The sequence below is a fragment of the Elephas maximus genome, chromosome 4 (genome assembly GCF_024166365.1).
Source record: "Elephas maximus indicus isolate mEleMax1 chromosome 4, mEleMax1 primary haplotype, whole genome shotgun sequence".
Classification (NCBI taxonomy): Eukaryota; Metazoa; Chordata; class Mammalia; order Proboscidea; family Elephantidae; genus Elephas; species Elephas maximus.
The window spans coordinates 146,686,009-146,758,097 of NC_064822.1; the positions used below are offsets into that span (position 1 = coordinate 146,686,009).

The following is a 72,089-nucleotide window of genomic DNA, read 5'->3' on the forward strand; positions in this document are numbered from 1 at the left end:
AGATAAGTTAGATAACTGGGATCTTCTAAAAAAAACAGTTATGCTTATCAGAAGACTTCACCAAAAGAGTCAAAAGAGAGCCTACAGACTGGGAAAAAAATTTGGCTATGACAAATCTGACAAAGACCTAGTCTCTAAAATTTATAGGAAAATTCAACACTTCTCCAACAAAAAGACAAATAATCCAATTTAAAAAAATGAGCAAAGGATATGAACAGAACACTTCACCAAAGAAGACATAGAGGTAGCTAACAGACACTGGAGAAAATGCTTGCAATCACTAGCCATTAGAGAAATGCAACTACAATCAATGAGATACCATCTCATCCTAACATTACTGGCATGAATTAAAAAAAAAAAAAAAACCAGAAATGTTGGAGAGGCTGCAGAGAGCTTGGAACTCTTATGTGCTGCTGGTGGGAATGTAAAATGAAAACAATATGTTGCTTCCTTCAAAAGCTAGAAATAGAAATACCATATGATCCAGCAATCCTACTCCTAGGAATATATCTGGAGAAATAAGCCATCACATAAATAGACATATGGATACCCATGCTCACTGCAGCATTACTCACAATAGCAAAAAGATGGAAACAACTTAAGTGCCCATGAACACATGAATGGATAAACAGATTATGGTATACACACAATGGAATACTATACAAAAATAAAGAACATCGATGAATCTGCAAAACATCTCACAACATGATGAATCTGGAGGGCATTATGCTGAGTGAAATAAATCAATCACAAAAGGAAAAAGAACGTGTGAGACCACTATTTTAAAAAACTCATGAAAAGGTTTGCACAAAAAAAAAGAAACAAGCTTTGAGGGTTAGGAGGGAGGTGAGGTGTGCGGAGATAAAAACACTAGACAATAGGTAAGTGGTAACTTTGGTGAAGGTTAAGACAATACACAATACTGGGGAAGTCAGCACAACTTGACCAAGGCAGGGCTATGAAAGCTTCGTAGATGCATCCAAACTCTCTAAGGGCCTGAATTCCTGGGCTGAGTGCTAGGGACCATGGTCTTGGGGGACATCTTGCTCAATAGGCATAATATAGTTTATAAAGAAAATGTTCTACATCTGGCTTTGGTGAGTAGCATCTAGAGTCTTAAAAGCTTCCATGTAAGCTCCACCCTATCTGGAGCAAGGGAGAATGAAAAAAACAAAGACCCAAGGGAAAAATTAAAGGACTAATGGACCACAACTATCAATGCCTCCACCAGACTGAGTCCAGCATATCTAGGTAGTGCCCAGCTACCATCACCAGCTGCTCTGACAGGGATCACAACAGAGGGTCCCAGACAGAGCTGGAGAAAATTGTAGAACAAAATTCTAACTTACAAAAAAATACGAGACTTACTGGTCTGACAGAAACTGGAGATACCTCGAGAGTATGGCCCCTGAATACCCTTTTAACTCAGTACTGAAGTCACCCCTGATGTTTATCCTTCAGCCAAAGATTAGACAGGCCCACAAAACAAAATGAGACTAAATGGGCACACCAGTCCAGGGGCAATGACGAGAAGGCAGAAGGAGACAGGAAAGGTGGTAATGGGGAACCCAAGTTTGAGAAGGGGAGAATGTTGACATGTTGTGGTGTTGGTAACTGATGTCATAAAACACTATGTGTAGTAATTGTTTAATGAGAAACTAATTTGCTCTGTAAACCTTCATCTAAAATACAATTTAATAAAAGAAAGAAAAAATAGACAAATTTTCATATTCAATAGAAGAAACAAATCCAGGGCATATGTTTTTCAAAGAGATATACACAAAACGTAAGAAAAAGTAGAGAAAATTTGTTGTTGTTGTTGTTAGTTACTGTTAAATCAATTCTAACTCATGGTGACCCCATGTGTGTTAAAATAATAACTGTGCTCCACAGTGTTTACAAGGCTGTGACTTTTTCAAAGCAGAATGTAAGGCCTGCCTTCTGAGGTGCCTCTGGGTGGATCTGAACCCCAAACTTTTGTCTGGTTGTCAAGAGCTTAACTCTTTGTACATCAAGGAAGGCCTAAAAAAAAAAAAAAAAAAAAAGTTTGTATGCCATAATCGTGCTAACTGAAATAAAACTGGATATAAAAGCAGACAAAATAGATTCCTAGGGCAACAATATGAATACTCTAAATTTTCGTGCTGTTTGAGAAATAGTTTGTAGTGGATTGAGTGGAGGACTAAGATGACCTGGTTAAATTAGCATAACATCTGCTCATTACCCTAAGTCCCTATTACATTTTAAATGAGCAGCAGAAGGTAAAATCCTTTTTCAAAGGAACGATAAAAGTAACAGTACTCCTCCATGTCCGAGAGCCTATTGTGCGTACGTGTGTGTGTGCAATGCAAAATTTCATTTTTCCATTCCATGAATACATATTAAAGTTGATTCTCTAGAGAGAAACTGTAGAAGCTGTATCATTGTTCAGGAAGCAGGAACTGGCTTTTGATAAAAGGCTTCCTTTTCTTTTCCACAATACCTCTGGGACCATCACAGTTGATTACTGTAATATTTATATAATACAGCTTTGACTTACAATTGAGAACTATCACATTTAATACTGGAAAAAAGTTGGCCAGCATCAGATATTTTTTAATAAAATGGAAGATATCCTATTTTGTTTTTTCTGAAATCAAGAAAGATGCCAGGCTGGTCACTAAACTCTAGTCAGTTTCTTTTTTGAAGAATGCTTAGAATTTTTTTTTTGGATGTGAATCCAAAAATCCTTCATCATTACACTGTAAAACTGAAATTAAAATGGTGCCTTCTTACAGGCCCCATTAAGTGAAATATCAGATTGATGGCCTTGCTGTTATGAACACAAAGATAATTGCACTGTGTTTTTTGATCACTACTTTTCTTTGTATGGATATGGAGAGAATTTTTATTACTGTGATTTGAGGTAATGATTCAATTTCTACTAGTATCCATCTTTCCACTTACTACTGCTAGTCACATTACTAAAAAAAAAAAAAACAAACAAAACCCAGTGCCGTCGAGTCGATTCCGACTCATAGCGACCCTATGGGACAGAGTAGAACTGCCCCACAGAGTTTCCAAGGAGCGCCTGGTGGATTCGAACTGCCGACCCTTTGGTTTGCAGCCATAGCATTTAACCACTACGCCACCATTACTAAAAAAAAAAAAAAATTTTTTTTTCTAGTATCCATTAAATCTGCATTCCTGTAAATAATAAGAGACCTTCATTGCTACTTTAACTTCATCAGAAATTAGTTTTGTCCCCAGCTAGTAGTGAGTCTGAATTGAGGTGTAATCCATACTGAAGGCTGTGGTCTTTGATCTTCATTGGTAAGTGCTTCAAGTCTTCTTCACTTTCAGCAAGCGAGGTTGTGTCATCTGCATAACTCAGGTTGTTAATGAGTCTTCCTCCAATCCTGATGCCCCGTTCTTCTTCATATAGTCCAGCTTCTCGTGTTATCTGTTCAACATACAGATTAAATAGGCATGGTGAAATAATACAACCCTAACGCACACCTTTCCTGACTTTAAACCAATCAGTATCCCCTTGTTCTGTCCGAACTGCCTCTTGATCTATGTAAAGGTTCCTCACGAGCATAATTAAGTGTTCTGGAATTCCCATTCTTCACAGTGTTATCCATAGTTTGTTATGATCCACACAGTCAAATGCCTTTGAATAATCAGTAAAACACAGGTAAACATCCTTCTGGTATTCTCTGCTTTCAGCCAGGATCCATCTGACATCAGCAATGATATCCCTGGTTCCATGTCCTCTTCTAAAACCAGCCTGAATTTCTGGCAGTTCCCTGTCGATATATTGCTGCAGCTGTTTTTGAATGATCTTCAGCAAAATTTTGCTTGCATGTGATATTAATGATATTGTTCTATAATTTCCACATTCGGTTGGACCACCTTTCTTGGGAATAGGCATAAATATGGATCTCTTCCAGTCAGTTGGCCAGGAAGCTGTCTTCCATATTTCTTGGCATAGATGAGTGAGCACCTCCAGTGCTGCATCTACACCTCAACATAAAGAAAACAAAAATCCTCACAACTGGACCAATGAGCAAAGGAGAAAAGATTGAAGTTGTCAAGGATTTCATTTTACTTGGATCCACAATCAACAGCCATGGAAGCAGCAGTCAAGAAATCAAAAGACACACTGCATTGGGTAAATCTGCTGCAAAGGGCCTCTTCAAAGTGTTGAAGCACAAAGATGTCACTCTGAAGACTAAGGTCTGCCTGACCCAAGCCATGGTATTTTCAATCACATCATATGCATGTGAAAGCTGGACAATGACTAAGGAAGACTGAAGAAGAGCTGACGCCTCTGAATTGTGGTGTTGGCGAAGAATATTGAATATACCATGGACTGCCAAAAGAACGAACAAATCTGTCTTGGACGAAGTGCGGCCAGAATGCTCCCTAGAGGCAAGGATGGCGCGACTTCGTCTTACATACTTTGGACATGTTGTCAGGAGGGATCAGTCTCTGGAGGACATCATGCTTGGCAGAGTACAGGGGCAGCAGAAAAGAAGACGACCTTCAATGAGGTGGATTGACACAGTGGTGCAACAATAAGCTTAAGCATAACAACAATTGTGAGGATGGCGCCGGACCGGGCAGTGTTTTCCTTCTGTTGTGCATAGGGTCGCTATGAGTTGGAACCAACTGGATGGCACCTAACAAGAGTAGTGAGACTGAGCAGAATCTGGTATATTTATAGGTTATTAGAACTAGCTCTTTTGTAAATTGTAGTTTGTCCATTTTTCAATTAGGATATTTGTCTTCTTTTCAATTTGTAAATATCTTTCAGTGTACAAGTATTAATCTATTATCTGTCAGGTGTAGTGTAAACTTTATTAATTTTTGGTTATTTTCTTTGGCTTAATATCTTTTATCACAAAACTTTTTATTGTTTATATATTCAAATACGGGTGCCTTTAAAAAAATACAGCTTCTATGGTTTCAGTCCTAATTAAAATCATCCTCTAAACTCTTAATTTGTTGCCCTCGAGTCGATTCCGACTCATAGCGACTTACTTCTAAATTTTTTTCTGATTGTTTTAAAGAAGCAAAAACACTTAAGCATTTAATCCAGTGGTAACTGATTTGATAATACATCCAGTTTTTTTTATTTATTTGCTGCCTTTACCCCTGATTTATGTCTAACTTCTCAAAAGATATTTATTGTACCTCCCAAATTAACTAATTGCATTCAAATCTTTGTCACAAAGTCTGCTTCCAGAGGAACCCAGACTAAGACAATCTTTTATATTTTGACTAAAATTTTTGAATGTTCTAATTTTGAGATTTTTCTCAGATGTTATAGTAAATCATCAGTCCCTAGAATTAAAAAGAAAATATGTGTATCTGCGTTTACAATAACCCTAACAGCAAGGAACTGACAACTTGGGTTTGATGAAAGCAAATGTTTCATCTTAGCCAATAGTCTTACTATGATTAGTTAACCAGAAGAATTCCAAATATGAATGGAAACATATCTGATCACCTAAATTTAGGGCATTAAAAAAAAAGTTTAGTCAGATTAGACAGATAATAATATGAATGGTTGAAGATGCAAATATTATCATTAAAAACTAAGTTAGCGGCTTCTTTTGAATTCCAGTAACGGTGTGTTATAGAGCTAGTTTCCAGATTTAGATGGTAAAATTGATTTTTTTTTTCTTTTATATGTGCATACTTCCATTATAATATTTAAATTGCTGTGACTAATTTTTATTTTCATAGCCCAGGCCCTATCATACTTGAAACATAGGTACTCAATAAATTTGAGTAAATAAATGACTTTTGTATCATTTACTTTCCAATATTGTTACTTCAGATTTGTCTTATCTCAACTATTTAATTATATAGTCAATGCCTCATGAGCAAGAATTATGGTAATTACCAAATTACCTGGCTCATAGTATCTGATTAAAACACATATACATATGCACTTGCGCATTCACACAAATACACAGACACACGCATGAATTTACTGTTTACTGAAAATACATTTTCTAGCTTTATACTAAAGCTATTTCTTGGCACAGTTTTTGAAATTATTATATAAATATACAAAATATATATATTTTTATAAATGACCTCAAACACTTGTCAAATAAGGTATAAGCGTGGGATAAACATTTTATCTCCAAAATTGTTTAATTAGTTCATTGAATCCAGCATTAAATTACTGTAAAATCTTCCTCCTAAATACCATTTCTTATTACTATTCCTCATTGTCCTTCCCCACTAATATCACCCTGCTTCAGAAGACCAGACCCCCTGCTTGGATTGATACAGTTGCCTCCTGACCTCTACTTTCTTGGCTTCTATGCTCACCAACTTCAGTGCTATTCATACTGAGCATTCCTTTGAAAACGTAAATTTGTTATGTCATTTCCTGCTTAATAATGTTTAATGATTCCCTGTTGCTATTAAAGTGCAAAACTTACAACAAATTTTAAAAATATGGCCTCAATTTATTTCTTCTGTCTCTTCTCTTACTACTCCTTCCCTTGTATTTTACATGTAAGCACTGTTAAAAATTTTTCAATCCTCAGAACATACCATTCACCCTCTTTTCTTCATACTTTCATCCCTGCTATTGCTGCCTTCACCATATGAAGAACCCATGATCTAGGTAAAATTAGGCCATCCTTTGTATCTCAGCATAGATATCCCTTCCTCAAAGTCACATTCTTTCAAACTTCTAAGATAGGGTAATAGCAATGCTCCTTGCATTGCTATTACCCTATCTGCATTTTTCCTATTATAGGACTAATACAGAAAACTCTGAAAAGATATGAAGAAGATGAAACAATCATGGTTATAGGGTGATTGAATATAAGGTGAAGGGGTGGAGTCAGTCTTTGTTTTTCAATGTCTTTGAGTTCATCAAAGATATTATTCATCATTATACTCCCAACACTGGTGCTTATATGAATTATACGGTAGATAATCAAGTAGCTATCATTATATGAAGATCAATGTGTCAACCTTGTATTTATAGTTAATTAATTCATTAAAGGTACAAGCCTTTAATGTGCTCAGCTACTGACCGAAAAGTTGGCAGTTTGAGTCCACCCAGAGGCACCTCAAAATAATAGCCTGGCAACCAAGCTCTGAAAAGTCAGTCATTGAAAACTCTATGGAGCACAGTTCTCTGACACACAGGGTGGCCATGAGTCTGGTTGACTTATCAGCAACTAGTAACTCATTAATAATTCATCATCTTCCTTTGCACAGGGCTCTATGGTAAGTTTTTCAGCAAATGGACTAAAATATAAAAGGCATAATCCTGGTCTTCAAGGTACTGGAATCACCGAGAATGATCAAATTGTTTTCTAGCGTAGCACGATGAACTTTTTTAAATACTGAGGAGTTGATAAGGCCTGTATTAAGTTATGTGGGATCCTCATAATTACATGGCATTATCTAATATCAAGCAGCTGAATGAAAGAGTTAAATCTCTGAGCCACTATGGTATATTTACATTGTATCATCAAGACATTTATTTAAATAACTGCAATAGAACAAATGAGTCAAAGAGCCATTGAATCAGAATTGCGAGTTAGCACTATTCATTTCTTAATTATAATTTTACAGATCACTGAATTTAGAACAGCAAGTATAATTATGAAAACAACATTCTCAGATTCATTCTCTTTTGAGCAATATATTGGGAGATCATTGAATACGAAATCCCAAGCAAAATCCATGAATGTTAACAATTTAGAAGCTGAAGAATGAGTACTATTTCAAACTAAATTGACATGCCTCACTTGTCTGAATTAGCATTAAGTGAATTATATCCCTTCCTAAGTGGCATGATAGCTAATGTTTTAGGGAATGGATTATATAAAAAAAAAAGTTAAATTTTTGTGAAATTTATAGTAGATAATAGCATTATAACAGTATTAAATCAATTTTTTTGAGGTGATCAACTTCTATGTAACTAAATTTATATTAATGCAAAGTTGGCGGTAATTGAAATTGTATTATTTTTTAATTTTAATCAAGGAATAAGAAACAGAATCAGTCTAACTTAAAATTCTTATGTTTGCACCAAATGGTTATTTTGTTAAAAATAAAAATTGTAGATAATTCCTAGCTATTATTTATTTTTTTACATTGCTTAATATAATTCCTAACTATAAGAAAATGCTTAAACACAATAAATAAACTCCCAGATACCATTTTCCATATTCATCAGTTGTTAAGCATTTGACTGCTACCAACAGGTTGGCTGTTCTAATCCACCAGCCTCTCTTTGGAAACCCTATGGGGCAGTTCTACTCTGTCCTATAGGGTAGCTATGAGTCCAAATTGACTTGACAGCTGCAGGTTTGGTTTTGGTTTGAGGTATTACATTTTTCCATATTCATCAGTTGTTTACATTTTGGATCCTTTTCTTTATTACTTTTTAAATTAGAGATTAAATGTTTTCTGAAATACTTAAGAGTAAGTCGGACTGCCAGGCATCTTTATTCCTAAATACTTAGAGAGTATTTCTCAAGAATAAGGACTTTCTCTTACATGAATATTATTAACAAATTTAACGATTTTATGATCTGGAAATTTCACATTGGTACAATATTTTATAATCAACAGTCCATACTGAGATTTTATCAATTCTCCTAATAATTGTCTCACCAGATTCTATGTCAAATCCAGAATTATGTATTTTATTTATTTTTACACTTCAGTCCCCTTTAATCTGGACTGCTTTTTAAATTTTTCTTTCTATTCCTTACCTTTAATATTTTTACAGTGTAGAGACCCACTATTTTGTAGGCTATCCTTCAATTTAGGTTTCTCTGACAGGAGTAGCACTGAAGTGATGTATCCACGTCAAGGCATCAGATCAGCAGATACTCGATGAGTGTTTGTCTCATTATAGGTGATGGTTGATTTTGACTGTTTAAGGTAGTATCTACCAGGTTTCTCCACTGAGGAAACACTATGTATTCCTTTAGAATGAATGAGTCATTTGTGGGAGTTAAATTAAGACTATGAAAATACCTTGCTTCTCATCAACTTTCACCAATTATTTTTAGCATCCAGGAATAATTGTCTATGTTAGTCCTGACATTATTAGTCGGTGTTCTACTCTAAACAGGAGCTTTTTTTTTTTTCCTCTCATGCACTCATTTATTTTACACATATATATGTATATATCTTCTATTGCTTTTGAGTCAATTCCAACTCATGATGACTCCAGATATGAAAGTAGAACTGCTCCGTAGGGTTTTCTTGGCCGCAATCTTTATGGAAGCAGATATTAAGACTTTCTTCTGCACTACCACTGGTTGAATTTGACTGCTAACCTTTAGGCTAGTAGGTGAGCACAAACTTTTTGCACTACCCAGGCACATATATACGTGTGTATGTGTATGTATACATACACCCAAAACCCAAACCCAGTGCCGTCGAGTCGATTCCGACTCATGGCGACCCTACAGGACAGAGTAGAACTGCCCCATAGTGTTTCCAAGGAGCACCTGGCAGATCTGAACTGCTGACCTTTTGGTTTGCAGCCATAGCACTTAACCACTACACCACCAGGGTTTCCAATATATGTACATGGATTCTTATTATACTCGATGAATTATAGACCATTAGGAATCCCTGAGTGGTGCAAACAGTTGTTTGGTTAGTAACCAAAACATTGGTGGTTCAAATCTGTCCAGGGGCACCTCAGAAGAAAGCCCTGGCAACTTACTTCCAAAAGATCCTAGCCACTGAAGACCCTATAGAGCATAGGCCTACTCTGAAGACGCATGGGGTTGCCATGAATCATCATCGACTGGATGACGACTGGTTTGGTTTTGGGTACAGTCCATTACTACCATTATTTTGATGTGTAAATTGTGCTAGATTTGGCTAGTTGGAGCTCTTTCAAGTTGATTCCTGTACCCCTTTTGCCCATCTGTGTGATTTTTTTGAGCATTTTCCTTACCTTCTGGCATAACAAAATGTTTAAGCTCTTCATCTCTGCCATAGTCCAGAATTCAGTGACTAATCCAAGGAGTCCTAGTACTTTTTTGAAAAATATTTTGAAATCAAGATTTGGACATTAGATTAGCTATTCCTTCTGGTGTGTCATTGCTTCTGGAACTTTTTAATTGTCAGAGCTAGGAAGTATATGTAATACGTATTTATTAATAATTAATACATACACTCACATATACACAAAAAATATATATGCATGTAAAAAAATTAAGAATATTTGTTTCCATATCTACCTATAAATCTATATACCTTTCTTTGTACTGGTGATACTAATCTGTGTAATAAGTCAACACGTTTAATATAAGGCATAAAGACTGCAAAGGAAGAAGTAAAACACTCTAGTTTTTTGTATCCACAGACTACATTATTCACACTGAAAAACTTAAAAAATCTTTCAAAAAACAAAACAAACAAAAAATACTAGAGTGAAGTTAGCAAGCACTGAGGACACATGGCCAATATACAAAATTTAACCATATATAATATGTAAGCAGCAAATGCTTGAAAAATTAAATTTAAATTTTCCATTTATAATAGCACCAAAATTATAAATTACTTAGAAATAAATTTAACAGAAGAATATGACCTCTACACTGAGAAACTGCAGAACATTACTGAGAATTTTTTTTAATTTTTTTATTGAACTTCAGATGGAGGTTTAAAGAACAAAGTGCTTTCTCATCAAACAGTATACATGTTGTTCTATGACATTGGTTAACAACCCCCCGACATTTCAACACTCTCTCTTCCCAATCCTGGGTTCCCTATTACCAGCTTTCCTGTTCTCTCCTGCCTTCCAGTCCCTGCCCCAAGGCTGGTGCACCCCTTCAGTCTTGTTTTATTCCATGTGCCTGTCCAGTCTTTGGCTGAAGGGTGAACCTCAGGAGTGGCCTCATTACTGAGCTGAAAGGGTGTCTGGGTGCCATACTCTCAGGGCTTCTCCCTTCTCTGTCAGGCCAGGAAGTCAAGTCTTTTTTTTTTTTTAGGAATTAAACATTTACTATTATTATTTAATTTTATTGTGCTTTAAGTGAAAGTTTACCAATTAAGTCGGTCTCTCACACAAAAACTTATGTACACCTTGCTACATACTCCCAATTGCCCTCCCCCTAATGAGACAGCCCGCTCCCTCCCTCCACTCTCTCTTTTTGTGTCCATTCTGACAGCGTCTAACCCCTTCCACCCTCTCACCTCCCCTCCAGGCAGGAGTGCCAACATAGTCTCAAATGTCCACCTGATCCAAGAAGCTCACTCCTCACCAGCATCCCTCTCCATCCCACCGTCCATTCCAATCCCTGTCTGAAGAGTTGGCTTTGGGAATGGTTCCTGTCCTGGGCCAACAGAAGGTCTGGGGGCTATGACCACAGGGGTCCTTCTAGTCTCAGACCATTAAGTCTGTTCTTTTTATGAGAATTTTGGGTCTGCATCCCACTGCTCTCCTGTTCCCTCAGGGGTTCTCAATTGTATTCCTTGTCAGGGAAGTCATTGGTTATAGCTGGGCACCATCTAGTTCTTCTGGTCTCAAGCTGATGTAGTCTCTGGTTTATGTGGCCCTTTCTGTCTCTTGAGCTCATAATTACCTTGTGTCCTTGGTGTTTTTCATTCTCCTTTGGTCCAGGTGGGTTATGGCCAACTGATGCATCTTAGATGGCCGCTTGCTAGCGTTTAAGACTCCGACACTGCTCTCCAAAGTGGGATGCAGAGTGTTTTCTTAATAGATTTTATTATGCCAGTCGACTTAGATGTCCCCTGAAACCATGGTCCCCAAACCCCCACCCCTGCCACGCTGGCCTTCGAAGCATTCAGTTTATTCAGGAAACTTCTTTGCTTTTGGTTTAGTCCAGTTGTGCTGACCTCGCCTGTATTGTGTGTTGTCTTTCCAGTCACCTAAAGTAGTTCTTATCTACTATCCAGTTAGTGAATGCCCCTTTCCCGCCCTTCCTCTGGTCTTTCTCTTTGGGTTAAAATTTTGTTCTACATTTTTCTTCAGCTCTGTCCACGACCCTCCATTGTGATCCCTGTCAGAGCAGTCTGTGGTGGTAGCTGGGCACTATGTAGTGGTACTGGACTCAGTCTGGAGGAGGTCATGGTAGATGTAGTCCATTAGCCCTTTAGACTAATCTTTCCCTTATGTCTTTATTTTTCTTCATTCTTCCTTGCTCCCAAAGGAGTGGAGTATCCTAGATAGCTGCTCACAGACTTTTAAGACCCCAGATGCTACTCACCAAAGTAGAATGTAGAACATTTTCTTTACAAACTATGTTATACCAATTGAGCTAGATGTTCCCTGAGACCACTGTCCCCACAGCCACCAGCCCAGCAATTTGGTCCCTCAGGGAGTATGGATGTATCTATGGAGCTACCATGGCCTTGCCTTGTACAGGTTTTCCTGGCTTCCCCAGTATTGTGTACTGTATTAGCCTTCACCAAAGTTATCACTTATCTTCTATTAAGTGTTTTTCCATCCCTACCCGTCCCCTCCCTTGTAACTATCAAATATTGTTTTTTTGTATGTAAACCTTTTCATGAGTCTTTACAGTAGTGGTCTCATACAATATTTGTCCTTTTGTGATTGACTTATTTTACTCAGCATAATGTCCTGAGTTCCTTTTGTTTGTGGATTTCTTTTTCATTTCTTTTTTGTAGTTTTTTTTTTTTTATTAGACTTTATATTTTTCTCCATTTTGATGAGTAAATTTGTTAACTTTCTTTGTGGTTACCTTGATATTTACCCTTATCTTTCTAGGTTTGAACCAGTCTATTATTACTTGGTATCGCCTTGCCTTCCTCTCCATTAGAAGTTCTATACCTATACCCTGTATTCCCTCTTTTATTTTTCATATGTTTTCATCATTTACAGATTAACCTCTTTGGTTCCCTGTTGCAATTGTTTCGGTTTTGGATAGTCCTTGAGAGTTCATTTCCTAGGATGGTATCTCTCTGATACAATCTTGTGTCCTAGATTCAGACTGTGGTCTGATGTTGTTTGTTCTCGACTGAAGAACTCCCTTTAATAATTCTTGTAGGTTTAGTTTGGTTTTCATATATTCCCTTAATTTCTACTTATCTGGAAATGTTCTAATTTCGCCATCATATTTGAATGAAAGTTTTGCAGAATACATTATTTGTGGTTGGCAATTTTTTTTTCTTTCAAGGTTTTATATGTGTCATGCCATTGCCTTTTTGTCTGGGCAAATTCTGCCAAATAATCAGACCTTAGTCTTATTGTTTCTCTTCTGTAAGTGCCTTTTTGTTTTTCTCGAGCTGCTCGCAGGATCTTTTCTTTGTCCTTGGTTTCAGTGAGTGTGATTATGATATCCCTTGGTGTTTTTCTTTTGGGTCTATCCTATATGCGGTTCATTGAGCTTCTTGGATGGTCAGCTTTTCATCATTCATGATATTAGGGAAGTTTTCTGTCAGGAATTCTTCAGTGTTCCTCTCTGTGCTTTCCATTTTCTTCCTCTGTTCTGGAACTCTGATCACTCACAAATTTTTGCTTTTGATTGTATCCTACATAATTCTCAGGGTTTCTTATTTTTTTTCTGATTTTTCCTCAAACAGAGTTGTATCGAAGTGTTTGTCTTCAATTTTGCTGATTCTGTCTTCCATCATTTCAAACCTGCTCCTTAGCCCTTGTGTGACACTATTTCTGAAATCTTGTTTTCTATCTTTTGGATTTCTGTTGTTTTTATATGATTTCTAGTTGTGAATTTGTTTTGGCATTTTGTTCCTATTATTACTTTCCTGAATTGTTCCATTTTTTGGTCTGTAGTTTCCATGAATTTGTCTGGCTTTTCCAAAAATTTGTCTATTTTTCCCTCATTTTTGTTTGCTTTTTGCTTCAACTCTTGGATTGCTCTGAATAGTAGTTCTAGTGCCTTTTCTTCTACTGGAAAGTCATCTGCTGTTTTATTTTGGATGCTTACTGGACCTGTTACTGGAGAATGGCCTCAGTTCTTGTCTTCGGTGTAGGAAAGAATTCAAACACTGAGACAAATAGTGCCAAGCGAGTAGAGGTTTATTAGTGAGCAGAGGGTTACTAGTAAAAGTACACTTGACCAGGGAGCTTCAAGTGGGCTACTCAGGTAGGGAAAGAATCTGAGTGCCCCGCAGTCATTTTCTTAGGGTCGTATGCTCCTTTTGTCTCTTGATCTGTCTCTATTAACATTTAAAAGCCAGGATAAGACCCCCCCCCCATGAAGACTATTTCCTTGGCTTAAGGTTTAATTACCAAGTTAGAGATCTTATCAAGTTAGAGATCTTATCAAGTTAGGGACCTTATCAAGTTAAGGATCAAAGACCCCTGTAAAGATCATTTCCTTGGCTTAAAGTTTAGCTATGTAGGGACCATCTTATTGAGGAATGTCACCACCCTTTGCCTCTTCCTCTTCCCAAGTGCAACCTTCCCCCCCCCTTGGATCTTCCCCCCCTCGAGTGTCATTCTCCCAAATCTTTGGGGTTGTTGAAGGAGGGTGATCTGTCTTCTGTAGTTACTTCTTGCTGTCATAGGGGCATAGAGCTGGCCCTAGGAGAGGCACTTGTTCCCTAAGGGGGGTTTCCTTTACTCTGGGAGCTGAGGATAGAAGCACTGGGCAGCTTGATCCAAAGGGCTTTCAGGGCTTGTGTTATTTGACAATGTCTGAATTACAGCCATTTGTAATTGAAACTTTTGTAATCTGGAGGACACAAAACGAGTTAGTATTTTAAGGAAGCAGGGTCCAAACAGTAAAAGAAGAATCACAGACATTAAAGGGCCAAGGAACAGTATTAGCCAAGATTTCCATGACCAGACAGATGACCAAGAGTTCCATCTTTGTTTGGCTTGTGTTTGGAGTTTTCTGGCTTTATCTAAAAAGTGGCGGATATGCTCTTGGAGTTGGCCAGTTTGGTTCACCCCAAAACAGCATTGTTCACCTAGCATGGCACATATACCCCCATGGCTAGCTGCCAACATGACTAATCCTCTTCAGTTTTGAAGTACTACAGCTGCCAAAGAATTTGTTTGGGTTCGTAGAGTAGCTATAGTGGCTGCTACCTGGGTATTGAGCTGGGCTAGATCAAGTGAGAGGTTTGCATAAACCTGAGTAGTTGCAAGTGCCCCAGTGGTTCCGGCTGCGAGGCCAGCTGTTCCTATAAGACTGCTAAGTCCTATAAATATGGGAATTAGGGGCACTGCTTTTTTTGTCACCTTGTGAGTAGTGCTTAAAGGTAAAGGGATAGGAGCTCCTGCTTCAGCTAAAGAAACAGGAGGGAGGACATATCCTACTGTACATAATCCCATCCAATTTGTGGGTAGGCATATAAAAGCTGCAGTTCCACATACATAATATAGGCCTGAAGATAATGGAAGACAACCCGAGACATGTTATACACTTGATGAAGTGTAATTGCATGGAGTTGGTTTTTTGAAGGTGGAGGTATATTTCTACCTGTACATGGCAGCTAGGGCAGCTGCTGTTAGTGGACTAAAGCAGGGGTTAATGTTATGGGTGGCATTGTTTTCTGGGTTTTCCCAGAAGACCATTCTACGGATGATTCTATGAAAACCTTTTCTTTGGCAGTTTCATGTACCAAGGTGCAATTATTTCCATTGTGGCCGGATTTCCATCTGGAAGCGGACAGAAGGGCCAAGTGGTTGCAACCCAGTGGTCTCCCCTGGCAAAACCGTCCAGTGTAGTCTAACTGTGTGTCTGAGGAGGTATTGGGAGGAAAGGTTATCCAGCTAGACAAGGGTGGAGGATCAGGGAGAGATGTAGTTATGTGTCTGAAGTTGTGTGTTATCGTGACGGTTACATTGCAACGGGAGCGGCTTAGAGATCCTACCTGATAAGAGTATCTTTGGGGGCCCAGTAAGTAGATGCACAACAGGCTTTGCCCCCCTTTATTTATACTCCTCGGTACTCCGCCCCCATGATAGGGTGTACAGTGTGGTTATTGTGACTTTTGAATGCCCCCGTGGTCCAGTAGAGAGGGTATAGTGAAGAAAGCCTGACATTTGAGCCCAGACCTGCCAAGAGGCGGGCTACCCTTCTGCTGACTGTCCCCAAGCCTGTAGACAAATCCAGCAGGACTAGTTGTATTTGGTATGTGTAAGCGCCTTTATGACTCCTTGTAATGGTTTAATACAGGGGGAGATAGGCTCGGGCCGGGTTAGTTGGACAAGTCAATGTGTTATGGCACAGAAAAGAACACAAAGCATTTTGACTTATCTGTTGTTACTGTCTTGTTTTCTTTTGAAGGGTTACTTCAAGTCTTCTATGGGTTCACTCGTCCCCTCTTGATGTTGGCTTGGGGTTTCTTCAAATGTATCTTTAATGTGGTAGGGTTTCATCCTGGAACGATGTATCCAGCTAGAAATTCTGGGCACCTTTACAGCTGTGGGGGTAGAAAGCATAACAGTATATGGTCCCGTCCACGTTGGGGCAAGCTGGGATGTTGGGGACCCATCTTTCCAAGTTTTGACTAGGACTAAGGTCACTGGCTCATATAAAGGGACTGAGATGTATATTTGAGATTTTGGTACTCCTAGCTCTTGAATAGCTTGTTGGAAACTTCCCAGGGAGGCTACAAAATGTACTAGTTGGTTGGTTTCCTCATCTCTGACCAGATCTGTTCTAAGGAAGGGTCTGCCAGATAGAATTTCAAAGGGGCTAAGCTTTAAATGAGAAGTGGGGCTTATCCTCGTGTGGTGTAAAGTTATCGGGAGAGACTAGATCCAACTTTGGTGGGTTTCCTGGCCCAGCTTGGCTAAAATTCTTTTTAGTGTTTGATTTGCTCTTTCTACCTTTCCTGACGATTGGGGCCTCCAGCCTGAGTGTAAGTTGCACTTGATTCCAAGTGCTGTACCTACCCTTTGACTTATGGTTGAAATGAATGCTGGGCCATTATCACTCTGCAGAGACCTAGGAAGTCCATACCTGGGGATGATTTTATTTAGCAGTTTTTTTATAACTTCTTAGGCTTGTTCTATTTTTGTGGGTAATGTCTCTACCCATCCTGTGAAGGTGTCTATGAAGACTAATAAATATTTGTAGCCTAGGCATTTTGGCATCTGGGTGAAATCTAATTGCCAGTCTTCTCCTGGATATAACCCACTTCTTTGGACAGGTTTCACTAGCACAGGTGGCAAGTGGGCACCTTGAAGGGTGTTTATTATACAAAGGGGGCACCCTTGGATAATTTGTTTAATGGTTTTCTGAAGCCCTTTACCTGAAAACAGGCGGGAGCAAAGCTGAGTTGTTTTATCTGGGCCAAGGTGGCATGAATCATGCAGACCCTTTAGGACTTTCCATTGAATATTTCGGGGCAGACAAATGACTCCTTCTCTGTAATACCACCCATCTTTATCTTGGGAATACCTGTTTTTCTCAGCCCACTGGTTTTCTTCTTTGTTGTACTGTGGTGTAAGGCATTTTAAGTTGGCTGAAGGAAGTAGGGCACCAATTAATGGGTCTTTGGATATTGCAGATGTCTTTGCTGCCCGATCAGCTAGTTGGTTACCTAGGGCTGTTTTACTATCTCCTTTTGGTGTCTTTTGCAATGTATTATGGCTACTTGTAGAGGCAGGTGGACTGCCTCTAGGAGCCATAAAATATGGGGCCCATATTTTAAGGGACTATTCTTAGTATTTAGATACCCTCTCTCCATAAAGCTGTATGAGCATGAAGTATAAGGAAGGAATATCTAGAATCTGTAAAAATGTTCACCTCTTTTTCTTTCCCAGCTTAAGGGCCTGGGTCAATGCAATTAGTTCTACCAACTGTGCTGAGGTTCCCTTGGGTAAAGATTTAGCCTTTATTACCTGGTGTAGAGATTCGATCGCATACCCTGCATGTCGTTTCCCTTCTTTGACAAAACTGCTGCCATCAGTAAACTACTCCTCATCAGGGTTTATGAGAGGTTGGTCAGGAAGATCTTGTCGACTGGCATAGATCTGACTAATGACTTCACAGCAGTTGTGAAGGTTTGGGTCCTTAGGATTGGGGGTAGGTAACAGGGAAGTGGGGCTTAGAGGGGAGCATTCTTTTACCGTGAGTTGCAGATTTTCTATTAAAACTACTTGGTATCTTAGGATTCTGGTATTTGTTAGCCACTGAGGGTCCTTGTTGTTTAACAAGGGGCTGATTTGGTGTGAATTATATAAATCAATTTTCAGCCCTAGCGTTAATTTTAGAGCCTCTTCTATAAGAACAGCAGTGGCTGCCATCACTCAGAGACAGTGAGGATACCCCTGAGCTACTGTATCAAGTTCTTTAGATAGGTATCCTACTGGTCTCTTATCAGACCCTAAGGTTTGGGTGAGGACATCTAGGACTGCTCCTTTTCTCTCTGTTACAAACAATTGGAAGGGTTTTTCTGGGTCGGGTAATCCCAAGGCAGGAGCCTGTAGGAGGGCTTTTTTTAGGTTTTCGAAGGCATGTCTCTGCTCTTCAGTCCACATTAATTCATTAGTTCCTTGTTGGTTATTTATTTTGAGGGCATTATATACTGGTGGCGTAGTGGTTAAGTGCAACGGCTGCTAACCAAAAGGTCGGCAGTTCAAATCCGCCAGGCACTCCTTGGAAACTCTTTGGGGCAGTTCTACTCTGTCCTATAGGGTTGCTATGAGTCAGAATCGACTTGACGGCAGTGGGTTTTTTTATACTGGCCTGGCTTTTTCACAGTATCCAAGAATCCATAGCCTGCAAAAACCCGTTAAACCTAAGAAGGATCTGAGCTGTTTTGTGGTGTTGAGCTTGGGGATGTTTGCTATGGCTAAAACTCATTGAAGAAATAATCGTTTTTCTCCTGGGGCCAGTCTTAGTCCTAGATATTCTACTTCTTGTAAAAGTTGGGCCTTTTCCTTTGAGATTTTGTACCCCTTTTCTGCCAGGTGATTTAGAGTTTGAATAACATGTTGGCATCCTAATTGTTCTGTGGGGGAGCAGATGAGCAGGTTATCAACATATTGAACAACTTGCCCACCCCCCTCAAGTATTAGGTCTTCTAAGTTCTGTGCCAAAGCTTGGCCAAAAAGGTGGGGGCTGTCTCTGAACCCTTAGGGTAAAGCTGTCCATGTTAACAGTTGTTTGTGACCAGCAGGATCAGACCATTCGAAGGCAAAAAGAAACTGACAAGCTGGGTCTAGAGGGATGCAAAAAAATGCATCCTTCGAGTCTAAAACAGAAAACCATTGGGTGTTAGGCGATATTTCTCCCAAAAATGGTGTAAGGGTTAGGGACCACAGGGTGGAGAGGAATTACAGCCTCATTAATGATCCTAAGGTCTTGTACTAGCCTATATTTCCCATCTTTCTTTTTAATGGGGAGAATAGGGGTATTGCAAGGGGAGTTGCAGGGTATTAATATTCTGTGTTTTAAAAAGGTAGTAATTATGTTTTGTAATCCCTGCCTAGCTTCTAAGTTAATGGGGTATTTTTTTTTTTTCTTGGAAATTCATTGGTGTCTTTTAACTTTACCATTACTGGGGTGACATTATGTGCCCATCCTTGAATCTCAGTAGCCCATACCTGGGGGTTTAACTCTTGTTGTTCATCTGTATCTATGTAAGTTCCATTGCTGTTAATTTGTAAGGTCATTATTTGGTTAAGAGCCAGATCTTCTGTTGAGAAGATCACTCGAGTTTTTACTTTGCTTAAGATGTCCCTCCCTGAAAGTGGGACAGGACATTCTGGGAGGATTAAAAATTAATGTGAGAAGCTCGTTGCACCCCACAGACAGTGTAATGATGGAGTAAAATATTTTACTTTGGGTTTCCCTTCTACTCCCTGAACCGTGCCTTTGTTAGATGAAAGGGGTCCTTGATAGGAGGTTAGTATGGAAAAGGCAGCTCCTGTGTCCAAAAGAAAAGTTACTGACCTTCCCGCTACATCTAGGGTGATCCTTGGCTCCTCTGCACTGACGTTGATGTTCTCGGTGTTTTCGCTGGGAGCCTCTTGGAGCCCAGGGTCCTGTCAGCTTAAGGCCATTTCCACTGAGGGATCGGGACTGGGAGTCCTGCGACCCTCAAGGTAGTCTCGCCTTCAATGGTCATGCTGTTGGCAATTGGGACAGGGCTTCAGGAGCGGTTTGTTCCGGGGGCTATCCCTTTTCCAGTGGCCAAGTTGGCCACATTTGTGACATGCACCGTGTGGAGTATCCTTGGGTCTTCCTGCTAGTAGCGGGTGGTGCCTGCCCTGTTGGGCGGCTAGGAGACGGGCCTGTCTCTTCTCATCCTTTTTCTCCTTTTCTTGGAGCCTTTCTTTTTCTTCCCGGTCTCAATTATAGAAGACTGAGGAAGAGACCTTTAACAGTTCATTTAAGGGAGTTTGAGGTCCTAGCCCTCGTTTTTGAAATTTACGTCTAATATCTAGAACAGTTTGAGTTAGAAACCTATCTTTTAAGACTAGTTCTCCTTCTGGTGATTCTGGGTCTAAATTGGTATATTTTAGGAGGGCTTCTTTTAGTCTTTCTAGGAAGGCCTTGGGGTTTTCTTGGGGCCCTTGGTCTATGGCGGCCAGTTTATTAAAATTGGTAGGTTTTATCCTGCAAGCTTTTGTTCCCTCAATCAGGCATACTAACATGTGGTCTCTCACTTGTCTCCCTACTTGGGTATTATAATTCCATCCCAGGTCTATGCCTGGGACTGTGGCGGTGCCCATGGGGTGGGCTTGTTTGTTTTGTATATATAGCCCATCCGTGAATCATCTGGCTGCCTTGGTGAGATTTAATCTTTCTCCCTGGGTGTTTAGTTGCAGGTTATCATTATGTCTTTCCAACCCAAATCAAAAGTGAGTGTTAAGTTCTTAAATTTTTCTACATAGTTGTTAGGGTCATCAGAGAAACGTCCTAGCTCTTTTTTCCTAAATCCTGCATTGAAAACAGAACCTGTACCCTGACTGGTCCATTAAAGCCAGCCACTTCTTGAAGGGGGCACAGGTGAGTGGTGAAGGTGCTGTGGGCGAGGAATTGGAGTAGGGAGGAGTAGGAAGAACAGACATGCCTTTAGTATTTAAGGATGGGGTTGCAGGGTTGGTAGGGTTTGGGTCTAAGGTGTCTATTGTTTGGTTTGTAACAATGGCAAGTACTGCAGGGTCTATCTCACACTTTTTACACAGTTCTGTGTTTTCTCTTAAGGCCATAAAAACCTGGACATAAGGGACTTCTGTAGATTTGCCTTGTGTCCAGCAAAACAGATCTAGCTGAAGGATTGTATGATAATTCAAACTTCCCTGTTGTGGCCAAATCTGTCCATTTCCCAATTTATATTGAGGCCATGTGGTTTTACAAAAGAAGACTAATCTCTTTCTCTTCAGGGTTTGAGGGTCGAACCTGTCCCAGTTTTTGAGGATACATCCCAGAGGTGAGGCCAACAGTACTGAGTTTTGGTTTCCCATCTGGAAAGGAACAGAGTGAGTCAAAGGGGGTAGGGCGTCTCCTGTGCACCCTATGTTAAATCCCTGCCTGGAGAAGGCATCCCTTCAGTACTTTGTTCTTGTCTATGTCTGCTGTCCTGGCAGGACATGAACTTGTATATTTGTTGATGTCCTTGTTCTGTCAAGAAACTAATTATTGCATACCCTGCTAGCCATTTTAGGGTGGGGGTCCTTTGTGCCTCTGTCTGGGAAGACTTCATTTTATTGGCAAACTTTACTATCCATTGAAGCTGACACCTTGATTGCCTCACCCTGACACACCACATAATCTTGAGGGTCCCTTGGAATTGGGCATAGGAGATGATTTAGCATTTGTGGGAGCCCCTCTTCTGTCCATACCCAAGGGGGGGTATTCTTATTATTTCCTGGGCCCCTCCCTTCCTTTTTTCTGCAGAACCAGCAAACCCATTCCTCATGTCTGCCCCTCTCTGTATACTTTATGAATTGTTCTTGCACACTGAAAGAGGGAATCAGGGCACAGAGGGCTATCATAAACTAGACTCCTGTAGCCCACTTCTTTGTATATTTTCGGACATTCAAATTCTTTGTTTTTTAAGGGGGGGGTAACAGATATAACTTTAGTTAGTCTAATGAATAGCCCTAAGATTTTTGATTCAGTGAGGCAGACCAGAGTGTCCCTATTCATTCTTTTATAACATGAGAGCAGAGGGAGCTGATCAAGAAAAGGCCGCCTGTGTTTAGATTCACAATGGCAGTATAAACAGGAAAGTGAGAGAGGTCCTTTGCTGGAACAATTATCCCTTAAAGCCTATCATAAATACAGCCTATCAAATCAAATTCTTTGTAAGGGGGGGGGGGTAACAGATATAACTTTAGTTAGTCTAATGAATAGCCTTAAGATTTTTGATTCAGTGAGGCAGACCAGAGTGTCCCTATTCATTCTTTTATAACGTGAGAGCAGAGGGAGCTGATTAAGAAAAGGCCGCCTGTGTTTAGATTCACAATGGCAGTATAAACAGGAAAGTGAGAGAGGTCCTTTGCTGGAACAATTATCCCTTAAAGCCTATCATAAATACAGCACTGATCCCTTTTGCAAAGCATACATGGAGGATACAGATGTAAGTACGTTAGCCAGAAGTTGGATGGGGCTGAAAGATGCAAAAGGTAAATGGGTGACTGGTCCCTTAAAGAGACTCGCATACTTGGCATGACTATTGCTGAGGTTAGCGGGCGTCAGGTGTTCTAGGTCGAAAATGTGCTGCTTTGTGAGCAGGACTCCTGGAGGGTGTGATCCCTCTAGTTGTCTAGAGCTTCTCTTACATGTCTCGGATTCTCTCCTGATTGTCTAAGATAGTCAGGGGGCTTAGAGCATTGGATGACCAATCCTTATGTATGCTCCTCGGATGAGGCTGATTGTTAATTAAGTGAAGTTGGAAGTCTCTATGAGGCCCCTGCACGTCTCGGGATTGACCCAGACACCTTCGCAAAGCAGAGGGAGGAAGTGCCTCTTTTCTTTGGAGTCTGAAAGAATCAGACACTCATTGTTACCCTATTCTTGTTAATAGTCAGACCAAGTACATACAAATCTTTTTAGCACCTCTCAGAACTCTCTCTCAAGAAGAAACAACACACACACATGTAGAGGTAGGGATACCTCGGCGCGGGCTGGAAAGAAAGAGAGCCCACGCTCTGAGGTGGACTCACCACTTTCTGGACGAAGGAGGAGGAAGCTTGTTATCCGAGTCACGGACCAGAATATGTTACCGGAGAATGGCCTCAGTTCTTGTCTTCGGTGTAGGAAAGAATTCAAACACTGAGACAAATAGTGCCAAGTGAGCAGAGGTTTATTAGCAAGCAGAGGGTTAGTAGTAAAAGTACACTTGACTAGGAAGCATCAAGCAGGCTACTCAGGTAGAGAAAGAATCTGAGTGCCCCATAGTCATTTTCTTAGGGTTTTATACTCCTTTTGTCTCTTGATCTGTCTCTATTAACATTTAAAAGCCAGGACAAGGCCCCCCATCCCCCATGAAGACTATTTCCTTGGCTTAAGGTTTAATTACCAAGTTAGAGATCTTATCAAATTAGGGACTTTATCAAGTTAAGGATTTTATCAAATCAAAGACCCCTGTAAAGATCATTTCCTTGGCTTAAAGTTTAACTATGTGGTGACCATCTTATTGAGGAATGTCACCACCCCCTGCCTCTTCCTTTGTAAGGATTGTTTTATTGAGGAATGTCACCACCCCCTCCCTGCCTCTTCCTTTGTAAGGATTGTCTTATTGAGGAATGTCACCACCCCCTGCCTCTTCCTTTGTAGGGATTGTCTTATTGAGGAATGTCACCACCCCCTGCCTCTTCCTTTGTAGGGATTGTCTTATTGAGGAATGTCACCACCCCCTGACTCTTCCTTCTCCTGAGTGCAAGCTCTCTCCCTATCCATTACGGACCCATCCTGTTCTGTTTTTTTAATATGTTTTGATATTGTCTGCTGTCTTTGAGACATTCAGTAGTTATTTTCTTCATTTCTTGACTGTAGATTTGTTTGTTTTGTCCTGCTTTTTGTTTTACTTGGTTATGTCTGAGCAGGTGGGCTGTGCATTCTTTCCTGTTTGCTCATCTGTAGCCACAATACTTTTTGCCTCCTTGTCCAATGGGCAGGGCCAGTCATTCAGCTATGGTGCAACAGGGCAGGTCCATCTGAAGGGTAGAGGATGGGATGGATTGTTTGTGGCATGTACTAGGGCCAACAGGGTGGAACAGGAATCAGTGCTGAGCAGATTCCAGAACACGGTGCCTGTGCTGCTTGGGTGTGTCATGTTCAGTGTGTGGTGTAGGTAGGCAGGAAGAGGAGGGAGGTTGTGATGTGTATAGTTAATAGGGGTGTGGGAAAGGGGAGAGAGAGGAGAGAAAAATAAGATCCAAAAGCAAACGAGCAAACAAAGAAAAGGAAAAAAAAGAGTGCTTAAGGAAGCTTAACATTGGAGTGGAGGGATGAGAAACTGAGAAATGGAGAAAAGAAAAAAGAAAAAAGGCGGGGGGAGAATAACTAGATAAAAATTTGGAAAAGAAAAGCCCCCAGGAGTCCCAGAGGCCCACTGGTGGGGCTGCTAAGACTGGGGAAGTGGCTCCCAGGCTGTGTAGTATAGCCTGCATAGAGGATATAGATGTCACATAGCACCAGGTATTCAGGAGACAGAAAAAGAAGATAAGCGTAGAGAGAGGAGAACTGAGAAATGAAGACAGACAGAAGGGGAAAAAGAGAGAGAAAAGAAAAAAGAAAGGAAGGAAGGAAGGAAGGAGGGAGGGAGGAAGGAAGGAAGGAAGCAGAGGAAGGAAGGAAGCAAGCAGAGGAAGGAAGGAAGAAATGCCCCCAGGGACCGCACCTATGCAGCCACGCTGATTGGGGGAGGGGGTTGTAAGCTGTGCAATGCAGCCTGGCTAGAAGGGGCTTGCAAGCTGCGAAAAGAAAAAGAAATCAAACAAAGCAAAACAAGGGGAAAAAAGCCCCAGGAATCTCACCAGGGTGGTGTCGCGGGCTGGGGGAGTGGTTCCTCAGTTCAGCATGGCTTCACAGCCTTTCAAGAAGAGGCAAACATGGCATATGTAGCCAGGTGTTCCAGGGAAAGAAGGCGGAGGTGATAGGAGTCACAGAAGAAACCAAAAGAGACAGAAAAAACCAAACACCAGCTCAAGGGCCCTGCCAGTGTAGGTAGGGCGAATCCAAGCAGCCTGAGGCCAAAACAGTTGCCTCCGGCAGAGAGACTGCGGCTGGCAGGAAGCAGAGGAGGCTGAAGTGCGGGGAAGAAGAGGGGGTTAGGAAAGCATATATCGCTCGTTACCAGGGTGCTCTATCTCCTGCTGGGAACCTCAGGAAGCTGCTTTGCCACACTCCCTGTCCGCTGATCTCCGATGTGGGGGTGGCAAATCCAAGCAGCACAGACGCTGTACCTTCCGGCTGGACGAGCCACTACAGCCAGCCAGGAAGCCTGGACGCAGACCAGCGGGGAGAGAATACAAGGTACGAAAGCGTGTATCGCTGGTAACAGGGTGCTCTGTCTCCTGCTGAGAGTTCTGCGAAGCTGCCTTTCCCTGCTCCCTGTCTGCTGGTCGCCGACAGGAGTCCAACATGGTGGATCCGTGCTGTGTTAGCGGATGGGGCCCTCCCAGGTATCACTCCTCGCTCTCCGTCCTCTGTCAGTTTCTTATTCCATTTGTTGCTTAGGTGAGTTCTCTAACACTTCTTTTGGAACTTCAAGTTCTAGGAATGACCTTTGTCTCTGTTTTATTTAGTTTTTTGGGTCTTTGCTGTGGAGGGAGGGCATGGAGCTTCTGTCTATGGTGCCGTGTTGGCTGGAAGTCCTACTTAGAGAAATTTAAAAAGCCTAATTATATGAATAATTATACTATGGTCGTTGATCAGAAGACAGTATCATTGAGAAGGAAACTCTCTTCAGGTTGATCTATAGATGTCACACAAACATAGTCATAATCCCAACAGGTTATTTTATTAAAACTAAGAAACAGGTATTGGGTTCCTGAGTTCTTAGTCACACAGGAAATACTTTGTATTTGGGTTATCAACTATTAAGAGGAGTCATCTTTGTTTCAGCAGAACCTAGACAAACTTTTCCCCTACAGCCTTTGATGCCCCACTGGTAGGATTGCCAGATTTAGCAAATACAAACACAAGAACCCAGTTAAATTTTAATTTCAGAAAAAAATTGTGATAAAAAAAACTGTGTCTCAAAAAATCGATGGGTGTCTTCTGTTTTATGGGGTACTATACCAAAGAGGAATTGATTCCTTTGAATTGTGGCATTGGAGAAGAATATTGAATATACCATGGACTGCCAAAAGAATGAACAAGTCTGTCTTGGGAGAAGTACAACCAGAACGTCCCTTAGAAGCAAGGATGGTAAGACTACATCTCACATACTTTATACATGTTGTCAAGAGGAATTAGCCCCTGGAGAAGGACATCATGCTTGGTAAAGTAAAGGGTCAGTGAAAAAGAGAAAGACTTTCAATGAGATGGAGTAAACAGTTGCAGCAACAATGGGCTCAGACATAGCAAAGATTATGAGGATGGTGCAGGACCGGGCAGAATTTCATTTTATTGTACATAGGATCACTATGAATTGGAACTGACTTGATGGCACCTAACAACAACATAGCATAGCCAAGCCAAGCAATATAACCATTTAAACAAATTGTAAGCCTGAAAGTCATCAACTGACACTTTTCTAGGCAATGTAAACAAGTTGGTCCAGGGTGTCATCAGGCAATTTCAAAACTTGCACAGCACATTATAGATTACTTGTTAGCCCATCTTCTCCTTATCTTGACTAACTCCTATGTATTCCTAGAGGTAAGCGTAGTTTTGTCCTATTCCTACACAGAACTTGAATAATTTAATAATACAACTTCTAAATAGTCCCATAGTTCAAAAAGGAAATGAAAAAGATCATTACAAAGTATTTTGAACTGAATGAAAATGAGAACGCAAGTATTTTGCTCATCTTTTTTGGCTGTTTTGTCTTTATATGACTGAGTTCTAAGTACTTTGCATTTAATTTACAATATTATTAGCTTTTTAAGATAGAGATTTAGATAATTGTTTTTAATACTTTTTTCTCATATAAGCATTTAAAGCTTTAGCAGTATTGCACAAATATCAATACATAATGCTTATGTATTCATATCTTGAAATTTTTTTTAATTTCTCTTATGATTCTTTTGACTCATGGTTAATTTAGAAATGTGTTGCTTAACATCCAAATATTTAGGACTTTTTCAGATATATTATTGTTATTGATTTCTAATTTAATTTCATTGTTTCATAGCTCATAAGCTGAAAAATTTTAAACATTTCAAATATATTGACTCTCGTTTTGTACTTTGGTACATGCTATATGTGATTGGAAAGTGCTAGATGTAGTGTTCTATAATGTCGACTAGGTTAAAATGGTTAATAGTTCTATAAATTTAGTGTTTTGAGAGGTTCTATACATTACTGAGAGAGATATTAAAAACTATGATAGTAGATTTGTCTATTTCTTTGTTTAGTTTGTAAGGCCATGCTTCAAGTGTTTTGAAGCTCTGTCGTTAGATGCGTATTTATTTAGTACTTTTAGATCCACTTCTTTTCTTGAAGTCTGTTTTATTAGCGTTAACATGGTCTTCTAACTTGCTTCTGATTGATATTTGTATCATACATCTTTCCCCATTCTTCACTTTAAAGCTATATGTGTCTTTGTATTTGAGTTGTACCTCTTTTTTGAGTCTTGCTTTTTTATTTATATTTAAAATAATTATTGACAGAGTTAGATTTAACCTACTATTTTGCTTTTTAAATTTTTTTCTAATTTTTTGTTCTTGATCTTTTTATTCTTTTGTGTTAACCCAATATTTTACTTTTAATATCTACACTGGATTTTAATATTTATATTTTTCAGTGCTTGCTCTAGGAATTACAACAAGCATCTTAAATTTTTCAGTGTCTTTATAGTTAATATTGTACCACTGGAAGCATCAGTCAAAAAATCAAAAGACACATTGCATTGAGCAAATCTGCTGCAAAACACTTCTTTAAAGTGTTAAAAAGCAAAGATGTCACCTTGAAGACTAAGGTGAGCCTGACCCAAGCCGAGGTGTTTTCATTTGCCTCACTTGCATGCAAACGTGAACAATGAATAAGGAAGACCAAAGAAGAATTGATGACTTTGAATTGTGGTGTTGGCAAAGAACCTTGAATATACCACGAACTGTCAAAAGAACATACAAATCTGTCTCAGACGAAGTGCAACTAGAATGCTCCTTAGAAACAAGGATGGAGAGACTATGTCTCACATACTTTGGACATGTTATCAGGAGGATTCAGTCCCTGGAGAAGGACATCACTCTTGATGACACAGAGCATCAATGAAAAAGAAGAAGACCCTCAAGGAGATGGATTGACACTGTGGCTGCAACAATGGGCTCAAGCATAACAATGGTCATGAGGATGGCACAGGACCAGGCAGTATTTCCTTCTGTTGTGCATAGGCTCGCTATGAGTTGGAGCTGACTCGATACCACCTAACAACGACAAATGCAAATAATATATATGATTGTACAATAATATAGTTTCATTTACTTCTTACCCTGTCCTTATTCTACTGTTGTCAAACATCTATACATATTATAATGCACAAAATGCAGTTTTGTAATTTTTTCTTTTATTAGTTGTATGTCTTTTAAAGTTTTTAGATGGTAATTAAATTATAACTCTACCGCTCTTCCTTTTTTCCTGTAGATGTAAGCAAGAAGCCTTGCTACTGCCTAAAAACCTTAGTGTGATTTCTCAGGTCCAAAATGACCATGGAACAGGACATTAGGTATTTTAAACTGGAAGTTTACATGTCAAGGGTATTTTGTGGAAAGTGAATATATATATTTACATATTTTTTTCTTTCATAAAGTCATACATTTTAATAATATTTATGAAAAAGTTTTATTTGAAGATTGATGTCATAGCAGTGAAATCTATCAGCAAATTTAGTAAAATCTTTTAAAACCATGAAATATTTTAATATTCTGTAAATGTTAGTGTTAGTTTACAATTCATTTTCTTTACTCTTGTCCCAAATAAACAAGTTATACTCACAGTGTCTTGGTTATCTAGTACTGCTATAACAGAAATAAAACAAGTGGATGGCTTTAACAAAGGTAAATTTATTTCCTCATAGTCTAGTAGGTTACAAGTCCAAATTCAGGGCGTCGGCTCCAGGGGAAGACTTTCTCTCTCAGCTCTGGAGGAAGCTACTTGTCCTCAACCTTCCCCTGGTTGAGGAGCTTCTCAGGCACAGGGACCCCACGTCCAAAGGACACGCTCTGCTCCTGGGGCTGTTTCCTTGGGGGTATAAGATCCCCAACTCTCTGCTTGCTTCCCTTTCCTTTTATCTCTTGAGAAATAAAAGGTGGTGCAGGCCACACCCCAGGGAAACTCACTTTACCTTGGATCAAGGAGGTGACCTGAGTAAGGGTGGTGTCACAACCCCACCCTAATCTCTCAACATAAAATTACAATCACAGAATGGAGGACAACCACACAATACTGGGAATCATGACCTAACCAACTTGATGCACACTTTTTTGGGGGGACGTAATTCAATCCATGACACACAGCTTTAAATATTCTTTCCAGATAAAATGGACAGAAAATTAGTTCCCTACAACTGACAATGAAACGAATTACTTATTTAGCTTTGAAAAACTCATTTTGTATTTTTCTCTCAGATTTGCTTTCTCCAATTGATCTTATGTGTGTTAATTTGAACACTGATCTTGTATTCCTTATGACCATGTTGTTGTTGTTGTTAGGTGATGTCACGTTGGTTCTGACTTGTAGCAACCCTATATGTACCACATAAGGAAACACTGCCCGGTCCTCACAATCCTTGCTATGCTTGAGCCCATCGTTGCAGTCACTATGTCAGCCCATCTCGTTGAGCGTCTTCCGCTTTTCAACTGACCCTGTACTTTACCAAGCATGATGTCCTTCTCCAGCAACTGATCCCTCCTGACAACATGTCCAAAGTATGTAAGATCCTGCCTCTCCATCCTTGCTTCTAAGGAGCATTCTCGTTGTACTTCCAAGACAGATTTGTTTGTTCTTTTGCCAGTCCATGGTACATTCAATACTCTTTGCCAGCACCACAATAGAAAGGTGTCAATTCTTCGGTCTTCCTCATTCATCAGCCAACTTTCACATGCATGTGATGCGACTGAAAATACCATGGCTTGGGTAAGGCACACCTTAGTCTCCAAGGTGACATCTTTGCTTGAATATAGTAGCTAGTATAAAGATCATTGTGCCTAAGGGAACACTGAGTCAGTTCATGCTTTTGCATGTGTATATGAGGGTGTGGTGGGTGGGGGATGGGGAGTACTTTTTTTTATGAAAGTCAGATAACATTCTCTTATTCAACAACATATTTATTGGATACCCTTTATGCTTGCCTCTTTTGGTGGATGTTAGGTTATATGAGTAAACAAAATAAGACCAAAAAAAAAAAAAACTCCTTCGTGGGGCTTAGATTCAAGTGGGCAGAGACAATCAACCGATCAATAAGCAAACAGTTATTTACTGCAGTATATTATTCTACTGGAAACCCTGGCGTCATAGTGGTTGAGTGCTACGGCTACTAACCAAGGGGTTGGCAGTTTGAATCTGCCAGGTGCTCCTTGGAAACTCTATGGGGCAGTTTTACTCTACCCTATAGGGTCGCTATGAGTTGGAATCAACTCGATGGCACTGGGTTTGTTTTTTTGTTTTTTTCTTTTAATAATTTTTATTGAGCTTTAAGTGAACATTTACAAATCAAGTCAGTCTGTCACATATAAGCTTATATACACCTTACTCCATACTCCCACTTACTCTCCCCCTAATGAGTCAGCCCTTCCAATCTCTCCTTTCGTGACAATTTTGCCAGTTTCTAACCCTCTCTACCTTCCTATCTCCCCTCCAGACAGGAGATGCCAACAGAGTCTCAAGTGTCCACCTGATACAAGTAGCTCACTCTTCATCAGCATCTCTCTCCAACCCATTGTCCAGTCCCTTCCATGTCTGATGAGTTGTCTTCGGGAATGGTTCCTCTCCTGGGCCAACAGAAGGTTTGGGGACCCTGACTGCCAGGATTCCTCTAGTCTCAGTCAGACCATTAAGTCTGGTCTTTTTATGAGAATTTGGGGTCTGCATCCCACTGATCTGCTGCTCCCTCAGGGGTTCTCTGTTGTGCTCCCTGTCAGGGCAGTCATCGGTTGTGGCCAGGCACCATCTAGTTCTTCTGGTCTCAGGATGATGTAGGTCTCTGGTTCATGTGGCCCTTTCTGTCTCTTGGGCTCATAGTTATTGTGTGACCTTGGTGTTCTTCATTCTCCTTTGATCCAAGTGGGTTGAGACCAATTGATGCATCTTAGATGGCTTCTTGTTAGCATTTAAGACCCCAGACGCCACACTTCAAAGTGGGATGCAGAATGTTTTCATAATAGTATTATTTTACCAATTGACTTAGAAGTCCCCTTAAGCCATAGTCCCCAAACCCCTGCCCTTGCTCCGCTGACCTTTGAAGCATTCATTTTATCCTGGAAACTTCTTTCTTTTGGTCCAATCCAGTTGAGCTGACCTTCTGTGTACTGAGTATTGTCCTTCCCTTCACCTAAAGTAGTTCTTATCTACTAACTAATCAGTAAATAAACCTCTCCCACCCTCCCTCCCTCCCCCTCTCGTAACCACAAAAGTATGTGTTCTTCTCAGTTTATACTATTTCTCAAGATCTTATAATAGTGGTCTTATACAATATTTTTCCTTTTGCCTCTGACTAATTTTGCTCAGCATAATGCCTTCCAGGTTCCTCCATGTTATGAAATGTTTCACAGATTTGTCACTCTTCTTGATCGATGCATAGTATTCCATTGTGTGAATATACCACAATTTATTTAACCATTCATCCGTTGAGAGACACCTTGGTTGCTTCCAGCTTTTTGCTATTGTAAACAGAGCTGCAGTAAACATGGGTGTGCATATATCTGTTTGTGTGAAGGCTCTTATTTCTCTAGGGTATATTCCGAGGAGTGGGATTTCTGGGTTGTATGGTAGTTCTATTTCTAACTGTTTAAGATAACGCCAGCTAGATTTCCAAAGTGGTTGTACCATTTGACATTCCCACCAGCAGTGTATAAGAGTTCCAATCTCTCTGCAGCCTCTCCAACATTTATTATTTTGTCTTTTTTGGATTAATGCGAGCCTTGTTGGAGTGAGATGGAATCTCATCGTAGTTTTAATTTGCATTTCTCTAATGGCTAATGATCGAAAGCATTTTCTCATGTATCTGTTAGCTGCCTGAATATCTTCTTTAGTGAAGTGTGTGTTCATATCCTTTGCCCACTTCTTGCTTGGGTTGTTTGTCTTTTTGTGGTTGAGTTTTGACAGAATCATATAGGTTTTAGAGATCAGGCGCTGGTCGGAGATGTCATTGGTGAAAATTCTTTCCCAGCCTGTAGGTGGTCTTTTTACTCTTTTGGTGAAGTCTTTAGATGAGCGTAGGTGTTTGATTTTCAGGAACTCCCAGTTATCTGGTTTCTCTTCGTCATTTTTGGTAATGTTTTGTATTCTGTTTATGCCTTGCATTAGGGCTCCTAACGTTGTCCCTATTTTTTCTTCCATGATCTTTATTATTTTAGTCTTTATGTTTAGGTCTTTGATCCACTTGGAGTTAGTTTTTGTGTATGGTGTGAGGTACGGGTCCTGTTTCATTTTTTTGCAAATGGATATCCAGTTATGCCAGCACCATTTGTTAAAAAGGCTATCTTTTCCCCAATTAACTGACACTGGGCCTTTGTCAAATATCAGCTGCTCATATGTGGATGGATTTATATCTGGGTTCTCAATTCTGTTCCATTGGTCTATGTGCCTGTTGTTGTACCAGTACCAGGCTGTTTTGACTACTGTGGCTGTATAATAGGTTCTGAAATCAGGTAGAGTGAGGCCTCCCACTTTCTTCTTCTTTTTCAGTAATGCTTTGCTTATCCGAGGCTTCTTTCCCTTCCATATGAAATTGGTGATTTGTTTCTCTATCACATCAAAAAATGACACTGAAATTTGGATAGGAAGTGCATTGTATGTATAGATGGCTTTTGGTAGAATAGCCATTTTTACTATGTTAAGTCTTCCTATCCGTGAGCAAGGTATATTTTTCCACTTAAGTATGTCCTTTTTAATTTCTTGTAGTAGTTCTTTGTAGTTTTCTTTGTATAGATCTTTTACATCTTTGGTAAGATTTATTCCTAAGTATTTTATCTTCTTGGGGGCTACTGTGAATGGTATTGATTTGGTGATTTCCTCTTCGGTGTTCTTTTTGTTGATGTAGAGGAATCCAAGTGATTTTTGTATGTTTATCTTATAACCTGAGACTCTGCCAAACTCTTCTATTAGTTTCAGTAGTTTTCTGGAGGATTCCTTAGGGTTTTCTGTGTATAAGATCATGTCATCTGCAAATAGAGATAATTTCACTTCCTCCTTGCCAATCCGATGCCCTTTATTTCTTTGTCTAGCCTAATTGCTCTGGCTAGGACTTCTAGCACAATGTTGAATAAGAGCGGTGATAAAGGGCATCCTTGTCTGGGTCCCGTTCTCAAGGGAAATGCTTTCAGGCTCTCTCCATTTAGAGTGATGTTGGCTGTTGGCTTTGTATAGATGCCCTTTATTATGTTGAGGAATTTTCCTTCAATTTCTATTTTGCTGAGAGTTTTTATCATAAATGGGTGTTGGACTTTGTCAAATGCCTTTTCTGCATCAATTGATAAGATCATGTGGTTTTTGTCTTTTGTTTTATTTATATGGTGGATTACATTAATGGTTTTTCTAATATTAAGCCAGCCTTGCATACCTGGTATAAATCCCACTTGGTCGTGGTGAATTATTTTTTTGATATGTTGTTGGATTCCATTGGCTAGAATTTTGTTGAGGATTTTTGCATCTATGTTCAAGAGGGATATAGGTCTGTAATTTTCTTTTTTGGGATGTCTTTACCTGGTTTTGGTATCAGGGATATGGTGGCTTCATAGAAATGGTTAGGTAGCATTCCGTCATTTTCTATGCTTTGAAGTACCTTTAGTAGTAGTGGTGTTAACTCTTCTCTGAAAGTTTGGTAGAACTCTGCAGTAAAGCGGTCCGGGCCAGGGCTTTTTTTTGTTGGGAGTTTTTTGATTACCGTTTCAATCTCTTTTTTTGTTATGGGTCTATTTAGTTGTTCTACTTCTGATTGTGTTAGTTTAGGTAGGTATTGTTTTTCCAGGAATTCATCCATTTCTTCTAGGTTTGCAAATTTGTTAGAGTACAATTTTTTGTAATAATCTGATATGATTCTTTTAATTTCAGTTGGGTCTGTTGTGATGTGGCCCATCTCGTTTCTTATTCGGGTTATTTGTTTCCTTTCCTGTATTTCATTAGTCAGTCTGGCCAATGGTTTATCAATTTTGTTAAGTTTTTCAAAGAACCAGGTTTTGTCTTTGTTAATTCTTTCAATTGCTTTTCTGTTCTCTAATTCATTTAGTTCAGCTCTAATTTTTACTATTTGTTTTCTTCTGCTGCCTGAAGGATTTTTTTGTTGCTCGCTTTCTATTTGTTCAAGTTGTAGGGACAGTTCTCTGATTTTGGCTCTTTCTTCTTTATGTATGTATGCATTTATAGATATAAATTGACCTCTGAGCACTGCTTTTGCTGTGTCCCCGAGGTTTTGATAGGAAGTGTTTTCATTTTCGTTTCATTCTATGAATTTCTTTATTCCCTCCTTAATGTCTTCTGTAACCCAGTCATTTTTCAGCAGGATATTGTTCATTTTCCAAGTATTTGATTTCTTTTCCCTAATTTTTCTGTTATTGATTTCCACTTTTACGGCCTTGTGGTCTGAGAAGATGCTTTGTAATATTTCGATGTTTTAGATTCTGCAAAGGTTTGTTTTATGACCTAATATGCGGTCTATTCTAGAGAATGTTCCATGTGCGCTAGAAAAAGAAGTATAGTTTGCAGCAGTTGGGTGGAGTGTTCTGTATAAGTCAATGACGTCAAGTTGGTTGATTGTAGCAATTAGGTCTTCCATGTGTCTATTGAGGTTGTTACTGGATGTCCTGTCCTTCTCCAAAAGTTGTATGTTGAGGTCTCCTTCTATAATTGTGGAGGTGTCTATCTCACTTTTCAGTTCTGTTAAAATTTGTTTTATGTATCTTGCAGCCCTGTCATTGGGTGCATAAATATTTAATATGGTTATATCTTCCTGGTCAATTGTCCCTTTCATCATTATGTAGTGTCCTTCTTTATCCTTTGTGATGGATTTAACTTTAAAGTCTATTTTGTCAGAAATTAATATTGCTACTCCTGCTCTTTTTTGCTTATTGTTTGCTTGATATATTTTTTTCTATCCTTTGAGTTTTACTTTGTTTGTCTCTCTAAATCTAAGGTGTGTCTCTTGTAGGCAGCGTATAGATGGATCGTATTTCTTTATCCAGTCTGAGACTCTCTGTCTCTTTATTGGTGTGTTTAGTCCATTTACATGCAGCATAATTATAGATAAGTATTTTTTTTTTTTATGTGTTTAGTGTTGTCATTTTGATGCCTCTTTATGTGTGTTGTTGACAATTTCATTTTTTCACTTACTTTTTTGTGATGAGACGTTTTTCTTTGTAAATTGTGAGATCCTCATTTTCATAGTATTTGACTTTATGTTTGCTGAGTCGTTACGTTTTTCTTGGTTTTTATTTTGAGTTATGGAGTTGTTATACCTCTTTGTGGTTACCTTAATATTTTTCCCTATTTTTCTAAGTAAAAACCTAACTTGTATTGTCCTATATCGCCTTGTATCCTTCTCCATATGGCAGTTCTATGCCACCTGTATTTAGTCCCTCTTTTTGATTATTGTGATCTTTTACATATTGACTTCAATGATTCCCTGATTTGAGCGGTTTTTTCTTTTTTTTTTTTTGATTAATCTTAATTTGTTTTTGGGATTTCCCTATTTGAGTTGATATCAGGATGCTCTGTTCTGTGACCTTGTGTTGTGCTGATATCTAATATTATTGGTTTTCTGACCAAACAATTTCCTTTAGTATTTCTTGTAGGTTTGGTTTGGTTTTTGCAAATTCTCTAAGCTTGTGTTTATCTGTAAATGTCTTAATTTCACCTTCATATTTCAGAGAGAGCTTTGCTGGATATATGATCCTTGGCTGGCAGTTTTTCTCCTTCAGTGCTCTGTATATGTCATTCCATTGCCTTCTTGCCTGCATGGTTTCTGCTGAGTAGTCTGAATTTATTCTTATTGATTCTCCTTTGTAGGAGACCTTCCTTTTATCCCTGGCTGCTTTTAAATTTTCTCTTTATCTTTGGTTTTGGTAAGCTTAATGATAATATGTCTTGGTGATTTTCTTTTTGGATCAATCTTAAATGGGGTTCGATGAGCATCTTGGATAGATTTCCTTTCGTCTTTCTTGATGTCAGGGAAGTTTCCTGCCAACAGATCTTCAACTATTCTCTCTGTGGTTTCTGATATCCCTCCCTGTTCTGGGACTCCAATCACACACAAGTTATTCTTCTTGATAGAGTCCTACATGATTCTTAGGGTTTCTTAATTTTTTTTAAATTCTTTTATCTGATTTTTTTCAGCTACATTGGTTTCAATTCCCTGGTCCTCCAGATCTCCCACTCTGCATTCCAAGTGCTTGAGTCTGCTCCTCTGACTTCCTATTGCGTTGTCTAATTCTGTAATTTTATTGTTAATCTTTTGGATTTCTGAATGCTGTCTCTCTATGGATTCTTGCAACTTATTAATTTTTCCACTATGTTCTTGAATAATCTTTTTGAGTTCTTCAAGTGCTGTATTAGTGTGTTCCTTGGCTTTTTCCGTAGATTGCCTTATTTCATTTCTGAGGTCATCCCTGATGTCTTGAAGCATTCTGTAAATTAGTGTTTTATATTCTGTATCTGGCAATTCCAGGATTGTATCTTCATTTGGGAAAGATTTTGATTCTTTAGTTTGGGGAGTTGTAGAAGCAATCATGTTCTGCTTCTTTATGTGGTTTGATATCGACTGCTGTCTCCGAGCCATCTCTTAGATATTGTAGTGATTTATTCTATATTTGCTCACTGAGTCTTATCTTGTTTTGTTTTCTTTCAGTATATGTAGATGGGCTACTAGATTGCGCTGTCTTGATTGTTGTAGCCCTTGACTCACTTACATCCTATTACTAGCTGGTTTGGGCTGTTACCAGATATATAAGCCTAAGAGTCCATTTACTATTCTTGAGTAGAATCTGATTTTGTATCACCAAGTGTGTGGTGCAGACTGTCACCTATCCACCTAGAGAAGTAGTGGTGATAGTTGTGTGCACCAGATTCTAGTAGAAGCAGGGTTTCACACTCCAGGGGGGGCAGGATGCTGACAGGCTTTCCCCAAGTGCCAGTGAGGTAGGTGTGTCTCTATTCCTAAAGCACTTTGGTGGGTGGGCTCTGCAGCTGTACCTTAGGCCCCCAATGCAAGTGCCTCTACAGATTGGTAGGTGTCACCCTCCTTAGACCCTAAGGCAGGAGGCTAGTTGATCTGGGGGGAGCTTCAGCCCTCAGTTCCCTGTTGTGGGTCAGTGAGGGCTCTGTTGAATAGGCAGAGATATCAGACCTGGGAAACTTGTCTTTCCAATAATCAGCTAAAACAATTACAGTCAGATCCCTATCAGAAATGCCTTCGCATTCTAATAGCCACCTTGTTCCCTGTAGGGATGAAAGCCCAAGACTGTGGATCACATATGCTTGGCTGGAGCTGGTTCTGTGTTTTTAGTCCAATTAGGGAAGGATTTTTGATCCCTGGGTTTTTTGTCGCTGCTTCTCTCAGGCCAGGAGAATGGGTTAGGAAAAGACCAAAAAAAAAAAAAAAAAAAGAAAGAAAGAAAACCCGCAGTGCAGTTCACTCTGTGGCTCAGGAAATTCCAATGTTAATGAAGCCGCCTGGGAAGGGGAGGGGAGGGTTCAGATAAATAGGAGAGAGTAGCACCTCAGAATATAGACAAAGTTACTTATCTTGCTTGGGATGACTGTTTTATCTCAGATTCCCGAGGGGCCCGTCGATTTTGTGCACTGGCTGGGCAGAGATTGCTCCCGAGCGTCAGGCCACGCCCTGTGCTTGTACTGTCTCAGAAGCCATGGTTAGGTCCTCCGCTCCCAGTCCAAAGCCCAGCTCCAAGGTTCCGCAGCTGGGACGCCACATTCCTGGCTCCAAAATCAGTCACTGCCTCCTGGTGACTGCTCCTCCTGTCAACCACATCGCTGCGCTGCCTGCGTGCACTGGCTGGGCTTCCCCTGAGGTCAATTCTGGGGGGTAGGGCTGCCTCCCATGTTTGCGCTGTCACAGGATGGTGTGCTCAGCTCCCCTGCGCCCAGTCCAAAGCCCGGCGCCAAGGTTTTCTGACTGGGACGCTGGCTCCAGGCTCCGAAAACAGTCTCTGCTTCCCCGTGGTTGTTCGTTCTCCATCTCTGTCACTCAGGTCAACTCTTTAGATCTGTGTTTGATATTCAGGGTTCATAGATTGTCATGTATTTGATCGATTCACTTGTTTTTCCGAGTCTTTGTTGCAAGAGGGATCCGAGGTAGCTTTTACCTAGTCAGCCATCTTGGCCCTGCCTTCCTGGTTTTGTTTTTATTATTCTACTGTTGATTTCTTAAGACCGCAGACAATAGGCCCCATGGAGCCCATTGAGGAGGTGGTATAATAGGGACTGGCATCCTAGAATTGGCTTGATGAAGCTAGTTCTGGTAGTGCCATAAGAAGCTGAAGGCTGGAACTGTCTTTGCCATGAAAAAATGCCTTGGCTAGTTCGATGCTGGAAGGAAAGTAAGAAAATAGGAAGAACTAAGTACCCTCCCCCCTCTTGCTTTTTAGCTGAGTATAACAGGAAACCAGGTGTCAAAGAAATTCAGTGGTCAGAGTCCTAGCACCTGCATTACAGAACAGATTATGGAAGACTGGAAATAACATGAAAAAACAACTTCTACCTGCTCAATTAAGTTATACTGGTAAAATGAAAAACATACTAGTACAGTTAAATTCAGTATACCATGGCTGCTCCTCACACACCCATTTTCTTTCTTCCTTTCTCCTTTCTTTTCTTTCTTTCTTTCTTTCCATCTTCCTTCCTTGCATTCATTCATTTATTGGCTTAGTTTGGCCATGTGTACTGTCATGGAAGTGCTTATTGCAAATTTCCTCAGAATGTTTATGCAGATTTTTCTTGTGACCATAACTCAGCAGCTTTGACTCTTCCTTGTAGCCCCTTTACTTTTTTATGACAAAATTATTTATAAACAGTTATTTTCTTTGTTGTTGTTAGGTGCCTTCTAGTCGATTCCCAATCATAGTGACCCTATGTACGACAGAATGAAACTCTGTCTGGACATGCATGTATCATCCTCACAGTCGTTGCTATGTTTGAGCCCATTGTTGCAACCACTGTCTCAATCCATCTCGTTGACAGTCTTCGTCTTTTTCACTGACCTTCTACTTTGTCAGGAAATCCTGGCGGTGGTATGGTTAAGAGCTATGGCTGCTAACCAAAAAGGTTGGCAGTTCGAATCCACCAGGTGCTCCTTGGAAACTGTATGGGGCAGTTCTACTCTGTCCTGTGGGGTCGCTGTGAGTAGGAATCAACTGAGTGGCAATGGGTTTGGGTTTTTTTGTTTGTGTTTCTACTTTACCAAGCATGATGTCCTTCTCCAGGGACTGTCCTTCTCCTGATAACGTGTCCAAAATATAGGAGATGAGGTCTCACCATCCTTGCTTCTAAGGAGTAGTCTGTTCGTATTTCCTTCAAGACATTTGTTTATTCTTCTGGCAGTCCATGGTATATTCAATATTCTTCACCAACACCATAATTCAAAGTTTTTTTGTTGTTGTTAGGAATTTAAAATATCTTTTAAAACTCACCTGACATTTTTCTATCAATAATTTTAAATTCTCTTAGTGTTTTGGTTAAAAAAAAATACGTAATTTTAAGTAAGTTGTTCCAAAATTTTTTCTATAAGAATCATCGAGTCATGATTTTGTAGCTTGCAAACTCTTTTTTAACCTGAATATTTAATTTGTGTTACAACAGAAACATATGTGTTCAGAGGGTGATGAATATTACTGACTAAAATAAAGGCAGATAAGTGATAAATGGAATACTGGGGAAGGGGGTGTTGTTTTATGTAGGCTGGTCACGGGAGGATTTACCACTAGATTATCAATTGAGAATAAACTTAATAGAAGCTAGAAAATAAGTCATGTGAACATATGAGGGATTCATGTTTCAAGTAGTGGGGACATTAAGTACAAAGCCTCTGAGAGGGGGCAGTCCTTTGCCTATTTGACAAACAGCAAGGCTTCATCGGCAAGAGAACACTGGGGAGTAGTAGGTTGTTGTGAGGTTGGTGACATCGCAGGGAGCTATATTGTTTTAGAAATAATTTTGGATTTTACTCAGCCTGAAATGGGAAACCAGCGTAGGTTTTTGAGCAGAGTAAGCTGACCTAATTTACATTTTGAAAGAATAACTCTGATGGCTTAAAGGAGCAAGGTTGGAAGCATCAGGCTCTACGCACTAACTACTTCAGGACAAAGATGACAGTGCCTTGGCCTGGGGGATAGCAGTGCGTGTGGTGAAACATGACTGAACGATATAGGGGAAGGCATGTTCTGCTTAATGTCTGGAATATATTACTGAAAATAAGTCATAATGAAGGAGCATGCTAAGGTCCTGTTTCTCATTATTTGGAATTGAAAAAAAATTATATGAGTCAAACATCAAATCAAACATTCAGCAAATTCCATAAGCATAGCTGCAGTCTAGTAAAATGTTTGTGTAAAAATAAAAAAATCATAATAACATAAGATCCTTAACATATTGTTTCTTGATCGTCAAACAATTAATGTTTTTCAACAAATTTCGTGTCATAAAAAGAAAAAAAATAATTAAAAAGAATGACATAATAAAATATAATTTTTTTTTTTTTGGTGGTGATATTTTTTTATTATTATTTTTTATTTTTTAATAACTTTTATTAAGCTTCAAGTGAACGTTTACAAATCCAATCAGTCTGTCACATATAAGTTTACATACATCTCACTCCCTACTCCCACTTACTCTCCCCGTCTTGAGTCAGCCCTTTCAGTCTCTCCTTTCTTGACAATTTTGCTGGCTTCCCTCTCTCTCTGTCCTCCCATCCCCCCTCCAGACAAGAGTTGCCAACACAATCTCAAGTGTCCACCTGATATAATTAGCTCACTCTTCATCAGCGTCTCTCTCCCACCCGCTGACCAGTCCCTTTCATTTCTGATGAGTTGTCTTCGGGGATGGTTCCTGTCCTGTGTCAACTGAAGGTCTGGAGAGCATGGCCGCCGGGATTCCTCCAGTCTCAGTCAGACCATTAAGTTTGGTCTTTTTATGAGAATTTGGGGTCTGTATCCCACTGATCTCCTGCTCCCTCAGGGGTCCTCTGCTGTGCTCCCTGTCAGGGCAGTCATCGATTGTGGCCGGGCACCGTCTAGTTCTTCTGGTCTCAGGATGATGTAGGTCTCTGGTTCATGTGGCCCTTTCTGTCTCTTGGGCTCTTAGTTGCCGTGTGGCCTTGGTGTTCTTCATTTTCCTTTGCTCCAGGTGGGTTGAGACCAATTGCTGCATCTTAGATGGCCGCTTGTTAGCATTTAAGACCCCAGACGCCACATTTCAAAGTGGGATGCAGAATGATTTCATAATAGAATTATTTTGCCAATTGACTTAGAAGTCCCCACAAACCATGTTCCCCAGACCCCCGCGCTTGCTCCGCTGAGCTTTGAAGCATTCATTTTATCCCGGAAACTTCGTTGCTTTTGGTCCAGTCCAATTGAGCTGACCTTCCATGTATTGAGTGTTGTCTTTCCCTTCACCTAAAGCAGTTCTTATCTACTGATTAACCAATAAAAAACCCTCTCCCACCCTCCTTCCCTCCCCGCCTCGTAACCACAAAAGTATGTGTTCTTCTCAGGTTTACTATTTCTCAAGATCTTATAATAGTGGTCTTATACAATATTTGTCCTTTTGCCTCTGACTAATTTCGCTCAGCATAATGCCTTCCAGGTTCCTCTATGTTATGAAATGTTTCAGAGATTCGTCACTGTTCTTTATCGATGCGTAGTATTCCATTGTGTGAATATACCACAATTTATTTACCCATTCATCCGTTGATGGACACCTTGGTTGCTTCCAACTTTTTGCTATTGTAAACTGAGCTGCAATAAACATGGGTGTGCATATATCTGTTTGTATGAAGGCTCTTGTATCTCTAGGGTATATTCCTAGGAGTGGGATTTCTGGGTTGTATGGTAGTTCTATTTCTAACTGTTTAAGATAACGCCAGCTAGATTTCCAAAGTGGTTGTACCATTTGACATTCCCACCAGCAGTGTATAAGAGTTCCAATCTCTCCGCAGCCTCTCCAACATTTATTATTTTGTGTTTTTTGGATTAATGCCAGCCTTGCTGGTGTGAGATGGAATCTCATCGTAGTTTTAATTTGCATTTCTCTAATGGCTAATGATCGAGAGCATTTTCTCATGTATCTGTTGGCTGCCTGAATATCTTCTTTAGAGAAATGTGTGTTCATATCCTTTGCCCACTTCTTGATTGGGTTGTTTGTCTTTTTGTGGTTGAGTTTTGACAGAATCATGTAGATTTTAGAGATCAGGCGCTGGTCGGAGAGTGTCATAGCTGAATATTCTTTCCCAGTCTGTAGGTGGTCTTTTTACTCTTTTGGTGAAGTCTTTAGATGAGCATAGGTGTTTGATTTTTAGGAGCTCCCAGTTATCGGGTTTCTCTTCATCATTTTTGGTAATGTTTTGTATTCTGTTTATACCTTGTATTAGGGCTCCTAGGATTGTCCCAATTTTTTCTTCCATGATCTTTATCGTTTTAGTCTTTATGTTTAGGTCTTTGATCCACTTGGAGTTAGTTTTTGTGCATGGTGTGAGGTATGGGTCCTGTTTCATTTTTTTGCAAATGGATATCCAGTTATGCCAGCACCATTTGTTAAAAAGGCTATCTTTTCCCCAGTTAATTGACACTGGTCCTTTGTCAAATATCAGCTGCTCGTACGTGGATGGATCTATGTCTGGGTTCTCAATTCTGTTCCATTGGTCTATGTGTCTGTTGTTGTACCAATACCAGGCTGTTTTCACTACTGTGGCTGTGTAATAGGTTCTGAAGTCAGGTAAGGTGAGGCCTCCCACTTTCTTCTTCTTTTTCAGTAGTGCTTTGCTTATCTGGGGCTTCTTTCCCTTCCATATGAAATTGGTGATTTGTTTCTCTATCCCCTTAAAATATGACATTGGAATTTGGATCGGAAGTGCGTTAATTGTATAGATGGCTTTTGGTAGAATAGACATTTTTACTATGTTAAGTCTTCCTATCCATGAGCAGGGTATGTTTTTCCACTTAAGTATGTCCTTTTGAATTTCTTGTAGTAGAGCTTTGTAGTTTTCTTTGTATAGGTCTTTTACATCCTTGGTAAGATTTATTCCTAAGTATCTTATCTTCTTGGGGGCTACTGTGAATGGTATTGATTTGGTTATTTCTTCTTCGGTGTTCTTTTTGTTGATGTAGAGGAATCCAAGTGATTTTTGTATGTTTATTTTATAACCTGAGACTCTGCCAAACTCTTCTATTAGTTTCAGTAGTTTCCTGGAGGATTCCTTAGGGTTTTCTGTGTATATAATCATGTCATCTGCAAATAGTGATAACTTTACTTCTTCCTTGCCAATCTGGATACCTTTTATTTCTTTGTCTAGCCTAATTGCCCTGGCTAAGACTTCCAACACGGTGTTGAATAAAAGCGGTGATAAAGGGCATCCTTGTCTGGTTCCCGTTCTCAAGGGAAATGCTTTCAGGTTCTCTCCATTTAGAATGATATTGGCTGTTGGCTTTGCATAGATGCCCTTTATTATGTTGAGGAATTTTCCTTCAATTCCTATTTTGGTAAGAGTTTTTATCATGAATGGGTGTTGGACTTTGTCAAATGCCTTTTCTGCATCAATTGATAAGATCATGTGGTTTTTGTCTTTTGTTTTATTTATGTGATGGATTACATTAATGGTTTTTCTGATATTAAACCAGCCTTGCATACCTGGTATAAATCCCACTTGATCAGGTTGAATTATTTTTTTGATGTGTTGTTGGATTCTATTGGCTAGAATTTTGTTGAGGATTTTTGCATCAATGTTCATGAGGGATATAGGTCTATAATTTTCTTTTTTTATAATGTCTTTACCTGGTTTTGGTATCAGGGAGATGGTGGCTTCATAGAATGAGTTGGGTAGTATTCCGTCATTTTCTATGCTTTGGAATACCTTTAGTAGTAGTGGTGTTAACTCTTCTCTGAAAGTTTGGTAGAACTCTGCAGTGAAGCCGTCCGGGCCAGGGCTTTTTTTTGTTGGGAGTTTTTTGATTACCGTTTCCATCTCTTTTTTTGTTATGGGTCTATTTAGTTGTTCTACTTCTGAATGTGTTAGTTTAGGTAGGTAGTGTTTTTCCAGGAATTCATCCATTTCTTCTAGGTTTTCAAATTTGTTAGAGTACAATTTTTCATAATAATCTGAAATGATTCTTTTAATTTCATTTGGTTCTGTTGTAATGTGGTCCTTCTCATTTCTTATTTGGGTTATTTGTTTCCTTTCCTGTATTTCTTTAGTCAGTCTAGCCAATGGTTTATCAATTTTGTTAATTTTTTCAAAGAACCAGCTTTTGGCTTTGTTAATTCTTTCGATTGTTTTTCTGTTCTCTAATTCATTTAGTTCAGCTCTAATTTTTATTATTTGTTTTCTTCTGGTGCCTGATGGATTCTTTTGTTGCTCACTTTCTATTTGTTCAAGTTGTAGGGACAGTTCTCTGATTTTGGCTCTTTCTTCTTTTTGTACGTGTGCATTTATTGATATAAATTGGCCTCTGAGCACTGCTTTTGCTGTGTCCCAGAGGTTTTGATAGGAAGTATTTTCATTCTCGTTGCTTTCTATGAATTTCCTTATTCCCTCCTTGATGTCTTCTATAACCCAGTCTTTTTTCAGGAGGGTATTGTTCATTTTCCAAGTATTTGATTTCTTTTCCCTCGTTTTTCTGTTATTGATCTCTAGTTTTATTGCCTTGTGGTCTGAGAAGATGCTTTGTAATATTTCGATGTTTTGGACTCTGCAAAGGTTTGTTTTATGACCTAATATGTGGTCTATTCTAGAGAATGTTCCATGTGCGCAAGAAAAAAAAGTATATTTTGCAGCAGTTGGGTGGAGAGTTCTGTATAAGTCAATGAGGTCAAGTTGGTTGATTGTTGTAATTAGATCTTCCGTGTCTCTGTTGAGCTTCTTACTGGATGTCCTGTCCTTCTCCGAAAGTGGTGTGTTGAAGTCTCCTACTATAATTGTGGAGGTATCTATCTCGCTTTTCAATTCTGTTAAAATTTGATTTATGTATCTTGCGGCCCTGTCATTGGGTGCATAAATATTTAATATGGTTATGTCTTCCTGATCAATTGTCCCTTTTATCATTATATAGTGTCCTTCTTTATCCTTTGTGGTGGATTTAAGTCTAAAGTCTATTTTGTCAGAAATTAATATTGCTACTCCTCTTCTTTTTTGCTTATTGTTTGCTTGATATGCTTTTTTCCATCCTTTGAGTTTTAGTTTGTTTGTGTCTCTAAGTCTAAGGTGTGTCTCTTGTAGGCAGCATATAGATGGATCGTGTTTCTTTATCCAGTCTGTGACTCTCTGTCTCTTTATTGGTGCATTTAGACCATTTACATTCAGAGTAATTATAGATAAATAAGTTTTTAGTGCTGTCATTTTGATGCCTTTTTATGTGTGTTGTTGACAATTTCATTTTTCCACATACTTTTTTGTGCTGAGGCGTTTTTCTTAGTAAATTGTGAGATCCTCATTTTCATAGTGCTTGACTTTATGTTAGTTGAGTCGTTACGTTTTTCTTGGTTTTTATCTTGAGTTATAGAGTTGTTATACCTTTTTGTGGTTACCTTATTATTTACCCCTATTTTTCTAAGTAAAAACCTAACTTGTATTGTTCTATATCGCCTTGTATCACTCTCCATATGGCAGTTCAATGCCTCCTGTATTTAGTCCCTCTTTTTGATTATTGTGATCTTTTACCTATTGACTTCCATGATTCCCTGTTATGTATATATATATTTTTTTTAATTAATCATAATTTGTTTTTGTGATTTCCCTATTTGAGTTGATATCAGGACGATCTGTTTTGTGACCTTGTGTTGTGCTGATATCTGATATTATTGGTTTTCTGACCAAACAATATCCTTTAGTATTTCTTGTAGCTTTGGTTTGGTTTTTGCAAATTCTCTAAACTTGTGTTTGTCTGTAAATATCTTAATTTGGCCTTCATATTTCAGAGAGAGTTTTGCTGGATATATGATCCTTGGTTGGCAGTTTTTCTCCTTCAGTGTTCTGTATATGTCGTCCCATTCCCTTCTTGCCTGCATGGTTTCTGCTGAGTAGTCAGAACATATTCTTATTGATTCTCCCTTGAAGGAAACCTTTCTTTTCTCCCTGGCTGCTTTTAAAATTTTCTGTTTATCTTTGGTTTTGGTGAGTTTGATGATAATATGTCTTGGTGTTTTTCTTTTTGTATCAATCTTAAATGGGGTTCGATGAGCATCTTGGATAGCTATCCTTTCGTCTTTCATGATGTCAGGGAAGTTTTCTGTCAGGAGTTCTTCAACTATTTTCTCTGTGTTTTCTGTCCCCCCTCCCTGTTCTGGGACTCCAATCACCCGCAGGTTATCCTTCTTGATAGAATCCCACATAATTCTTAGGGTTTCTTCATTTTTTTAAATTCTTTTATCTGATTTTTTTTCAGCTATGTTGGTGTTGATTCCCTGGTCCTCCAGATGTCCCAGTCTGCATTCTAATTGCTCGAGTCTGCTCCTCTGACTTCCTAGTGCGTTGTCTAATTCTGTTATTTTATTGTTAATCTTTTGGATTTCTACATGTTGTCTCTCTATGGATTCTTGCAACTTATTAATTTTTCCAGTATGTTCTTGAATAATCTTTTTGAGTTCTTCAACAGTTTTATCAGTGTGTTCCTTGGCTTTTTCTGCAGATATCCTAATTTCATTTGTGATATCATTAAGCATTCTGTAAATTAGTTTTTATATTCTGTATCTGATAATTCCAAGATTGTATCTTCATTTGGGAAAGATTTTGATTCTTTTGTTTGGGGGGTTGGAGAAGCTGTCACGGTCTGCTTCTTTAAGTGGTTTGATATGGATTGTTGTCTCCGAGCCATCACTGGGAAACTAGTTTTTCCAGAAAATCTGCTGCGTCCAGTCCAAATCCCTGCGGGATGGTTCCCCGGCTCGGATGCTGCTCTTTCTGCTCCAAGATCAGTCACTGCCTCCCGGGGACTTCTCCTACCGGCTGCGTTCCACGCCGCCCGTGGAACCGGCTGGTCCCCCTCCCGGGGTTAGTTCAGGGGGGTGGAGCAGGTCTCTGTGCTTGTGCCGTACCTGACTGGTACGCTGGCTCCAGGCTCTGGAAACAATCACTGCTTCCCCGTATTAGTTCGTTCTCCGTCTCTAAATCTGTGTTTGTTGTTCAGGGTTCGTAGATTGTTATGTATGTGATCGATTCACTTGTTTTTCCGTGTCTTTGTTGTAAGAGGGATCCGAGGTAGCGTCTGCCTAGTCCGCCATCTTGGCTCCGCCCTCTCCTAATAAAATATAATTTAAGGCGTTCAGAAATTATGATGATTCTATAAATACTTTATAAATACAGGCATACACTAATTGTAAGGACATGGTGGGAAAATCTTGAGGGGAGAGTGCCAAGAAATATTGGAAAATAGGAATAATTAGAGATAATTTGATCTGATTAATACATATTTTTAAAATATTTTAAAAGCTATAATAATTTAAAGAATGTAGCACTGAAATCAAAACTGACTGATAACAATCGAGCAGACACAACTGTTAGCAATTTATCTGAGGTGATAATTAAAGATGAACGCAAACCTATGAATGTCAATATCATTTAAAATAGCAGTGAATTAAACATAATTCAAATCCTGAAAAGGGCATTCTAGAGTTTAATAAAGTTTGCTCAAACACTTGATAGATTATTCTACAGGCTTTACATATGTTTTCAAAGCATAATTAATTACATAGAAATATTGTGATGTAATAGAAGATAAGAATAACAGTAGTGATTGCTATCATATTTGTAGTGCTTTCTTTGCTATGTGTCATGGATTGAATTATGCCCCCCCAAAAATATGTGTATAAACTTGGTTAGGCCATGATTCCCACTATTCTGTGGTTGTCCTCCATTTTGTGGTGGTAATTTTATGTTAGAGAGGATTAGGGTGGCACTGTAATACCCTTACCAGGTCACCTCCCTGATTCAGGGTAAAAGGAGTTTCCCTGGGGTGTGGCCTGTACCACCTTTTATCTCTCAACAGATAAAAGAAAAGGGAAGCAAGCAGAGACTTGGAGACCTCATACCTCCAAGAAAGCAGCAGCAGGAGCAGAGTGTGTCCTTTGGCCATGGGGTCCCTGCACCTGAGAAGATCCTCGACCAGTGGAAGATTGAGGACAAGGACTTTCCTCCAGAGCTGATAGAGAGAGAAAGCATTTCCCTGGAGCTGATGCCCTGAATTTGGACTTGTAACCTACTAGACTGTAAAAAAATAAATTTATCTTTGTTAAAGCCATCCACTCGTGATATTTCTGTCATAGAAGCACTAGATGACTAACACGCTATGTGGTTGCAGTTAGCTGCCATCAAGTTAGTCCCTGACTCGTGATGCCGTGAACAATGGAATGAAAAGCTGCCAGCTTCTGCACCATTCCCATGATCCATTGTGGATTGGACAACTCTGATCGACAGGATTTTTTAATAAATTTTTTTATTGTACTTTAGATGAAGGTTTACTGAACAACTAGTGTCTTATTATAGGGTCGCTATAAGTCGGAATCGACTGGATGGCACTGGGCGGTTTTGGGTTAGTTTCTTATTATACAGTCAGTACACACATTGTTCTATGACATTGGTTAACAACCCCACAACATGTCAGCACTCTCCCTTCTCAAACTTGGGTTCCTTATTACCAGCTTTCCTGTTCCCTCCTTCCTCCTAGTCGCTGCCCCTTGTTTTATGGGCCTGTCTAATCTTTGGCTGCAGGGTGAACCTCAGTGGTGACTTCATTACTGAGCTGAAAGGGTGTCCAAGGGCCATACTCTCAGGGTTTCAGCAGCCTCTGTCAGGTCAGCAAGCCTGGTCTTTCTTTTTGAGTTAGAATTTTGTTCTACATTTTTCTCTAGCTCTGTCCAGGACCCGGAAACCCTGGTGGCGTAGTGGTTAACTGCAACAGCTGCTAACCAAAGGGTCAGCAGTTGGAATCCACCAGGAGGTCCTTGGAAACTCAATGGGGCAGTTCTCTCTGTCCTATAGGGTTGCTATGAGTTGGAATCGACTCTACGGCACTGGGTTTGGTTTTTGGTTTGGTCCAGGACCCTCTATTGTGATCCCCATCAGAACCGTCAGTGGTGGTAGCCGGCCACCATCTCCTTGTACTGGACTCAGCCTGGTGGAGGCTGTCGTAGATGTCTTCCATTAGCCCTTTGAACTAATTTTTCCCTTGTATTTTTAGTTTTCTTCATTATTCCTTGTTCCCAAAGTGGTGAGACTAGTGGAGTATCCTAAATGGCTGCTCACAGGCTTTTAAGACCCCAGATGCTACCCACCAAGGTAGAATGTAGAACGTTTTCTTCAAAAAAAAAAAAAAAAAACCAAACCCAATGCCATCAAGTTGATTCCGACTCATAGCGACCCTATAGGACAGGGTAGAACTGCCCCATGGAGTTTCCAAGGAGCGCCTGGCAGATTCAAACTGCCAACCCTTTGGTTAGCAGCCATAGCACTTCACTACACCACCAGGGTTTTTACATTTTTTTCATAAACTATGTTATTACAGTTGAGCTAGATGTTCCCTAAGACCGTGGTCCCCACAGCCCTCAGCCCAGCAATTCAGTCTTTCAGGGAGTTTGGATGTGCGTATGGGGCTTCCATGACCTTGCCTTGTACAAGTTTTGCTGGCTTCCCCAGTATTGTGTACTGTCTTACCCTTCACCAAAGTTGTAATCTATAGGATTTTTTATTGACTGATTTAGGGAGTAGAGTACCAGTCTTTTCTTCCTAGTCTGTCTCAGTCTGAAAGCTCTGCTGAAACCTGTTTGGCATCATAGTAACTGTGCTAAGAATGATAAATATATTTTTAACTCTATGTATATCTATACCTCTATATGTATATATGTATCACTGAAATCTTTCAGAGTCCATCTGATTTGAAGGTAAAATGTCATGCCTCTGATATCCAGTAGGGCATAATGAGGTTATACTTTGATTTTCCTGGGTACAAAGTCTTAATGTTTATTCACTGAGACACTTGAACTTCTACAGCCATTCAAATGAGGCCATGTTTGAAGACAATTGTAATTTTCTTTTAATAGGAAAAAAAAATATGATTTTACTCCATGGATAATAGATACAAATTACATAGGTTCAGTGGGATCTGGAGGCACCGGGCACCCATTAACCATAGAAACATTCTTGCATGTGTTTCTTTAAATAATTTATGTGACTTAGGAGACCTGTACATATAGCAACAAATAAAAGAAACCAGAGGGTAAAAAGTATCTATTAGATGTGAATTAAAAAAAAAAAAAAAACTGGGAGAACTGTAAGCATATGATTCTTTCTAAAATTCAGTCAAATACTCTGGGATTTACTTAAGTTGGCAATAAATAAAAAATCATAAATGACAGCTGCAAAATTCTGTTTTTCAAACTTTAATAAATTTGCTCACTTAAAAAATTGTGTTTATGAACAACTTATAAGTAACTCATATGTGTCAGTGAAGTACTGTGAATTTTGGTACACAATATTATTCAGTAGTAAATATATGTATGTGATATATATATGCATATGCATTTTTTCCTACAATCATTAAGTTCAAGTATCAAAGAAGGAAAGAAAAAAATGAACACCATGGAATATTCTATTTGTTTTTTGGCTGTAAATTTAAAATCCAATTTTTCTTTAGTTCCTGATTTTTAATATCTTTTTTTTAAAATGTGAAAAGCTGCCAAGTGCATATGTCTTGAAATGCTTAACTTGACTTTATGTGTTCATTTGTAATGGTAATAGTTTTTCCTGCTGCAACTTCTAAAGTTTTAAGCGTCCTTCCACCATGCTGAGAAACTTTTTATATGATCTTATTATTGCTGGAATTCTTTGCGAAAAATTTGCATGACTTAATCTCTTTGTTTTCACTTATTTCTTTCTCTATAAAGTTATAAGTTCTGCCCAACGGATCAAATCATATTAGATTTTTGCTTTACCATGCTAAGCCCATAGATCCTTTTTTTTTTTTGCACGAAATTAGTTTTTTCAATATTCCATTCTTGATGAATTGAAAACATTCTTACTGTCTTATTAGTTGAAATTTTAATATTCTGAAATTCCAAATTGATCGTTTAAAAGAACTTTGTGATATGCATCTTTATCACAGTGTTTTACTGAATATTGGTTACTCCTTTGGTCTTTTTCTTCTTTCATTTACATTTTATTCATTGAGTAATAGCTAGCAGGTCCTCTGCTAAGTACGGTGTTCAAAGATTAATAAGCCAGCATACTCTAAGAAGCTTAAAAATTTGAAAGATGAATGACAGTTTGCAAAGCAGAAAAGGGTGTGTGGGTGGCAGGAGGCAGAGGAGCTAAAGGAATGCGATTCTAGGCGGAAGGCCTATCATGACCTGGCCCGTATTTAGGACTTGTATGTACTTTGGTGTGGCTGAAGTGTAGGGTGCAACTTGTTTTGGCAAATCCTAAAAAGCATTTTATATTCTGTATCTTTGTTGAATAGGTAAACATAAAGTGAACTTCTTACACATATACTTTGCACCTAAACTATATAATTCAGTCTAGAAAATATAGATCAATCAGCCTCTATGATAAATGCATTTCTAAATTATGTGACTAATGAGGTATTCATCTTGATAAATTAATGTCTCTGTTCCTCTTAAACTTCAGCTGTCTTCTTCAGCTACTTTATCAGAGATGTGCCTAAGGCTCAACTTGTCAATTGAATAAAAGTATTTGGTAGAATTTACAAAATCTGTTTGAGATTGTATGAAATTCCTATTTAAAATCAATCACTGTAGAGGGCAGAGCCAGCAAGGCTCTATAGACAGAAGCACTATGCAGTCCTTCCACAGCAAAGACCTGAAAAACTAAGTAAAACAGGGACAAGCATCAATCCTGGAACCCTAAGCATCAAATGAAGAGATAAAGAACTCAACCAAGCACCGAATGGGATAAAAAATGAACTCTCCAGTACCATTCAAAACCAAAAGATTTACAACAGGAAACGAGAGAGGTTAATCTGCAAATTACAACAACATCAGAACAATAAAAGAGGGAATGAACAGTATAGGTATAGAAACTTTCTAATGGAGAGGAAAGCAAGGTGATACCAAGTAAAAATAGACTGATTCAAACTTAGGAAGATAAGGGAAATTTCAAGGTAACCTCAAAGAAAGTTAACAGGCCCACTCATCAAAATAAAGGAGAAAAATGCAGTGTCTTGGTAAAATCAAAATCTGTGAAAAAAAAAAAATCCACCAATAAAAGGAATTCAGCATAGGAGAGTAAGAAGAATAAAGAAAATGTCAGCACCACAAAAAAAGCACTACAAAATAACAACAATAAACTCACACTTATCAGTAATTACTCCAAATGTAAATGACCTCGATGCACCCGTAAAGAGACAGAGAGTGACAGAATGGATTAAAAAAAAAAAAACAAAAAACAGAATCCATCAATATGCTGCCTACAAGAAACACACTTAGAAACAAAGATATAAATTTAATAAAAATCGAAAGATGGAAAAAATATATCAAGCAAACAGCTGCCAAGAAAGAGCAAGAGTGGCAATACTAATCTCAGACAAAAGAGACTTTAAAACAAAATCTACATAAAAGCCAAAGATACTATATAATGATTGAAGTGATGATCCATCATAAAGACATAGCCATAATGAATATCTACCCACCTAATGACAGGGCTCCAAAATACATAAAACAAGCTCTAACAGCACTGAAAAGAGAAATTGACAGTTCCACAATAATAGTAGGAGACTTCAACAAACCACTCTCTGTAAAGGACAGAACATTGAGAAAGAAATTCAGCAAAGATACAGAAGATCTAACGGCCACAATCAGCCAACTTGAACTCATAGACATGTATAGAACACTCCACCCAGTGGCTACAAAGTACACATCCTTATCCAGCAAACATGGAGCATTGTCCAGAATAGACCATATCTTAGGCCACAAAACAACCCTCAACAAAATCCAAAAGACTGATATAATACAAAGTATCTTCTCTGATCACAACACCATCAAAGTAGAAATTAACAACAGGAAGAGTAAGGAAAAAAAATCAATTGCATGGAAATTGAGTAACACCCTGCTTAAAAACTGCTGGGCAATAGAAGAAATCAAAGATGGAATAAAAAAATTGCTAGAATCAAGCGAGAATGAAAACACATCATACCGAAACCTTTGGGACACAACAAAGGCAGTGCCCAGAGGTCAATTTGTAGCAATAGATGCACACATCAAAAAAGAAGAAAGGGACAAAATCAAAACATTAGCTATGCAACTTGAATAAACAGAGAGCCACAAAAGAAGCCCACAGTCACCAGAAGAAAGGAAATAATAAAGATTAGAGGAGAAATAAATGAAATAGAGAATAGAAAAACAATAGAAAGAATCAACAAAATCAAAAGTTAGTTCTTTGAAGGGATCAACAAAGTCGAGAAACCACTGGCCAAATTGACAAAAGAAAAACAGGAGAGGATACAAATAACCCAAATAAGAAATGAAGTGGGGGGTATTACAACAGTACCAACTGAAATAAAAAGGATTATAACAGATTATTATGAAAAACTATAATCCAACAAATTTGAAAACCTAGAGGAATTGGACAAATTTCTAGAAACACACTACCTACACAAACTAACACAAAATGATGTTGAAAACCTGAACAGACGCATAACAAGAGATTGAAAAGGTAATAATAATAATAATAAAACAACAACATGTAAAACCCCTGGCCCAGAAGTCTTCACTGGAGAATTCTACCAAACATTCAGAGAAGAGCTTACACCAGTACTACTCAAACTACTTCAGAATAGAGAACAGGAAGCGATACTTCTGAATTCATTCTAAAGCCAATATAACCATGATACCAAAAAAAAAAAAAACTTACAGGCCAATATCTCTCATGAATATAGATGAGAAAATTCTCAAAAAAATTTTAGCCAATATAATTCAGCATCATATCAAAAAAATAAAAAAGATACACCATGTCCAAGTGGGATTCAAGCAAGGTAGGCAAGGGTGGTTCAACAATAGAAAATCAGTCAATGTAATCCACCACATAAATAAAAGAAAAGAAAGCTAGAAATGATCCAGCAATCCCACTCCTAAGAATATATTCTAGAGAAATAAAAGTCATCACATGAATAGACATATGCACACCCTTGTCCATTGCAGCTTGTTTCATAACAGCAAAAAGATAGAAACAAACTAGATGCCCATGAACAGACAAATGGATAAACGAACTATGGTACAAACACACAATGGAGTATTACACAATGATAAAAACCAATGATGAATCTGCGAAGCGTCTCACAACACGGATGAATCTGGAGGGTATTATGCTGAGTGAATTAAATCAATCTCAAAGGAACAAATATTGTGTGAGACTACTACTATAAAAACTCACGAAAATGTTTACGTACAAAAGGAAATGACTTTTAATGATCATAAGGGAGGGGAAGAATGGGGATGGAAAAAATGGTAAATAGACAATACCAAAAAAAAAAAAAATATTGAATTGATTCTGACTCATAGTAACCCTATAGGACAGAGTGAAACTGCCCCATAGAGTTTCCAAGGAGCGCCTGGTGGATTCAAACTGCTGACCTTGTGGTTAGCAGCCATAGCTTTTAACCAGTATGCCACTAGGGCTTCCCAAATACACAACAGATAAGTGGTAACTTTAGTGAAGGGTAAGAAGGTACACAATACTGGGAAAGCTAGCACAGCTTATACAAGTCAGGATCATGGAAGTTCCATAGATACATCCAAACTCCCTGAGGGACTAAATTACTGGGCCAAGGGCTATGGGGACCATGGTCTTGGGGAACATCTAGCTCCATTGGCATAACAGTTTATAAAGAAAATGTTCTACATTCTACTTTGGTGAGTAGCATCCTGGGTCTTAAAAGCCTGTGAGCAGCCATCTAGAATACTCCACTGGTCTCATCCCTTCGGGAGCAAGGAAGAATAAGAAAATTAAAGACACAGGGAAAGACTAGTCCAAAGGACTAATGGACCACATCTACCATGGCCTCCACAAGACTGAGTCCAGTACAACGAAATGGTGTCTGGCTATCACCACTGACTGCTCAGATAGGGGTCACAATAGGGTCCGGGACGGAGCTGGAGAAAAATGTAGAACAAAATTCTAACTCACAAAAAAGATCAGACTTGCTGTCCTGACAAAAAATGGAGAAACCCCGAGAGTAAGGGCCCTGGACACGCTTTGAACTCAGTAATGAAGTCACTCCTGAGGTTCACCCTTCATCCAAAGATTAGATAGGGCTGTACAACAAAACAAGACTAAAAGGACACACAAGCCCAAGGGCAAGGACTAGAAGGCAGGAGAGGACAGGGAAGCTGGTAATAGGTAACCCAAGGTTGAGAAGGGAGAATGTTGACATGTCGCAGTGTTGTTAACCAGTGTCATAAAACAATATGTGTACTGTTTAATGAGAAGCTAGTTAATTCTGTAAACCTTCGTCCAAAGTAGAATAAAATAAATAAATAAAATGAAATCAATAACTGTAAACTGCAACCAGTTTGACAGTGGATCTCCCAGGTAAAAGCAATTTAGAAGAAACAATTTCCAGTGAGAGCTGGGTGCACTGTCTTATGTACAAAAGCAGAGTTGGAAGCTTGTGGTTATGGGTAAGACATTGTAAGGATTGAATTGTGTCCCCCCAAAATATGTGTCAACTTGGTTAGGCCATGATTCCCGTTATTATATGATTGTCCACCATTTTGTCATCTGATGTGATTCCTATAACGTTAATGAGGTGGGTTAGCAGCAGTTATATCGATGAGATCTACAAGACTAAATATTGTCTTAAGCCAATCTCTTTTGAGATATAAAATAGAGAAGTGAGCATAGAGCCATGGGGACCTTATACCACCAAGAAAGAAGTACTGGGAGCAGAGCACCTCCTTTAGACCCAGTGTTCCTGTGCAGAGCAACTCCTGTTCCAGGGGAAGTTTGATGACAAGTACCTTCCTCCAGACCTGACAGAGAAAGCCTTCCCCTGGAGCTGATGGCTAGAATTTGGACTTCTAGCCTACTAGACTGGGAGAGAATAAACTTCTCTTTGTTAAAGCCCTCCACTTGTGGTATTTCTGTTATAACAGCACTAGATAACTAAGACAGACATTGATTACAATTGGTGTTGGCTTTTACAGAGGGTGTATGCCAAGCTTTGCTGGGGGATCTCAATGTCTACCATATATGTTAAAATTGTAGTTTTTTTTTTAAATGTTTAATTGAATTTCTATATTTATTAAGTAATCCTTTTATCTCCATACTTCTTCTTTACCAGTGCTATTCTGTGTAGTTTTAAGAGTACATGTTAAAAAAACCATTGCCATCTAGTTGATTCCAACTCATAGCAACGCTACAGGATAGAGTAGAACTGCCCCATAGGGTTTCCAAGGAGCAGCTGGTGGATTCTAACTGCTGGCCTTTTAGTTAGCAGTCAAGCTCTTACTCTTAATCAATGTGCTACCAGGGATTTGAATTCCAAAAAAAAAAAAAAAAAAAAGGAAATAATTCTACAGTCTCAACCCCACACACAGTTTTTCCTTTATCTCTGTTTTTCTTTTTTTTTCTTTCTCTCTCCCTCCCTCCCAGCCTCCCTTCCTGTATTGCTTTCTTCCTGCCTGCTTTCCTTCTTTCCTTCCTTTCATCCACTATTTTTGAAGAGTAAAAAAAGATTAAAGAAGGGTCATGTATGAAAAAGAGGAATGTTTTTTTAACCAATTTTTTTTTTTTTAATATGTTTTCCTGAATGTTATTGTGCTTGAAAACAGCCCTGTAAATTCTTGGAAAGCAATGGTTATGTCCTGGGAATGTTTGAACATTCATTCATAACTTAAGAGTATAACCTAGCACAACAAGAGGACCAGAAATTTTTTGACTGGTTGAACAAATCTAAGCTTTCCACCCCACCCCACCACCATCCCCCACCAGAAATTATCTACAGTTTAAATTTTTGAAGGAATTTAAAAAAAATTCTAAGACCTCAACATCATTTCCTACCTCTTTGGGAAAACCATCAAAGTGTTAATATGTGAACCATGGTGGGTTGAAAGTCTGTTGAGGACAGGGCTAAAGGTATCATCACCCTTCTTCTTCAGTGCCACATTGTTACATGGAATGATTGCAGGTTTGCTCTTAAAGTGCTAATGGGTTCAGAGATTCATGTATAAGTCCTATGCGTGTGCTCAATATGAAATTAGCAATCCCAGCCCAGTACCCAGTGCCGTTGAAATTAGCAATAGCAGTAATTAAATATTAGTGTAAATAAAAGGATCCTGGAGACCAACTTGTATTTTTGAATTTAATGTGATGACGTTTTGCTTCTATCATGGATACAACATTTTTTGCAAATGATGGTTCTTTGCAACATTATGTTTCAGCTTATACTTTGAAAGTTTTCAAATCTTCTACGAATTTTATATTCCTTTTCATAGGGATGACACACTAATTAATGGTAATTAAGTTAGGTTAATTAGAGAATCCATGGTATATTAAAAAGGAATTAGTATGGGAAATTCTAAACCTCCATTCTTAGCAGTAGGATAGAAAATTAAAATGCTTTAACTACAAAGGACTAAAATTTGTAGATGAAATGTAAAAAGATAGGTTTATGTGTATAACTGAGCCTAAATTTATATGTATTTTATATACCCACTAACCACTGTCGTCGAGTTCGAATCCACCAGGTGCTCCTTGGAAACTCTATCAGAAGTTCTACTCTGTCCTCTAGGGTCACTGTGAGATGAGTATGAGATATTTTATATAGACCCAAAAATAAACAGAAGTAAAAATCAAAAGATCAATGGTGATAAAGCAAATACTGAAACAAAAGACAGCCCTAAGAAGCCATTTATAAACCTCTTGTTATTCACAGATTTTCTGGTTTATTTTGCTCACATTCTTTTAAATTATAACATACATACACAGGTAGACACATTATAAGTGTACATGTCAATTAGATTTCATAGAGTGAACTCACCTGTTTAACCAGTACCCAGATCAAGAAACAAAACATTATCAACAACCCAGAAACTCCTGAATACTTTCTTTTGTCACCACTCCACTTGTCTTCAAGGAGGGATAGCAAGTCAGGACTTGAGTTTACGATTTGATTAGTACATGGTGGGGAGTTGAAATATACAACCCAACCTTAAGAAACATCATATGCTTGATAAAATGATAAACCTAACAATAACCACAAATTATGGCCCAAGAAGGAAGCATAACTCTCTTCTATGGATTGGAAAGGAGACTGAAAACATGAAATCATAGTATCCTTGAGGTTTCAGAGCTTATATCCATGTTTCTGAATTTTCCGAAAAAGCTCTAGTCAAGACATTTTCTTGAAAAAGGTATTAGGTAGTTAGCATCCTGTGGCAGATTATAATTTCCAATCATGGCCTCACTAATATATATAGTGATAGAAATGATGCCAGAGATTGCAGGACAGAATTTTGCAAGACCAACAACTTCTTCATGGCAAATACCTTTTTCATAAACATAAACGGCTACTATACACATGGACCTCACCAGACAGAATACATAGGAATCAAATCGACTACATCTGTGGAAACAGACAATGGAAAAGCTCGGTATCATCAGTCAGAACAAGGCCAGGGGCTGACTGTGGATCAGACCATCAATTGTTCATATCCAAGTTCAAGTTGAAACTGAAGAAAATTAGAACAAGTCCACAAGAGCCAAAGTAGGATCTTGAGTATATCCCACCTAAGTTTGGAGAACATTTCAAGACTAATAACTGAAGACCACATAAGTTGTGGAATGGCATCAAGGACATCATACATGAAGAAATCAAGAGGTCATTAAAAAGACAGGAAAGAAAGAAAAGACCAAAATGGATGTCAGAGGAGACTCTGTAACTTGCTCTTGAATGTCAAGTAGCTAAAGCAAAAGGAAAAAATGAAGTAAAAGAGTTGAACTGAAGATTTCAAAGGGTGTCTGGAGAAGACAAAGTAAAGTATTATAATGACGTGTGCAGAGCTGGAGATAGAAAGCCAAAAGGGAAGAACATGCTCAGCATTTCTCAAGGTGAAAGAACTGAAGAAAAAATTCAAGCCTCGAGTTGCAGTAGTGAAGGATACTATCAGGAAAATATTAAACGAAGCAGGAAGCATCAAAAGAAGATGGAAGGAGTATACAAGAGCCATTATACCAAAAGAATTGGTCAATGTTCAACCATTTCAAGAGGAAGCATATGATCAGGAACTGACGGTACTGAAGGGAGTGGTCCAAGTTGCACTGAAGGCCTTGGCAAAAAACAAGGCTCCAGGAATTGACGGAACATCAGTTGAGATGTTTCAACAAAGGTATGCAGTGCTGGAAGTGCTCACTCGTCTTTGCCAAGAAATTTGGAAGACAGCTAACTGGCCAAGTGACTGGAAGAGATCCATGTTTATGCCTATTCCCAAGAAAAGTGATTCAGCAGAATGTGGGAATTATCGAACAATATCATTAATATAACATGCAAGTAAAATTCTGCCAAAGATCATTCAAAAGTGGTTGTAGCAGTATATTGACAGGAAACTGCCAGAAATTCAGGTTGGATTCAGAACGGAACGTGGAACCAGGGATATCATTGTTGATGTCAGATGGATCTTGGCTGAAAGCAGAGAATATCAGAAAGATGTTTACCTGTCTTTTATTGACTATGCAAAGGCATTTGACTGTGTAGATCATAACAAATTATGGATAACATTGTGAAGAATGGGAATTCCAGAACACTTAATTGTGCTCACGAGGAACCTGTACATAGATCAAGAGGCAGTTGTTCGGACAGAACAACGGGATACTGCGTGGTTTAAAGTCAGGAAAGGTGTGCGTCAGGGTTGTATTCTTTTACCATACGTATTCAGTCTGTGTGCTGAGCAAATAATCCAAGAAACTGGACTATGTGAAGAAAAATTGGGGATCAGGATTGGTGGAAGACTCATTAATATCCTGCATTATGCAAACGGCACAACTTTGCTTGCTGAAAGTGAAGGGGACTTGAAGCACTTACTGATGAAGATCAAAGACCACAGCCTTCGGTATGGATTGTACCTCAACATAAAGAAAACAAAAATCCTCACAATTGGACCAATAAGCAACATTATGACAAACGGAGAAAAGGCTGATATTGTCAAGGATTTCATTTTACTTTGATCCACAGTCAACACCATGGAAGCAGCAGTTGAGAAATCAAAAGATGCCTTGCACTGGACAAATCTGCTGCAAAAGACCTCTTTAAAATGTTGAAAAGCAAAGATGTCACCTTGAAGACTAAGATGTGCCTGACCCAAGCCATAGTATTTTCAGTCACATCATATGCATGTGAAAGCTGGACAATGAATAAAGAAGACGGAAGAATTGATGCCTTTGTATTGTGGTGTTGGTGAAGAATATTGAATATACTGTGAAATGCCAAAAGAAAGAACAAATTTGTCTTGGAAGAAGTACAGGCAGAATGCCCCTTAGAAGCAAGAATGGTGAGACTAGGTCTTACATAACTTGGACATACTGTCAGGGGAGATCAGTCCCTGGAAAAGGACATCATGCTTGGTAAAGTACAGGATCAACGAGAAAAAGGAAGGCCCTCAATGAGATGAATTGACACAGCAGCTGCAACAATGGGCTCAAGCATAATAACAATTGTGGGCATGGCACAGGACCACGCAGTGTTTCATTCTGTTGCACATAGGGTTCCTATGAGTCGAACCAACTCAATGGAACCTAACAAACACAACAACAAATATATATTCCATCTAACATCCTCTTACAACCAATCTCCCTCTCCCGTGAACATAGGTGGACTATTTTAAAATTCCCAACCAATACAGCATGACAGATTTGGCACTATGTGACTTCTGAGGAGGGGTCATAAAAGGCAATGCAGATGTCAGCTGGCTCTCTCTATTCAGACAAGTGTCCTTGTAGTTCTAAGATGCCATATAACAAATCTGACCACCTTGAAAATTTCCTGTGGGAAAAAACACATACATATCAGCAGTAATATCTGTTTCAGTTCCCAGATGTTAAAGTCTTCCTGTGCTGGCATTGTACATGTGAGAGAATCTTTAGATGAGCTCACCTACTGAGTGGCCCAGGCAGTTTGACAAGCTAATATACAACCTTTTGAAGGGATACGACCTCAAACAAGGACTTATGGTATTCCCATGAATCCTCAGATTCATAAAGCCCAACACATCCTATGCAGGGCCAATTGTTGAGAACTTTTATAGCTTCAGAGTCAAGGAGAACACCTTAACAGCAGAGAAAGAAATGAATACTTCTAAAAAGAACAAAATTTAGACTGATAGTTGATTTCTCAGTAGCAATATAGAAGCCAGAAAAAATGGAGAGTAATGTATGTAAGGTGCTAAGAAAAAATAACCGTCGAACCTAAAGTATATACCCAGTGAGATTATATATTATTTTAAACATATAGTATTCAATTTTTATAGGCTACAACAAAGATGTATTCATAGGAACTTGTATGCTATTCAATGAATAGAAGGGGCACAAATAAGAATATTGAAAATGAGAAGGGAAGATAACTACAGACAGTGCTCCTTGCTCCTTGCGGTTGAGGCGGTTCCAATTGATATTGACACTGTAGGACAGAGCAGAACTGCCCCATAGGGTTTCTAAGGAGTAGAAGGCAGATTTGAATTGTTAACCTTTTTGTTAGCAGCCGAGTTCTTAACCACTACACCACCAGGGCTCCACAGACACCGCAGGGAACATAATGTTATGGAAAACAAAAACAAGACCTAAACGAGTATACATTGTGTGATTCAATTTTGATAGAGGTTAAAGACCGGTAAAAAGATAAAATTTATTAATTACTTGAAATGGTCACTGTAAGAAGGAAAATGGAAAACAGGAACTTTAAGACAAACAGAAGGAGAGGAATGAGAAAAAGGCCTTCAAATGTTATATAATGTTCTGTTTATTATGCTGCATGATACACAGGTATTCTATTTATTATACTATGAATGCACAGAAGTTCATAGATTATTTTATATTCTGTTTTATGTTATATTTCATTTTTTTTTTATTTTACTTTAGATGAAGGCTTAGAGGACAAACCAGCTTCTCATTAAACAATTAATGCACATATTGTTTTGTGACATTGGTTGCCAACTCCACAACATGTCAACACTTTCCCCTCCTTGACCTTGGGTCACCTATTACCAGCTTTCCTGTCCCCTCCTGCCTTCTTGGAAACCCTGGCAACACAGTGGTTAACAACTAGGGATGCTAACCAAAACATCGGCAGTTCAAATCCACCAGACACTGGAAAACCCTATGAGGCAGTTCTACTCTGTCTTATAGGTCGCCAGGAGTCAAAATCAACTTGTTGGCAAAGGTTTTTTTTTTTTTTTTTTTTCATGTTTCTTGACTTCTCATCCTTGCCCTTGAGTTGGTGTGTCCATTTAGTCTCATTTTGTTTTATGAACCTAAGAGATAATTTTACTGATGTGGGATAATAACTGAGATAACTAAATGCATCTAAGTACCTGAATGCAAGAATCTACCATCAATTCTGAATGCACTGTAGTTAGATATATTTCTTACCTTAGAGGTAGAAGAAAGCATAACTTTTAATATAGTTATGTTTACTTACATTGCAGAAAATAGCTTATATTTTGAATATTTCACCCATGACTACTTTATCATGTAACTTCACTACAAAAGAGGTTTAATTAAATTAAGCAAAATTTTTTAAAAAATCATATTATGATTGGAAGAGTCCATACATCAAATATTGCACACTTACTGTTTTTAATGTAACAAAATAAAATTATTTTCTGAATACTATTATTTCTTTACTGTTTGCTCAGGCAATTTCCTATTCAGTTTCTGTGAGCATTTTTTCATTGTTCCTGCCTTGTCTTAATGATCCAGAAATTTAAAAGAGGTCATGATATATTCAATAAATTTGTTCAGACCTTGAGATTCTTCAAATAATGGAAAATATGCCTTTGTAAAGCAGGGCATGTTAGTCTTTGCTGCTTTTTACAGTTTAGACTACTTTATGACTTTTTCTCAATAAAAACCATAAAAATAAAGTGACCATGTAAGGGTTTATGATGGGCCTCTGACCCGACATGGTGTTGCTAATGGTAGCAAAATTATTTCCTGAATCTGCTAAAATACCTGAAAGTGCCTATTTTAAAATACATGGGCAAAGAGAAGGTCTGGAAAATCCATTTGAAGAAAACTCTTCATCTGGCAGCTGCACACAGGAAGAAAAGTGTCCACAAAATATACATTAAACATCTAAAAATATATATCAAAAAACACCTTAGCCATTATGCCTTGGAGAAAATCCAGTGAGAGAGATCTTGACAAAAGATAAAATATAAAAATTACTGAAATCATGAACATTAACTCTCAAGTTCCATCCCTCATTGAATTTATTTTTTCATAGTAGAGACAAAGAATGATGAAAAAATAGTGGCTCTTCGGACATAATTTCTCTGTTCATTGTTTGTTTCCTAAAAATAAGAATCATACCATTTGAAGACTTGAGTTTAGGGGTTGGAGCTATAAAAAGTCAGATTAAATTAACAAGATATTTTTTCTCTAAACACTATAATAGATTTAACTCTCTGCCAGGAACCTTTTACATTAGGATTTGAAACTTATATGTATTACTCAATATATAAGAATAAATACTATTATTGGTCATAGGAATCTTGAAATCATTGGCTCTGTATTGTCTGGTGAATGAAGCTGAGATCAGAGGATTGAGAAAAGAGGCAATGTGATATAACAATGAATTGGTACAGTCACTGTGTTTTAGTGGTATCTACAACCTGGCCTTCAAAATAGGTTATTATATTATTTTTCTTGGTCATTATCAAGAAAATCCTTTCCAGTAATGGCTTAAACAAATTAGATTTTTTTTCTCTCCTTTTTATAATATAACAAGAGAAAAGTGATGATGGTAATAGCTATAGCAGCTCAGTAATTTGGTACTGCTATATCTGCAGTTCTCATGGACTTTTTCCAAGACCCTAAGGCGCCTGCCATGGCACCAGTGAAAATATTCACATTCAAGTCAGGAAGAAGGGGTAAGAGTGGTTCTAGATATAAACTATTCTTTTTATAAAAATAACAAATGTTTCTCATGAGCACCTCTTATAAGCTTTCATATATATCTCATTGTCCACAACTGCGTCATATGGCCACCTTTAAGGGGAAGGAAGGGTGGGAGAGCAAGCCTTAACTTTTTCAGCCTCTACAGTTGGTATATGGAAAGAGGTAGAAAGTTATTGGGAATGGAAATTTTATTGGCCAACCACAGGGCCTCCCAAATCATTAAAATTTATTAATTCAGTCAGTATGTGTTTGTTGAATGTTACATATTTTTTTAGGTTCTTTTTAGAAAATATATGTTGTTGTTAGTTGCAGTCAGGTTGATTCTGACTCATGGCGACCCTGTGTGTACACAGTAGAACTGCTCCATAGGGTTTTCAAGTCTATGACCTTTCAAAAGCTGATCACCAGGCCTGTCATCCAAGGCACCTTTGGGAGGGTTCAGACCAGCAACCATTTGGCTAGTGTACTTGAGCACTTAATTGTTCGTGCCACCCAAGGACTCCTAGCAAACATATACACTTATGTAAATTACGTTAAATATTAGGGAATGAAAATGAGAGATTTTAACTGAGTAATTACAAATAAAATCCTGGAACAGATAAAATAAAGAAAGACTAGGAAGCGTATCACCCTATAATGGAGCCGCTGGGTGGTATAAACGGTTAATGCTCTCAGCTGCTAACCAAAAATTTGGAGTTTCAAGTCCACTGAGAGGTATCTCAGAAGAAAGGCCTAGTGATCTACTTCTGAAAAATCCCTTATTAAAAACCCTGTGAAGCACAGTTCTACTCTGGCCCACAAGGAGCCGCCATGAGTTAGAACCTACTTGACAGTAACTGGTGTATCATCCTATAATAACAAAACTGGTTATTTGGTAAAAGTTAAGGCAAATGTTTATTTTGTTTAAAATATTTAATTATTCAGCTCTTACATTGTTAATAATAAAGCAGAATTCTGAAAATTGATTTCTTCTTTTGAATCTGAAAAAATCCAATTTTGGAAGTTTCACAAATAAAAAAAATACTCTATAAATATATTTCACTAAATTATCTTTTCAGAATATGTGTATGAATGCCTATACTATTTGCCTACATTTGCCATGTCTTAAACTAATTTTCTTTCTCAGACTTGTCTATGGGACTGGAATTAAAAGCTATTTTTTGGCTACAGATGAGGTTATTATCCTGAAGGAGCTCTTAACTGCTGTAACATTTGAGTGAAATCTTCATCTCTCTTTTCAGTGTTCACATTCTCCTGAATTTCAGGTAGAGAAAGGAGCATAACAGGGATTTAACTAGTTTAGTTTGCAAACCCCATCTTTATTACCCCTAGAAATAAACATGTTCTCTGTATCAAAACTAACTTCCCATCCCCATTTGTTTCTTCAGTGATCCCTTATTCTTCCAAGACATTACTAAGTACATTTCTGTATTAAAGTCTATTATTTAGAGTAATTAGCATCAAAAATAAAAATAAAGAGGTAAATTTAATTTTAGTGATAAATTTTCTTTAACCCAATATTCCAAAATATTGTCATTTCAACATGTACTTAATACACAAATTATTATTGAAATATTTTGCGTTTTTTGTACTAAGTGTTCAAAATCTAGTGAGGGTTTTACATTTACAGCATATCTCAGACTGCCAGCAATTCAAGTGCTCAACAGCTAAATATGATTGGTGACTACTGTTTTGGATACTGTGACTCCAGACTCTTTAGGATGTAGCTATTCTGTTCCCAGTTGACTCATGTAGCCCATGTGCTTTAACAATCAAGCCCGGTGCCGAGTTAAGATAATTGTATATGATTTGAAGTGAGTAGCAAAGATGCAGGCCTAAACAGAATGCAAAACCACCTGTACTTGGAAGATAAATCAACTGCGTACCTTAAGCCAAAAGTTACACCATCTATAAGAAAACATTTAGATAATTATTACAAAACTGATTTTAATGGTAAAACATTGTAAACATAACTGTCCAACATTAGAGGACTAACTGAATAATTTTATATATATATATATATTTAGTAACATGGATAATATATCAATAAAATATTTTAAGTAAAAGAAGTTACAAGAAATTATGTATGGTATGACTGCGTTTTGATAAAAAAATCACTATTTAAACATATATATGTTTATATATACATAGCAAAAAAACTAAAAAGCTGTAGATCAAACTCTTTAAAACATATATCTGAATGAGTTATAAAAATTTTATATATTTTTCCACATGGTTATCTATATTTTCTAAAAAGTACTATTTTTTATTTGTAACAAAAATATCAAAGATTGGATATCAGTATGTAGAAATAGACAATCTGAAAATTCTTCTACTATAAATACCTGGATATGCAAACTGTATCAAACATTATCTCACATACATAATTAAGCTTATGTAAAAGAAAGTAATATTTCTAATTTCCCATATAAAAGAAAGAATTCAAAACAACTTATTTATCAGAAAGCAGCTGAGGCTGACATTGGGACTATAACTCTTCCCAGTGATTGGGTATCTGAGGATGGGCAGGAAGCTTCTCTATAAACTACGCTATTGTTGTTAGATGTCGTCTAGTCGATTTTGACTTATAGCGACTCCATGTGATAGGGTAGAACTGCCCCACAGGGTTTTCTAGACTATAATCTTTAGGGCAGCAGATCACCAGGTCTTTCTCCTGCAGGGCCACTGAGTGGGTTCGATTCACTAAAGCAGCTGAGCACTTAGTCATTGTGCCACCAAGGCTCATTATAGGACTCCTTTTAATGTGTATACAGGAAGATGAACTACACATTGAGCCTCTGAAAGATCAATGTTTAAAACTGAACCCTCTACAGCAAGCTATAGGGTCACTGTCTTAGTTATCTACAGCTGCTGTAACAGAAATACCACAAGTGGATGGCGTTAACAAAAAGAAATTTATTCTTTCGCCATCTGGTAGGCTATAAGTTCAAATTCAGGGCGCTGGTTCCAGGGGAAGGCTTTCTTTCTCTGTAGGCTCTGGAGGAAGGTCCTTTTCATCAGTCTTCCACTGGACTAGAAGCTTCTCTGTGCAGGAACCCTGGGACCAAAGGACGTGGTCTGCTCCCGCCACTGCTTTCTTGGTGGTATGAGGTACCCATGTCTCTCTGCTTGCTTCCGTCTTTTATATCTCAAAAGAGATTGTCTTAAGACACTAATCTTTTAGATCTTATCAATATGACTGCCACCAATCCATCTCATTACATCATAGTAATAGAATTTACAACACATAGGGAAATCACATCAGATGACAAAATGGTAGACAATCATACAATACTGGGAATCATGGCCTAGCCTGGTTTACAGATATTTTGGGGGGACACGATTCAATCCATGATAGTAGCTATGAGCCAGAATCGATTTGACTGCACACAACAGCAACAACAACAAACCATCAAGCTAATCCTCAGTGAGAGGAAAAAAAAAAAAAAAAAAAAGGCTAGAAAATCCATCCATAAACACAGGGAAATCACAATCAAGTTTTTATGTTTTATTTTTGGTCTCTGGCTGGGGTGTCTTCTAAGAATTTGAAACTGTATGTGTACCCTCCAATAGGTGTGCAGTTCAACTTACAGCACATGTATGACATGGGAAAAGTCTAACTGATAGATAAATACAAAAATTTCATCCCAAGATAGTGACACTCCTATGGCAAGACAAACTCTAAAGCTGCCCAAGATTTTCACAGAATATTACAAATAATTATCACATAATATAAATTTACAAAGATCATTAAGGTTACTACTGCTGTGTAACAAATTCCTACAAAACTTTCTGGCTTAAAACAACCCTTTCATATACTCATGGGTTCCGTAGACTTGGAATTCAGACAGAACACAGGAGGAATGTATTATTTGTTACATGATGTCAGGGACCTAGGATTGCAAAGACTTGATAGCTAGGTGTGATCCCATGGCTGGTGGGGAGAATCATCCAGAGGAGTCTTCACTTATATGTCTGGGAGTTGATTTTGACTGTTGGCTGGGCATTCAGCTAGAGCTGTTCAGGTAAGCATCAACATGTGGCCTATCCACGTGACCTGGGCTTCTTTACCTCATGGTGGTTCCAGGGTTCCAAAAGGAGGTGTCCCTGCAAAGAAGTCAGAAACTGCATTTCTTTTTGTGAAATAGCTTCAGGAAATCTGCAGCACCACTTCCATTATATTCCATTCATTAAAAATGAGTAATTTAGATCAGCCAGGATTCAAGAGAAGAGGACATAGACACCATCCTCAATGAAAAGAGTGTTAAAGGATTTGTAGACATATTTTAAACCTGATACAGTTTGTATTCTGGCCTCAAATTATTTACGTTCTTCCCACTTGTAAAACATACTCACCTCCTTCCAAGACCCTTCAGAAGTCTGTTTCATTACAGAATTAGGCTTAACTTGAAGTTTATTATCTCATAATCTATATCTGATCCAGGTCAGAAATAGTTCTTCAGGTACAATTACTCTTAGCCAAAGACCTATGAACCAGTGAGAAAAGTTATCTGCCCTCTCCCCCAAATATGCAACATCTATGGTGATACAAGCATAGAATAACTGTTAAAGATACTCCCACCTAAAATAGTGGCAAATAGAGACAGAGAGCAGTGACTGGTCCATAAAATCCTGTGAAGTCAAGCCAGGCACATGGTGGCAGTTCCTTGATGAAGACTCAATCCTACTTTCTGAACAGTCTTCTCTCCTCCCCCTCCTCCCCCGTGATATTTGCCTCTGACCTCTGAGTTCTTGGTTCTTCTCTCTAACATGCTGTATAGTATTTTCATAGGTAAAGCAGGACACATTATAAACTTATAATATAAAATTACTAATATTTTAAGAGATTAAAGATACAACATAAAATCTTAAAACTATTAAGTACCATAATACAGTGGATATTGATTTAAAAAATTAGAATTTTAAAAATTAAAAATATTAGTAAAACTTAAAATATATTGCATGGGTAAAATAGGTATTGTTGAAGGAAGAATTAGTTATGTGGTGAAAAGAGCTAAGAAAATGCAGACTAGAGAGACTAAGAATGAAACATATGTGTGGTTTAAGAGACTTGTGGAGCTAAAGTTACATGGTTTAACGTATTCTAATACAGTCCCTTGAGGAAAGGAAAGGGGCATTATATGATGTTTTAATGACTGCAAATGTTTCAGAATTATCTTAAAACCTTAAATGCTAGAAGTATAGCCAGTGCTAATAAGAATAAATGACAATAAATCTTTACCTAGAAATATTATAAGGAGTCTGTAGTGTCAGAGAAATCCCATAAACAGACGGGATAAACAACAAAACAAACAAATAACCCAGAATAACTACAAAAGCAACAAGTTGGACACTAGACTTGATAGAAGCAAAGCATCAAAAGATACTGATATCATGTACTCATAGTGCTCAGAAAAAATCATTATTAGTCTAGAATTCCAAACACAGGTAAGCTATGGTTAAGAGTAGGAATGAAACAGATATTTTCTAGAGAAACAATGAGTGAAAGTTCACTGATAGATTTTCACTTGAAAATGTTACTAAAGAATGTCATTCAGGAGGAATGAAACTACACACTAGGAGGGAGTAGGATGAAAGATGTAAAAGAATGTGTAAAATGTATGTTGTTGTTGCTGTTAGGTGGCATCAGTTTGGCTCCGACTCATAGTGACTCTATGTACAACAGAACAAAACACTGCCAGGTCCTCTACCATTCTCATGATCATTGTTGTGCTTGAGCCCATTGTTGCAACCACTGTGTCAATCCATCTCCTTGAGGGTCTTCCTCTTTTTTGCTGACCCTCTACTTTACCAAGCATGATGTCCTTCAGTGGGGACTGATCCCTCCTGATAACATGTCCAAAGTATGTAAGGCATAGTCTCGCCATCCTTGCTTCTAATGAGCATTCTGGCTGTACTTCTTCCAAGACAGATTTGTTCATTCTTTTGGCAGTTCATGGTATATTCAATATCCTTCACCAACACCATAATTCAAAGGCATCAATTCTTATTTGGTCTTTTTTCTTCATTGGGTAGCTTTCGCATACATATGAGGCAATTGAAAACATTATGGCTCAGGTCAGGTGCAGGTCTTCAAAGTGACATCTTGCTTTTTAACAGTTTAAAGAGGTCTTCTGCAGCAGATTTGCTCAATGCAATGTATCTTTTGATTTCTTGACTGCTGCTTCCATGGGTGTTGATTGTGGATTCAAGTAAAATGAAATCCTTGACAACTTCAGTCTTTTCTCTGTTTATCTGATGTTGCTTATTGGTCTAGTTGTGAGAATTTTGTTTTCTTTATGTTGAGGTGTAATCCATACTGAAGGCTGTGGTCTTTGATCTTCATTAGTAAATGCTTCAAGTCCTCTTCCCTTTCAGCAAGCAAGGTTGTGTCATCTGTGTAATGCAGGTTGTTAATGAGTCTTCCTCCAATCTTGATGCCATGTTCTTCTTCAGATAGTTCAGCTTCTTGATGCGTAAGTCCAATTTAGACTTAATTAAGTTTGGGAGAAATAAAAATTGCTTGATAAGAAAATTGTATAAGACAGGAGGCAGTGGAGTAACTGCAGGGAATGAATAATAAGCATGATGAATACCTTGAGAGGAGAAGAGTTGCAAAAAATAATATTAAGCATCACTGAATAAATTATGATTATTAAGCTTTAAAAAATAACATGAAATCAAGAGAAAGATGAATTGGGAAAAACTTTCAGAAATATGGAAGACAAGTTATGTTTAAAATTCTTTCACAACAAAACACTTATTATGTTAAAATATATCAAATATCATTGTAGGTGCATACTGAAATTCTCAGGATTATAAATTAGGTCCAAAAACAAAGACTAAATTGAAATCTGTGGAAGAAAGTGAATACCAATGCATCAGCTGTGTTCGTTGGTATTTGTTAATAGAGGTAATCAAAAGACTTGGGGACTAATGGTCCTATGGATACATAGTCAAGGTAGAATGTGGAAATTTGAGAAATAGATGCTGGCAGGAAGCTCGAGCCTTCAAAGGGGCATAGCCCTCAGTATAAATATTGAGTCCTCTGTTGCTCTTCTCATCAAAAAAAAGTAAAAAAGAAAAAGGAAAAAAAAAAGCTTGTCCACTTTAAATTGGAAATAAAAAGAAACCTTGTCTGTTTTAGTTCTGACTGTGGGTATGGCAGAAAAAATATATTCCCTTTGAGAGTCCCAACAAATATGAGCTTTTAAAGTAAAAAAGAAAATATATAGGAGGAGATAAAAGCCATCGTGATTGAGTTAGAAGCAGACAAAACAAATAGCATGATTAATCTATCATGAACTACAGAATAGAATTACCGGATGGAGACTCTGTGCATAGACCATCTATTTGATTTCCAAACCAATTTTCTTAGATTCAGAGATGCATCCATTGTGTTTGCTAGCTTCCCTTCAGTTAGCTATGATCATGTGACTAACTTCTAGGCTATGGAGTATGGTTAAATCTGATGTATGTTGCTTCTAGGGCTAGTTGACGAAAACCTTCCATATGCAATCCCT

The 72,089-nt window shown here is 38.5% G+C and overlaps 1 long non-coding RNA gene across 1 annotated transcript; it reads right to left on the reverse strand.

Annotated features, from left to right (window-relative positions):
• Nucleotides 1-14,417: 14,417 nt before the first annotated feature.
• LOC126075838 (uncharacterized) lies at nucleotides 14,418-23,599 on the reverse strand. Its single transcript, XR_007517294.1, has 3 exons — nucleotides 23,081-23,599; nucleotides 19,860-21,376; nucleotides 14,418-16,377 (listed from the first exon to the last, which is right to left on the reverse strand). It is a non-coding gene; the product is annotated as an uncharacterized LOC126075838 (long non-coding RNA).
• Nucleotides 23,600-72,089: the final 48,490 nt, after the last annotated feature.